Source organism: Alosa sapidissima, chromosome 19, assembly GCF_018492685.1.
Source record: "Alosa sapidissima isolate fAloSap1 chromosome 19, fAloSap1.pri, whole genome shotgun sequence".
Taxonomy (NCBI): Eukaryota; Metazoa; Chordata; class Actinopteri; order Clupeiformes; family Clupeidae; genus Alosa; species Alosa sapidissima.
Genome location: NC_055975.1, coordinates 10811733 through 10883821, shown reverse-complemented (window position 1 = coordinate 10883821; position 72089 = coordinate 10811733). Strand labels below are relative to the sequence as shown.

Sequence of the window (72089 nt, the reverse complement as noted above, 5' to 3'; positions counted from 1 at the left end):
AGGTCTGACCTTCTACAGAACTAGGGAGTCCTAAGAATAAATGTTCCTGTGTAAATGGAAACTATGACGGTCACGCCAAAAGCTGACTAATCCGTTTTGCAGCTTCGTAACACCTCTTGGTTTTCCACTCTACAGATTCCAAATGAATCTAGCACACACTAAAGACTAATCACATTCAACCTCAATGTATTTGAAATCTAGCACACACTAAAGATTAATCACGTTCAACCTCAATGTATTTGAAATCTAGCACACACTAAAGACTAATCACGTTCAACCTCAATGTATTTGATTTGATGTAGTTACAGGTGTGGAGTCACAGAAGTATATATTCTGATATCACATCTTACCATGGTAACATGTGGGCCTATGTTTTTTTTACCACAAGTAGCTTACAGTATGTCCATGTATCACTAACACTCTCTTACAGCTCTTTTGAATGTTCAACAGACTGTTCAATTGTTTTTGATAATGATAATCATTATATTATATTATATTATTGATAAGATATTATCACACATTATTTTACAATTAAAACATCAACTTCAAGACACAAGTACAGTTCTCACCCAATTTAACATCCAATTTTGACTCACCAGTCCAATGTGCAGGCACCAGTGGTCAGCCCAGTCAGGCTCAGTGCTCCACAGATGGTGTTGCTGCAGCGCCTGAACAAGAGGAAAGACGGCTGGCGTAGATGTGCTGTGCCTTCCACTGTGGTGTCCAGAAGTGTGTTCAAACCAGGCCGATGTTCTGAGATTACAGCAGCCCTTCCTCTGGACAGTCAGTGACCCAACAGGCTGTGAAGCTGTCAGAGGTATCTTTATCTGAGGGTGGCGTTAATTGAATGAGGGCATCACATGATTATGACACGGGATTAGTGGAACACAGCCATACCGCAGGTAGCTCGCAGGAGATTCCTGATGGACCCAAACATGCAACAATACAATTAAAGAGAACAAAGTCAGGACAACAGAGCCAGCTGGACAAAAGGATTTAAATTAATGATTTGCATCAGACAAAGGGCCTCTACATCCTACTGACGTCTTAGACGTCTCCTGTTAATGAGGAAAACCACTCAATTCATTATTTGACTTGTTTCAGTGTTGACCCATGTAGTGATACCAAAGTGAAAAAGGCCATCTGGCGTGATTGAATTATCATCATGAACATGAACAAAACTGCTGAGTCATTGTCATGAACATGAAAACATAGTCTACAGCAGCTGAAGCACAGCATCTAGAAGAGAATGACCTCTATATGGAGTGCCATGATCGTACTGAACTGCACATTCCTACCTCAACCCTACTGTAGATCACAAAGCATTTTGGGCTACAGTGGACTTTTTACTGGCACCTGTTTAAACGACACGGCAACAGCTGTGAATGGCAGTAGCAAGATCCCTGTAAGTAGCCCTGTTAGTCTCCAGCTGGCTAAGGGCCTGCGGACTAATCTCTGTGTCCATATGACGTCTGAGGCTATCTAGGGGAAGTTAAGCTTCCAGCGCTGCTCTGGCCAACACCATTGAAACAATGTGCTGGCATGCATTGCACCAGCGTCGTGAATCTTGTGTTGTTATCTAAGTGTTTTATTGTTGGGCCATTACTTGTGGGGTTTTTTTTTTGGTTTACAGATTCTTATGGCTTAAGCAATGAAATGCACAATGGCTGTAGTTTTCAGTGTACCACCCACGGGACACCTACCCCGACCCTCACTTCCCCCCAACATTCTAAATCAATTGTATGTGTATATTGTAGCATAGTAATATTATACAGCATTTGAAAGCTTGGACTCTTGGGAATCCATGCATGACAACCTTGTTCATGTATAATCTCTATAGTGCTTTACATTGTCAAATTAATCTTAGTGTCTCAATTCAATTTAATCAAAAATGCCCCCCTCCCCATCCTCTGCTTTTGGTGCTTCCCTACCTTATAGCTGCAGTGTATATCCTTAGCTATACGTAGATACAGCATATTGGGTCTTAAAATATCCACATAAATCCATAGAAATAAAATATTTATGTTGTTTTATCCAACATAAGTTGTGCAGATGTATAGTCCATCTTACACACACCCACTGAACCAACAAACAAATGCAAAAATAGAATCTTTTGTGTAATTATTCCATATTTTGTGTAGTCATTCTATATAAGAACCCCTGACATACAATCAAAATACCAATAATAAAACTTCAAAGTGTTACCAAAGTGTCATTTGAGACCATAATTATGCTTCTACAACAAGGGGTTCATATAGAGTAAGCCTTTTATTGTCAGTATGCATTTTGGGTAACCAAAAGTCCTATGGGGAGTCTCCATATGACATTGTGTAAACTACTCATCTTTCCTTCTTAATTGATCTACCTTTACACACAGCTTCACAAGACCTGGTGCTAGGGCTCAGTTGTGTTTCTCAAGTGACTTAGAGGGCTGAAATGCAGTTCATAGATGTTTGTAACCCGGTAGAAAGAAAAAAACAATATTTTAGCCAATATTTTAGCCTAACTCTATGCCAGTACATCACACAATAATTCTTGCCAAATAGGTGGGAAACAGTGTCCTCAGAAGTAAGCACAGTGCAATGTCAGGGGGGGAATGGCCCATCCCAGATGAAGTTAAAACACAAATGTACCAATGTGTACATACACACACACAGGGTAGCTGTAAGCTGTCTGAGACACCGTCCTCACACACTCACATGTTAGATAAGCTTGGAAATTGGAAACTCTCAGCGTACAGCTTAACTGCTGTGAATGACAAGAGTTGAATGCACAAGTGTCAGAACCAGTCTCAAGCATTGCACACCCGACAGCATGCAGACAAATGCTGTTGAACTGAGATTCTTCTTCCTCTATTTCTTTGGTTCAGAGTAGTGACACTGAGTTTTAGTTCAAAACATCATTTTATTTCATGCTCTTCATGCTCCCTGTCAAACCTGGAGCATTCTAATGGTCAAGCAGTAGAATTAGCATCGTTCTTGTTAATGGCTAAATACAGTCGAGTCCAATTCCATCAACGGTCATTATAAATACAATATGGCTTCACACCTTTCACCAGCTAGCTAGTCCTCCAGACAGCACCCTGGTGTGTTCCCAGGGGCACTGCTGGGGGTGGGGGGGGTTAGGACGATTCTTAGGACCCAGCACTGACTGGGGGCCGACAGAGAGCCCCCCCAATAATATTATATATTATCAGAGGGGCCAGAATTGTTGTCTGTCATAGGGCCTCTCTCTAATGACTGTTCATTGTGCTTCCTGGACAAGTAAGCAGTATTGTTTATGTAAACAGGTCAGCAGTATTGTTTATGTAAACAAGTAAGCAGTATTGTTTATGTAAACAAGTAAGCAGTATCGTTTATGTGTGAGACATGTCAAGGCCCCAGAGCAAGAACTAAGAAGTATGGCAATCCCAGTGGTCAGTGCTGATTGGTCAGATGATGGTCCAATTGTCAAAATTAATCCAAAATATATGTTCATTGGGATGCAACAACTGGAAATCATTTCCAAAAGAGGGACGCCAGACCCTATACACAAAGGGAATTTGTGTGAAGCTACACCAGAGGTTGCAATAGGATGAGACTTGTTCTTGTGGTTTTAAGATGAGTCACTTTGACCATTCAATAACATATAGTCTCCCTCACTCTTACACTAAGGTCATATGGGGATTAAGAGATCAGACTTGTCAGTGTTACCTTCTTACAATAATGAAGAACACAAACCTCGGATAATGTGAAATGAAGTGTAATATTTTACTGCAGACAAAAATGAATCCATTGACAAACACAATGGAGTCTTTCATTGGAAATAAAGAAGGAATACATCTAACAGCATCCTGAAAGCTCATCCTACTAGGCTTTATATCTAGGACAGAAACATGTTTGTTTGATAAGACATGGTCCACAACTTGTGGTAAGAGTAAACACTTGAGAGCGCTGTTTTCTTCTTTATTTTCAAGTTTGTTTCTTATTTGCACCCAAAGAGGGATTCATTTTTGGAGTTGAGCATGCATGCTCTGGTGTTTTGGTGTCTGGTGGCTTTTGGATGTCCCACGCTGCACTTACACTTGAAACAGCACCAAAGCAGACAAACACACCAAAGGCATGTTCATACAGCGATCAAAGCAGAACTATCTTGTTTTTACCCCTGTGTGAAAAAACAAACATTCTCAGTGACCAGAGTTTGTTTTTCTGCTCCACATGACACATGTTCTTTAGGAGGGGTTTGTTTTGGCCAGACGTCCGCCACGTAGCCTGCAGGCCCTTAATGCAACACAGAATCGGTCTGTCCTTTAGAATCGGTCTGTCCATGCATGCTTTAGTGAGTGTGAGCAGGTGAAACATTGAGCACCCTGACATGGCTAAAAATGATTGTATAATGATTATATATGATTATGCACTGTAGCATGGTTTATAGGAAGACTACAGTAACACTCATGACTCAAGGCTTCTGAACCTCCTGTTGTACATTTATAAGGTGCATCCATGCATGCATGCATGCATGCATAGACAAAATGTCAATGCATAAATTATTTAGTCTAATTCAAACAAATAATTAAGTTCAAAATAAATTGCTTGGCTTGTTTATCCTGTTGCATGTCTGTCCACAACCTGTTCCCTAGGTCCTTCCCCATCTAAACAAAACAAATCACAGTTGTGCAATTGATGGTCCATCAAATATAGATTTTCTTTAGCTAGCAATCAAAACCAGATTTCTGTGTAACACCAGGTCCACAACTAAAGCTCTCTGTTTGTGGCACATAAAAATAATTTCAGAAGACTGGTTGCTTCTTGCTCGGTTGTTGCTAGGGTACATTGAGCACCCTGTTATGTTGCTGAGTAGATCATAAACAGCAAAGAAAAGTGATTGATAATGACTGACTGACTATTATTGTGTTACATGCTTCAAATGTAAAGCACTTTGAGCTGCATTCTGTGTATGAAAGGTGCTATACAAATAAAGCTTATTATTATTATTATTATTATTACATATGGTGGTTGCTATACCAAATACAGCAGTTACTATGCTGGTTGCTAGGGTAATCATGTTGGTTTCTATGGCGGTTGCTAGGTTGACCTTATAGTGGTGGTTGCTAGGTTGTTGCTTGGGTAATTAAGATGGTTGCTAGGGTGTTGCTATGGTACATGTGGTGGTTGCAATGTCAAATAAAGTGGTTGCTATACTTGTTGCTAGGGCAATCATATTGGTTGCTATGGTGGTTGCTAGCTTGATATTATAGTAGTGGTTGCTAGGTTGTTGCTAAGGTAATTAAGATGGTTGCTAGGGTGTTGCTAGGGTACATATGGTGGTTGCTATGCCAAATAAAGCGGTTGCTATGCAGGTTGCTATGTTAATCATATTGGTTACTATGGTGGTTGCTAGGTTGTGATCTTTGTCATTATAGTGATCTTTGCTAGGTTAATATCTCAAAAAGTATAAAGTTTACAAAAATGAAAAGCTATAGCAACCTGGTAATTAGAAGACCTATGTTATAAAGTTTGAATGAAGTTTCTAAGTTAACCTGTCATGGAACACTTCCTGTCGAGGGGGGCCCTGCCACCCTCACTCATAAACTTTGTAAGCATTAAATCTTCAAAATATACGGTCATGCGACACATCGGTTGAAAGCTTGGCCTCTCATGATCATATTGGTTACTATGGTGGTTGCTAGGTTGTGATCTTTGTCATTATAGTGATCTTTGCTAGGTTAATATCTCAAAAAGTATAAAGTTTACAAAAATGAAAAGCTATAGCAACCTGGTAATTAGAAGACCTATGTTATAAAGTTTGAATGAAGTTTCTAAGTTAACCTGTCATGGAACACTTCCTGTCGAGGGGGGCCCTGCCACCCTCACTCATAAACTTTGTAAGCATTAAATCTTCAAAATATACAGTCATGCGACACATCGGTTGAAAGCTTGGCCTCTCATGATTCAATTATCTTGAATTTCCCCTTGGGGATCAATAAAGTATCTATCTATCTATTAAACAGGGATTCTATAATCAATTGCTATATTTTCAGCAACACATGGAGAGCTTCACAAACCACTTCCAGCTCCTTCATTACAGTCCATGAAAATGCACTGTACTGTTCTTTCTAGGCTTCTTATTACAGTGTATGGAAATGCACTGAACTGTTCTTTCTAGGCTTCTTATTACAGTGTATGAAAATGCACTGTACTGTTCTTCCAAGTCTTATTATTATTCTGCTTACCACTTTTTCTGTACGCTATTTAACTTAAACCGTTTAAACCTAATAAATCTGACTCTGCTTAACTGGGAAAAGTTTCAACGTCACTACAATATTACTATCCATAGTAGGCCGACTCATGGTCACTTATTCTGATATAATTACAGACTGCTTTTAAGAATACCTTCCTCGTTTCCTTATTACACTTGTGTAAAACTTAGGAATGAGACCTGTATAACATTATTCCATCCTGCCGGTTAATTCGGGCGGCTCCTACTAAGGCAGAACATGTTACTAGTCTGAAAGAAGGTCAGAGGCTACAGACAGTGCTGACCCGGACTGCTGTGGTCATCAGTATGCTACACAGTCTATCAAAATCCTGAGCTACAGAGGCTTTAAGCTGTGCTAAAGTTTTTGCCATCTAGTCCAGACCACTGCTGACAAATTGTCCACCGCTATACAGTAGGCAGTTCTGCTGTAGCTTGCCACTAACAGTTGATTAGCTAACTAATCCTGACCATCAATTGCAGTAACACCGTTACCTTGAATGCTACTCTGGTCAATAAGTACATAGAAAGACTATACGAGTAAGTAGTTATGCATCCAAGTAAGTGCGCATCAGGTGTTTCAGGTTGTCAGAAATGCTAGGACAAGAGGTATCCTCGGAAGAGTTGGGTCTTCAAGAGTTTTTTTAAGACAGAGAGGGACGCCCCTGCTCTGGTGGTATGTGGGAGATCGTTCCACCATCAGGGGCCCACAGATGAGAATAGTCCGGATTGCCATGGGTGTTGGGACAGCAGTGCCAGACAACGTTCCTTGAAGGAGCGCAGCGGCTGAGGGGTAACATGAGTCTTTATGAAAGCACTTAAGTAAGTGAGGGCAGACCAGCAATCGCTTTGTATGTAAGCATTAGTGACTTGAAGGCGGGAAAGATAGATATAGTTATGTATCATATGCATAGCGGTGATGCCATGTGAGTGGATGATTGGGCCCAACATGGTGGTGAACACAGCAAAGAGAAAGGGTCCCAGCACTGAGCCTTGAGGCACCCCTGTGGTAAGGCAGTGAGATGCATACATGATTTTGAATTTGATGCCACAGTTGCACTGCTTTACTTAACAATACCTTTAGGAAGGGTTCCATGGTTAGGTAGAGGCAGAACAAAATGCTGACTGCACTCTGACACAGTTCACATTTTGGAAACAACGTAAATAGTTTCAAGAAAACTTGAATGGTTAGGAAACAAATATCATCACAGAAATGAGAAGGCTTTTCCTCTAAGACCAACCATTAACATCATTGTGCATGTCCCTGTACCTTTTACCAAAGTAATTTCATTCCAGCTTCAAGTCCGTTCTTGCAAATTAATTTTGTTGTGAAATTTCCATTTATACTGTTCTCATTTACATGCAATAGAACTGGCTACACCAGAAATATTTATATTTATTCACTTGGCTGATGCTTTTATCCTAAGTGTTTTATGTCAGTTGGTACAAGGACCAATCTGCCCAGAACAACTTGGGGTCAGGTGCCTTGACTATGAGTAGCCTACAATGATGGCAGCCAGGATTTGAACCCACAACTTATCTGGCTGGTGGATATTAGCCCAGTTCTTTGGCCATTACACTACCACATTCATAATTGTCTTCATTATGTTAAAATACATAAGGCTACTAGCTGCCAAACACTCCAGAACATAGCAAACTTCTTCTATATTCTCATATTGGACAAAATAAATGTTACCACACCAATGGAAACCTGGGTTTCCAAAAAGAGGTCTTAAAAGAAAAGAAAAGCCTTTACATTGAAACACACATTAGCGTATTTTTCTAGGTGGGAAAACATCCTGAAGCACAGTTTCATGCTTGTAAATGTCATACAGTTTCAAAAACTGTGTGAAAGCGTAAGTTTACAGGGTCTTTGAGCCTGAGAGTGCCAATGGTAGAATGCTATTTAAGCCAGCTGTTCATAAGACTGTAATTTGTCATATCATGTTAAAAAACATCACACGGGCAAGTGTGACTCTGTATAAACTTAGATATATGTACAGATAGTTTTCATTCTTTCATGGTACATCCCCCATTGCAATACCCAAGGTCAAGCAGTAAGTCACTGTCAGAATGGCAGGCATTTCCTGCAACTAGTAGTACTGTAGTTCTAAGAGAGATTTTAATATTAAATCAATTTCCTCTCTTGTTATTTGCTTTGTCTTGTTATTTGCTTGCGGGTATCTCGCCTCTGTTTTGAACATTCTTTATGTCAGTGTTTCTTACCTGGGGGGGTCAGGAAACCGCTCTGGTGGGTTGCGGAGCTTGTGGTTAAAAAAATAAAAAAAATAAAACAATCGCCCATTTAAAATACTACCTTATCAGATTTAATGTCAGACTTTTTTTTTGATGGACTTCATTCGTATGCCAGTCAATGCCATGGCCATAGAAAATGTTTATGTAACAGGTCATGTTAGACATCATTTTATGGCAAAACAACCCTGAATATTTGAAGTATGGATTGACTTATGTGGAGGGCAAAAAGGGACAGAAAACCCAGTGTGTGGTGTGCAGTGAATGGCTGACACATGAGAGCATGAAACCATCAAAACTAAGACACCACATGGAAACAAAGCACCCTACTGTCTAAGACAAACCTGTCAAGTACTTTGAAAAGCAACACAGGAGTTGAGGACTTCAGAAATGTTCCACACAAGTACAGGCACTTTGCACGTCTTACCACATACACCGTATCAGTTGGCAAACTAGACAACACACTCCACATGAGCTAGTAGCAATGGTTTCAGCAGTGCCATACCTAGAACCATACCCAGAGGGCACACACACACACACACACACACACACACACATACACATACAGACACACACCACACACACACACACACTGTTACGAGACCATACAATTGATGATGAGATGGCTCAACAAGGCCAGAGAGAAGTGATGGTTTAAGGGTATTGTAACAAATAACCAGAAATAATAACTGTAAACAGTGCGTTGTTTAACAAAGATGAATAAAGCTTTGTAAAACAAAAGAACAAGGTGGTGTGTTGACGCTAAAGTGTAACAAAACAGAAAACAAACCCTGTGACTGCTTGACTCAAAAGAAAACCATGGTCTGCTGACTCCTGACTGTAAACAAGACAATACGGTTTTGTGAGTCTTCTCGAGTCTTCTACACTCCCTGGGCCTGCTTCTAATAACGTGCAATAACCCGCCACCAAACACCACCCGCTCAAATAAATACAAATAAAGGGTAAGTGCTTTGCAAACAGCCTGTGTACGTGAGTGCTGACTTAAAGGTGCTCTAAGCGATGCCACACATTTTTTAGGCTAAAACATTTTGTCACTTCTGCAAACATCACCGAACCAACCGCTAGCTGTCTGTGTCCTGAATACACTGTAAAAAAACGGCAAATCACAGACGTGATGCGCATTTAGGAGAGTTTCAATTGCACGGGAGCAGCACAGGTGCTCCCGTGCTGCACAAAGTAGCGACCTAGCTCTCTGTTTTGTTTGAAAGTCAACAGAAGTGACTTTAACCAGCATCGCTTAGAGCACCTTTAACGAAAGTACAATTCAAACAAAGGGAAAATGGTGAGGCGAGGCGACGACTGCTGCCAGCAGTTCAGCTCTGAGAGAGGCGAGAGTGAGGAACGAAAAGAGAGGGCCTCCTCCTAGGACAGGGGTCGGCAAACCGCGGCTCCGGAGCCGCATGCGGCTCTTTGATCCCTCTGATGCGGCTCAGCTTTTGAAAATAATAATGAGTAGGCCTAGGCCTATTTAATTAAAATGTATTTTATTTTAGTTCGTAGGTCTATCTGAGTAATTTATATAACTTTCCACCTCACTTGATTCCGTAAACGTAGCCTGCACAATATAGTTACATTCGCGGTTCGTTGCCATGTCAATATCAAACAAAATCACAGATTTCCCTCCATTTCAGTCAACGAGAACACTTGTCTTTAATCTTGTTATTGTTGATGTATGCGCTTGCTGTAGGCTAGATAAGGAAAATGTCAAAAAGGAAACGTCAGCGACCACAGCTTGTGAGCGCAACACAAGTGGGGTGAAATGGGAAAGTTTCCAACCGAAGACTGATTCTGAAAACGCGAAATGAACTGCCCGTTATATCGCACACTGCAACGAGTCAGTAGCCTAGGCTATTGCTGTGTTGACCCTATTCCACTTGCATGTGAGAAATCTTTCTCACATATGAAAAATAGAAAGACAAACCTGCGCTCACGTGTAAGGGCAATTCCGCGTAAAATTGTCACATCCATAACGCCAACACAATGTCATGGTAGGCTATTTAGTTGGCGTTATGGATATATGACAGTTTTGCGTGGAGTTGCCCTTAAATGATGACAGCCTCAATTCTTGCATGAAACTTCACCTCACTGAATATGAGCCAGCCAGACTCCAAGGCCATCACCAAATCTAATCTCTGGTAGGCCCTAATGTTCAATTTCGCCAATGACATGTCAATGAAAATTGAGTTTTGTGTTGTGAACTATGATTTTACTTTGCATACCAAAGGACACTGGGAAAATAGGGGGTGGTGTTTAGCCTACATGGGAAGCCTAAGGCCTATACTTCTGTCATTCCACTTTACATTTCAAGTTACTTGTACATTACTTTTAAAATTAGTAGAAAATGTATTAAAAAATCCTCTGTTGAAGTTAAATATCCAAACTTTTCCTTGTAACCGTCTTTATGTGGCTCTTCTGAGATTAAAAAAAAAATAATTTGGTAAAAGTGGCTCTCCAGGCAAAAAAGGTTGCCGACCCCTGTCCTAGGACGTGGCCGTCTTATATAGGCCATGTATGGAGGTAAATCTGTGTCAAAAGTCTTGTGCACTTGTACATAGAATTTGTATACTTGTACATAAAAGTCACAAATGTGTATCACAAAATTTGAAGTCGCAGATTTTTTCCTGCCCTGTACATACAACATAGAGGTTATAAGTTCACAAATTCCTTATTGCAGGTACACAAATCCCATGCTACACCTCGCAAATGAGAAGTTTCCTTTGCTCATGATTTTGCTACCGTCACCTACACGTTCGGGCAGTTGAGCACAACTCGCTAAACACAACTGCTTGAATCTGCAGCTATGAGTCTCAAGTTCTATTTTCAACAGCTCTCACTTCTGCACCATGCAGACTGAGATATGTGTCTCAAAAGTAATTTGTGTGGTTCAGCGAATCGCCTTAAGTCTTTGGGCGGGACTTGTGGGAATTCTGGCCAATCAACAGCTTGCTGGAAGCCTTCTGGCCAGTCAGCAACTCCACATGCCTGGCACCTAAACCACAAGAAAACGAAACTAAACTAGAGAGACAGAAGAGATCGCACTGCACAGAAGAGATATGTTTCACAATTTCAAATTTGTTTGAAATTGTCAAAATTGTGAAACATACGTCTTCTGTACAGTGCGATCTCTTCTGTCTCTCTAGTTTAGTTTTCTTTTCTTGTGGTTTAGGTGCCAGGCATGTGGAGTTGCTGACTGGCCAGACTTTTGACACAGATTTACCTCCATAGCTCTGCCCCGCCCCGCAATCGGCCCACACTCGGGATGACCTAGAGAGGGAGACCGAGAGACAAGACAACCCACGCGCCACAGCGTAAAACAGGCAACACAATATTAATACTAGCACCATCTGCATAACACACACACACACACACACACACACACACACACACACACACACACACACACACACACTCTATGTTCCTGTTGGTCCAGGGTGTACCCAGTTTGTGTAAAACCAAACTGGGTACACCTGTGTGCTCCTACCTGTGCATACGTGTGTGTGCGTTTGTTTGTTTGTTTGATCCTGCTGAGGAGGATCGCACGGGTGTAATTGTCCAGCAGGTCAGTGGGGCCAGTGGGAGCATACTTGCGTAGGGCTTTATTTACGAGCTGCACATAACATCACATAGCCAATGACCTGGTCTATTTCAGTGGGCATTGTAGTGTGCATTCTTTGGTTGTATGAAACAATAAACCATTTTCCTGCGAGAGAAGGCAGGAGCCCTGATGCACCCTATCTACAGGTGTGCAACACTTGTGCTCCAAATTGTATTATACATTCAGCAGACACTGCATGTTTTTGTGATCCTTATTTTCTCACTAAAATTGCATTGAGCAATATCATTTTGGATATTTTAATTGAACTCCTCTTATACAATTGGTAGTCAGTAAATGTCAGATGACCCTCATAGTGAAATTTTCCAACTTTTGTTTTAGAATTTTAGAAGCTTTCCTAGAACTTCATTGCATTGGTTGACTGACCCAAAGACAAAATATGTGGTTTAAAGTGGGAAGTCAGAGAAGATCAAGATGAGAGCCATGTAAACATGCTTCAGTTTCATAGGATTTCCCCCCTGATTTCCCCCTGAGTGGCCCTTCAAGTGGAAAAAAATGAAACACTCCCTCTGTTTTTTTTTGTTTCTGTTTGATGTCTTCAGACCAGCCACTGAGGGCCTGGATGTCTTGGAAATTGTGGTAATCAAAACAGACCGATAGTGATGGATCACATCCGCCGCTGTTTGTGCCATGTTTGTAATACTGGGGCAGCAACTCTCTCTCCATATATCCTCTCACCTCTAAAAGCAAAGTAAAGTATTTTTATTTGTATTCAGCACCTCAAAGCGCTCCACACACAAACAGCATGCCAGACGGAGTGGCGAGGTAATCTCCTGGCCCAGGGTGATGCCACTAAAGCCCCTCTGGTTTCCAGCAACAACTCTAGCGTTATTCTACTGCTCTTCATTCCATTCTTACTGTTCTGCTTTGTATTCTTTAATGTTTTTTATTCTTTATTCTTATATGTTTAGTGAGTGTTGTGGAATTTGAGAGCAAATTCCTTGTTTGTTTACGCAAACCTGGCCAATAAAGCTGATTCTGATTCTAATATGGTTTGTCTTGCACACCATACAGTAGTTACCTAGAATCCACCAGTACAGCAGATTCATTACCCACACAAATGACTGAATACTCCACATCTACACTGGAGTGGTGGTATTAAGCAAAATCTCTTAGTCTAACTGTGTTCCAGCTCCACTTCAGAGAGAGGCGCCAGATTCATTCCGCTGCCACGTGGGCTACTTGCCTTAAGCTGCTCTATTCCTCCTGCTGGTATTCAGAGTATTCCCTTCAGTCCCTGCAGCGTCCAGAAATCATTTCAAACTAATAAAAGACATTTTTGTCTCCAAGTATTTGTATGACTTCAGCTCAAGTATTCGTGTTCAATTGGTAGATTATAAGCAGTAAACGATCTGATCAAAAATATCAAATCACTAAAGCCAGTTCAAATTGGTATATTTTCTTTGTTAGAAGTATATTTTTCCCAAATAATATCATATATTTATCTAATGATAAATCATTCTTCAAACCTGCTTTTTAAATTGGCTCAGCTACCTCTTAATACACAGCTGTTTAGTTGGGAATGCAGGCAATTGTCAGTGTATTAATATGAAAGTCGAAGAGTTTAAGGAGCCGGCCAAGGAAATCTTACAGTAGTTGTCAACTAATGAGTGTGTGTAATACCTTAAAAGGCAGCACGAGGGAGCCAATCTCAAGGTAGAATTTGAGGAATGAAGGGCTCCCTGCAATCTGCATCTCCACAAGAGGGCGCACCACACACACCATGTGATCACATGTATGGAACAAGAGTCAGAGCGGTTTAGGGTCCTTAAGTCAGAGACGCAGGGCTCTCTCTCTCTCTCAGAAGGCCTTTCTGAAAATGGGATTAGGTGACAGGTCACAATTGTATTAGTGCAAGGTGCAGTGAAACTTCACAAAGCCTCATGTGGTATGGATGACTCACAGACAGACGTGATGCTGTCATTAGCCGGAGAGAGGGTGGGTTTTGCTGGTTCATGATTCATACGCCTGCCCTGGCCTAAGGGCCAGGAGAGGAACGGCAATAAAAGCAATTCACACTTTCATTGTGCTAAACTGGTTAGGTGGCAAAGGGGAGATGTCAGAAATAGCCTCAGCAATAATACTTAACGGAGACAGCTGAAAATGCATGGAATGTATACTAAACTCGCCATTCAAATTTGTTCGTCTTTACCAGCTGTCCACACAAAAATTATGTGATTATTTATTGTTTATGTAACTCACTGACAGAGCCAATGACACCGACACTGACATCAGGGGCAATAATAAAGGCTTAAGTTATTGCTTCACAACTAAAACCACTTGAATTAATCAAAAATGCATTAATAACCATGCAATTACAATTAATCACACAGAATTTTATTATCATATATATTCAAAAAATTACCATATTACCATAAATCTGTAGATTGTATAAAATAAACATATCACAATGCCTTCAAGATATATGCAAGAATTGCAGGATCATACACATGATCTCTAACAGATTTGGCACAATTTGAATGATAAAAGGTATATATCAGTGAATACAATGTGTGTGTCAAGGAGGTTGTAACATCATAGTCTACCTGTTTGTAAAGCCTCTTTGTACTGCATAGTTACATATAATTATTTTCATCTTGATGTTTTTGTTTTATCAGTTTTAACTGATATTATAGTTTATGCTAGTATTCCAATTAATTGTAGTATCTGTACTGCCTGTTTTCTTTTACAATTCCTCTACTCATTTAACATGATTAGTTTATAAAATAATAACAATTGAATGTGACCTATAAAACAAGTAAACTTTTTTCTTATATCAATGAAGGCTTCTTTTTTGTCATTTTATAAAATCAGCCTACCCAGTACAGAAGTTTGTCATGATCTTGTTACACCAATAAGACCAAACACAGGATTTTATTTTGAGACATAAAAAACCTGGATCAGGCCTGTGTCTGTGGTAACAGCAGCAGGACAAGTCCGACAACAACACATTAAAACAACAGACAAGTCAGACAACAACACATTAAAACAACTGAGCCTGAGGATATAACGCTCCATATACTGTAGTATGGAGCATTCCTATTAAAGCCAATGCTAAGATAAAGTGCATACAACACCAATCCCCTTAAAGATAAAGCATACACAAATCATATCATTAAGAGATGAACCGATGCTCTGTCCTTCAAACCTTGAAAATCTTCTTTAGATATGTCAATCAAAGGACACATTTTGGTAATATAGCGCCAATCCTTTAATAATATATAGTGGCAATTTCCAAAATGCATCTGTACACTAAACGTTTCCCCTTGTTCATGTCACTCTGAGTGTGCGGGTTGGTTCTACCAAGTCCTTAGGAACCAGTGCTTAGGAACTAGTCCTAGGAACCAGTGTTAACATACAAACAAAGCATAACCAACCAAAAGCATTCGTCAGCAAATGGAAGATCCCCTTTTGTACGGTTCCTCAGTTGTAGGTGACAAAGTTAGCCGGGAAGATCCCCACCTTCCCTCTCAGCTGGCCTTCCCACCAGTCGTATTGGGACTCGGTCTTCTGGAGTACCGTGATTCGGTCCCCAACGTTGAAGCTTAGGTCCCCGGGCTGCTGACCATCAAAGGCATGCGTGGCTGTGACGACCAAGGTTCCACTCGATGCAGGACCTGTGATGATACAGCACAGCATAGCAGTGCATGTCAATGCAGGTCCGACAAAGGTGATTACAATGGCAGATGCCTCGTTTGGTGTAACTGCACTTCATTTTCAATCACTCAACATAAACAATAAAGCCAATCTATAAGGGATTTGTGTTTGTTCGCATGTATGTCCCTGAAATCACACATCTTACAAATAAACCAATACAGTATATGTAAACCATATTATAATTGTCAGCTGATCTCTATGAATTCTGTGGATATGGCATTTGACTGAGAGCGATATCTCCCCAAAGACAGATAAGATCAAATCCACTACATGAGCAGTTACAACTGCTTCATTGTCCTCATGTCAACAGGTCACACTGACTCAACAAACCCACAGCATCCCAACAAACCCACACAATCCCACACTGTCCCAACAAACCCACACCATCCCAACAAACCCACACCATCCCACAGCATCCAAACAAACCCACACCATACCAACAAACCCACAGCATCCCAACAAACCAACACCATCCCACAGCATCCCAACAAACCCACACCATCCCAAACGAAAAGAGTGCGCCCTCGTTTTCAGCACACTAGATGGCAGTGTGAGCTCTGTGTGTTCATCTTACAGCAGGAGATCCTCACGGCCACGTCTGAGATTGAGATCACCAAACTGGACACAGCAGTAGTACTGGCACCATTCAAAGGGAAGCACCAGCATCAATTTCATTCCCATCACTCTTCCCTCTCTAGCGCTGAGATTCCGTACATGATTCACTCTTCTACTTTCATTCCTATTCATGTGAAACGGAGTGCTGATAGTCATCCATAATAGATTAATTGCCTTGTTGGAGGGCTCAAATATCAGAACTGTAAACTTTTGCTTATCATGGCTGATTTGATACTCCAAGTTCTTGCCAATACTGGATAAACTCAGTTTAGTTCACATGACAACTTATCACTTGATTACAAATCATCTTTGACAGACATCTAATACCACGTTATCTCCGGAAAAGCATGGAAAAGATAGATGATGACAAGTCTAATTTATGACAATGTTATTATCACCACCATCCATTCTGAACCATTACTAAGTAATAAAACAAAAGGCACACTAATGAACTGTCAACGGAAACAGAGTGATGTCACCCAACACCCAGCCAGTGGAGTACATGCACCTGCGTACATCTGTTGTTTTTAAGAGTCAGTGTGATCAAGAGGGGGATGACAGTATTTCCTTTCATGTGCAAACAAATGAGGAGGAACTTCCACTTTCATCAATACCAATGCATCACCGGAATACAAGGGAAAGCAAGTCAGTTCCTGTGTGTATTGATTCTCTTTAAATCAATCAATCGATCAAGACATAAATATGAACTTGTAAATGAATAAGCTATACATATATGGGATAGTTACATCCTATTTCTGGGAATGATCTAAAAGCTGACGGTGAACAGAGCGCACACAGAGAGCCATGTGGAAACATACTACTCAAACAGGTGGTCGAAATTGTTCCCTCGCAGTGAAAGAGAACCATATAGACAAATGGGATACAGCGGCGGAGGTGGAATGAATTTTCTCCTTCTTGGCACCCAGTCCATTCTCCGATCTCAAAAAAAAAAAAAAAAAAAAAAAAAAAAAAAAAAACTCCCAGGACATGCCAGAAAATCTCCAGTCGGGCAGTCCTTCACTCTTAAACGCTTTTGATTCAAATCCTAAAATAACTGCATTGAGTCTGTGTAAACCTCATTCCCCCGGCCACCGCCAATGCAAGACACAACAAGCCAGCGATTTAGACGACTGGGAACCCAAGCCAGGAGGAGCCTCTTCAGATCTGTCAGGTTTTTTTTTCTTTTTTCAGTGTGTTTTGGCAGCGTGGAGACACTCGAGCTATGTGGTTTTCTGCTCGCACACGCAACCTTACAAACAAAAAAAAAAAAAGTGACAAGCCTCTGACAAGATGAGGCCCAAGCCATCGCCTTACAGCTCAGCGATTAGGAGCATTGTGGCATGACTAGAGTAGAGGAGAGGAGGAGAGGAGTGAAGTGGAGGAGAGAGAAGGACAGGAGAGGAGAGAAGTGGAGGAGAGGAGAGAGGAGGAGTGGATAGGAGAGGAGATGAGGAAAGAGGAGGAGTGGAGAGGAGATGAGTGGAGGAGAGAGGAGAGGAGAGAAAAAGTGGGGAGGAAGGGAGATGAAGAGAGGAGTGAAAGAAAGGATAGAAGAAGAGAGGAATGGAGGAGAGGAGGGGAAAGGAGAGTAGAGGTGGGGAGAAGAGGAGAGAAGAGGAGAAGCTGCTAGTGAGCTTTCACGGAGTGTAGCCAGAGGAGTGTCCTGTTTTATTTTTGATAATTTTAAATGTGGTGCCATGGAGAGAAGGGATGCTCACTGGCTTCAGAGAGGAGACGCAGCAGGAAGGGATCCAAAGTTAAAGAAGACTGACCCAATTTCTCCAGAAAGTTCCCATCAGATTTCTCATTAAAAAGTAAATCACAGTTGCTGTAAGTGAGCAGGGCGATGACCATATGTGATGCCCCTGAGTCTAGGTAGGTACCCCTGGCCTTTGAATACACTTTGTCCATGCTGCAATAATCTGTTAGCTACTGATTTGCATCGGACAACATCTTGGTGGATTTCATCTTACTTGTATCCATTTTAAAGTGAATGAGTTTTTGGATCAATCATCTGTTACTGTGCAATTTTACAGACCAGTAAGAATCACTCAGTAACACTGAGGGCACTCGCTAACACTGAGGGCATGCAGGAGATTACTGAATGAAACCACAAACCCAGTTTTCCTCTATTCAGAAGCTTGTGTGGGTTAAAACAGGTTAAAAGCCAAGAAGCCTGGGCGTCAGTCCCAGATATGCCAACAAGATTACTGCAAACCCCGGAAGTCATCTGACGAAAAGAGGAAACTTTACACTTCCCCTTTCTCCCCCCCCCAACCGCCTAAGAACAATCGCTGCATTGGAAGCGTGCACATCTTTCCTCATGGCAGCTCCCAGGGCCAAGGATGAGTGTTAATTACGACAGCCTATAATGACCCTGTGGGTGGCAACAAATGAGACTCTGTTGAGAGAACGTTTCATGATCCCGCGCCAAAGTGGGAGCGAAGACGAAGCTGTTAAGAAAAAAGCCCGACTACAGAATGCACTGAGAGGGTGGAGGTGGGGGGTGGGGGGGGTTCTCGCATTTGCACACAACACAGACTCTATGGCAACAAACCTATTGCCACAGCCATAAAAAAGACAACCACCTCATCACAAGAGGTAATATGATGACTTAATCATCTGTTGGATCTCTCACTTTCTGGGAAAAGGACAACAATGCCAAACATCAGTAAAAGTGAATCTGACAGCATGAAAAGAGTTCGGACATGTGTAAAAAAAAATGTGATGGTGTGAATTGGAGCTGTCTTCAGTCTAAAGTGACGCATGATAGACTAATGTACCAATGTACGTACAAAGTTGAAAGTCTAGCAGTGGAGGAATCCAGGTGTTGCTCTACAGTACATCACTTTGAGAGTAAACACTGCTGGCAGTAATGCAGTCTACACTCTCACTGACTGATCTGTGTTTCATGGAATCGCTATTGACCATATCTGATTGGAGACTGATGGAGAGAGACCACATTGTTGGAGGACCTGAATGAATGAATGTGCTGAAGTGCCCATCACTTTCCAGGGACACAATCTGATCATGGTTTGGGAGATTTCCATTGGGGTAGGAGATTTGTGTTGCATGCTTGGTCAGCAGAGGATTGAAGGGCATTTATTTGAAGTAAGCTTTTGGCTCTTTAGCCATTCATGACAACCACACTTCCCAATGCTGTAATCATTCATGAAGTATGGCAAGGGTAGTGGCATGGTGCTCACCCCACTCCAAGATGCCAGGTATCACTCAGGTAAGGAGCTGCCAAGGTGCTGAATGGTTCAACCCTGTCACATTTCTTAGGGTGTTTTCACAGTGACTTTGTGATTCACTCAACTGGAACCATGCACCAGGCAGATTGTGACCTCTTTAGATCTATTTTCAAACTCTTTCATTTAAAGAGCAAAGACATCTGTCCAAGACAGAAATGCAATAATAGCATTTTTTTTTTTCTTTTTCACATCCCCTTGCTTTCTTCTTTAAAACAGGGCCTCTCTGCACCACAGTAATACAGTACTGTCTTTAAATCTAGCCCAGCTGGAAGCGCAAGCTGGAAGAGTTTAGCTCAGATGTTCACCTCGGTGCACATACAGTACATCACACACTGAACAGGGCATTCTGTGGTACCCAGGACACGAGAGAGAGAGAGAGAGAGAGAGAGAGACCCTTTTGCACTGTAGGGAATTTTTACAGTTCCTAGAACCTGCAGTTCCTAGAACCCCTTTTTCTTTGCACATTCGGACAGCATGGAACTGGGGATTATTAAGTTCCTCTGACCACAGTTCCTATCGAGCTCTTACTTTGGGGTATGGTCTCTTCCCAGGGCTTAGAAACCATGTCCATGACTAATATGCATGCCAAGGCAGCAGAGGCGCCATGTTTAATTTTTAATAATTCAGCTTCTGTTTAAATTTGTTTAACATAAAAACTATGAGAAGGCTGCAGAAGCTGACTACTGCCATGTGACAAATGCCTTCTGGACAGATGAGAAGAATAAGGATGAAAGCCATGCTGATTTCTTCTAGTTTGTCTTCAGTAGCTCATTACTTTATGTTCATGTAATAATTGGGCTACTAACATGTGTTAGGTCATCTCAGAGTTCCTACTGTGTCCGAAACAGAAACAAAAGCCATAGGAACTGTGTAGTTGTAGCCTCTCCAGTTAGTAGTTAGCAGAACTGTGTTCTTAGAACTGTTGTGTCTGAATGTGCCTATAGAGAAAGAAAGAAAGAAAGAAGGAGAGATGCTGGATCCGGAGCAAGAAAGCATGACAGGATATGACGTCTGAGGGGGCTGAGGACAAGGACATGCATGATAGGATATGACGTCTGAGGGGGCTGAGGACGAGGACATGCATGACAGGATATGACGTCTGAGGGGGTTGCGGACGAGGACATGCATGACAGGATATGATGTCTGAGAGGGTTGTGGACGGGTCCCTGGGAGGAGGTGATGCTCTGCCACAAACATGAACAGACAAGACCGGAAGGCCCCCTGCCACACATGCGGACACACACACACACACACATGGGTGTATGAATGCACACACATATGCATAGACACAAACTCACACGCACATAGGGGTGTATGATAGAGAAACACATACACTGTCTCTCTCATATGCGCGCACACACACACACAGACACACACCGATCCTCCTCTACACTCGTAAATGGCAAACAACTTGCTTGTTATCTTTGAGGTAAACTAGTCAATCTGTGTTTTCATTGCGCCGACTCAGTACCATGCTCAACCACTACTTTGCTTTACAAAAAAGTTCTAAAAATACAGCAAGCATGATTTGCTCACATGAGGTTTAACGAAGGGTGCAAAATGACTCCATTTGTAGAAAAAGCAGCGTCATCCTACAGCACCTAATCTTAAACAGCTCCCTTGGGAGAGTGAATGTGGCAAATTAGCCAGATGAAAACATGAAGCTGAAACCTGAGAGCAGCGTCTGTGGTGAAAAAAGACAAAAAGACAGTTTACTTAAAAATGGAGGTCTCCCACATAAGTGAAACGGAGTGGTTTAGGGTGGGACGTGAGTGAGTGAATAGGATGCATTTGTATATGTTGGGACTTGCCACATGTACTACACTGTGGCTGGTTTATGTTTGTTTCTTTTACCACTTGAAAGGGGCATGCTACGGGGGCCCTCTTACAGCCAAAACACACACACACACAGAGAGAGAGAGAGAGAGAGAGAGAGAGAGAGAGAGAGAGAGAGAGAGAGAGAGAGACACACACACACACACTTTTACAATCGTGGACTCACTAAAATTCATGCAAACACTATATTTCACACACACACACACACACACACACACACACACACACACACACATCACAAATATCTATCTTACTAACATCTTACTCTAACATGTCCTCCAGTCTTACCAGCATGTTTTTGTCTTTCACAAACACACACACACACACACACACACACACACACAAACACACACACACAAATGCTGCATGCCATCAGCGGGCAGCATGTGGTAGTGAGTCTGCACGTAGCAGTGCTAGTGTCACTTGTGTGTGGGAAAGTATGCGTTTGCCAGGCTGCTGCCTCCTGACCAGGCAGGGACCATGAAGGCTTTTCCTGTCCAAGCACAGATGGGACAAGGGCCAGCCCTGAGCCCTGGCGTCTGGCATGACCAAAACAATACAACTTAACTCCACATCACTCTTGCTCTCTCTCTCACACACACACACACAGACACACACAAATAAACACACACACACACACATAAGTCTTGGCTCCTACGAACCTCACTGAAGATGCCCCTCATCACCCCATGTTCTTGTATAATCCATTTCAAATCACTGTAAACACACACTTTCTGTCGACTTGACATACAAATAAACACCTCCCCTCTTTGGCCGTCCGAGAAGACGCTATTAAATCGGGTACAAATCACACATGTGCTTATCTCTAAGCTGACTTAATGAGATAAAATAAATTGTTCATCCAGAAAATCCATGCGGTGTCCACAGTGGGACTTAAAGTAATAAACATAGTCAGTGACAACGCATTACAATTAATTGTGCTTTGGGTTTGGTAGGGGAACCTCTGTATATGTATGTATATATGTGAGTAATGAGTATGTGTGCATTTGTGTGTGCGTGCGTGCATAACCATAGTGGTTAAGCAAAATATGCACCAGCGCTCACCTGGTGCACTGTCTCTCCTCAGAACGGATAGGCTGGGGTAAATGGCAGGCTTTGAATCTGTTGAACAACACAAAAAAGAAACCCAATGAAGATGTGATTACTGCCAATTTCAGCATGAACACCAGACAGGTCCAGACTCGACTCCCACACAGGCATTCCGTGCCAGTCATCCGAACCATCACTTTCACCTATAGCAAAAAAGATCCCTTCATCACAGGAATCTCTCGGGGCGGATTACACACCACAATCTCCCCACTGCCGATTTATGACTAAAAATAGACATGTAGCTAAGAGGCGAACTAAATGTTTGGTCTTGGAGTTCTCAAACATCACGCAACACCTCCGTCACAATACCAAGCTTTGACACAAGAGAGCAGCTGTCAATAAACATGTGATTCCTCAATCTGAGGACGGGGGGCATTAAACTTAGAGAAAAAAATAGCTCCATTAGGTCCATTTCTGCAAAACATGACGGAAATTAAAACAATGCCCAGAGATGACGTGTTTCTATTCCTGGAGAGTTAAAGTAACACTCTCAAGCCACTTACAGGCATTTACAGCAGAAAGGACTAGAGATCAGCTCATCGCCGGTTCTCAGATGGCAGCAACCTTGTTCCAGTGAACTTGCATAAGGCTGTATATAAAAGCTCTTCCAGAGGTCTTGGACCATTTACACGTAACACCTTACAAAAGTTCCAATTGTGTGGGCATAAGATTGTGGAGACTCTGGGACAAGGAGATAGTGGTTGAAGAGGGAGCTACCTTCGGCCCGGCCACTGTAGCTCGCTCCGGAGCTGGCTGACGGCTTCTGACTGGGAGGCCGAGGTCTCGCTGGAGGCCCACTCATCTGTCAGACCATATGGAGAACAATACAGGAAGTCCTTAGAAGAAAATAGTCATCAAGAAGAGCCAGAGATGTTCCTTTGGAACACTCTAAACATTGCAATTGTGAAATTTGAAATTGAAAACTGCACATAGTTCTAAGTAGAACCCAAGTTGCCAATTGATATTGAAAGGTGCAAGGCACATTCACTATTACGGACAAAAGTACTGGGACACCTGGCTATTGGAACTTCATGACATCCCATTCTAGAGGCATAGGACAGCTTCCACTCCTCTGGAAAGACTTGGATGTTGGAGTGTGTCTGTGGTATCCCCCCCCCCCCCCCCGGCATAGCTTACATTGGCACTAGGGAGTGTTGCAGAACTGTTTAGATTTACATACAAGTTGGTCCAATATTGCAAACAGCTTATCATATTTTACCATGTCTGCTCGTGGGCCATTTGGGATAGCTTGCGGACCACCAGTGGTCCCCTGACCACATTTTGAGAAACACTGTTCTACACTACCCCATTTGAATTTGCTCTGGCAGATCCACCTGGCCTTCTTCCCATTTACACCAATACTCTAAATACCAAAACACCCAGGAATTGATCACAACTGTCTATCCAGCATGCAGCAAGCTTTATATGATGACAGACAGAGAGGGACCATTGGCACCACGTTGTACAAAACCAATGGCTGTGCTGATGATGTCAGCAAGAAGCTGTGTGGCCCTGGATTTCTTTGGAATTGAGTAAACAATGGCATTTTAAATCCTTTGTTTACAGGAAAGCTGTTTGCTGTATTTCCGAAAGGCTTCATTAAGAGTTTAATGCACAACTTCAGTTTAATTTCATCACCGGTTATGACGCCCTGCAAATTGAACGTGAACTGAGCGTTCCCAGACCAACATCTCATTTGAGAATGTGTCTGCTGTCAGCCAGGCTCATTACTAGCACCCTGTCTAATACACAAATCAGAGAGAACAGTTACCAAAACGTAAATATGACATTTTACAATAAAAACATGTGTTAAAGGTGTGGCTATTAGATAACAACACTGTTATTACAAGCATGTACAAGTTATACAAGTAAAACAAGTTGTATTCATTAAAACTGAAAAATAGCTTCAGTCTCATTATTTAATAGACACACCTTGTGTGTGTGTGTGTGTGTGTGTGTGTGTGGAGTGCCAGACGTGATTGCTGATGGACACAACACCCAAAGAGACTTTTTTGAAGCATCTCAGTTTTGAGTTTTATATTGACTAACTCTTAAGAAGCCCTTCAGCAGGGAATGTGAATGCTCTAAATATACATCGATGGGAACAGGCCAAAAAGCCTTTTTATCCCAAGAGCACGGAACAAAGGCATCTCCTCAGTACATAAACAGGCCAACTCCTAATCCGTCTTTCTGCCCTAGACCCTTTTAATGCACACTGTGATTCATGGCCCAGATGATTAGGGTCTCTTTCCCTCGGCTTAATCTGCATTACTTATGAGCTTAATTTAGATTTGATTTTAATAGCTGGGGCCGTCTCGATCGGAAAAAGTTTCCTGTTAGTGGCTGTTACTAACGTCTGGCACCAATGCAGAGCTGAAAAAATAAATACGACAGCAGGATGGAATATATATATATATATATATATATATATATATATATATATATATGGGGCTTTAGGTGCCTTTACAGATACTTTTCTGTGTGTTTCACATACACACCACAATGTTAGAGGCCCTGCTGGAGGGCAGTCGTGCATTCCTGCTCTGCCAGTCGTTGGTGTACTTCTCCACGTAATCATCCAGTACGGTGTACAGGTCAAAAACGTCTGATGGAGGATCCACGTCTCCATTCAGGATGGCAGAGGCCCGGATATCACGTCCGTAGAACCTACAAACACACGCACACAGAAACACGCACACAGTATTTTTTCCAGTGATGCATTATAATCATGATGTTTTTACTAGTTACTGTCAAGAGCCCACATAATGCTTGATAATGCTGTAATAGCTTATCGTGCTGTGACACAGACAGTCATGACACCTAATGTCACGCGAGCATCAATTATAATTACTCATAATATCACCATAAACACTGTCATTTTATTGGCATTTATGGCACCTTTAGTGACACATTTATGACTTGATAACGCCAATCTTCTAATGGAAAGTTCAAGTAAGGCGTTGCCAAACAAACTGTTGGCCATGTATTTAGCATGGTGATGACGGGATGAGCTCACTTCCTATTGGTCTCCTTGCGCTCTACTAGGTATGAGCCCTCCAGCGACACCCCAGCGTAGAGGCCCCGGGACTTGCAGTAGGAGAAGACCGCAGCCGTGCTGCGCAACGCCACGTCTGCCTCCAGGTTCCTGTGAAAGATGACAAGTCTGACAAACACTCGGGGCTCCGTCGTGGCATTCCTGGCGTGACCAGGATGAGACGTCCTCATCTGATTAGGCAACAGGTGGATCTGTACCAGCATGATGTCTCATCTACTCCCCGCTCTGCATACTCAATTTATCACTTTCACAATGTTCATCGTGTAATAAGTACATTGTTTGTATACTGAGTACTGTCTATATCGTATGGTGCGGTTTCTGCTACAGTGTTATTCTGTAACAGAAACAGTATTGTGTTCTGTTTCTATTTATGATGAAGATTAAGGCTTGGGGTTTGGCTATGGTGATGTTTAATTGTTCAACAACAATTTTAAAGCAACACCAAAGTACTTTTCCTGTCGCACGCACGCTATTTGTTTATCCAGCACCGGCTTTGTAAATAACAATGTCTACAGACAAGGTAGAGTATGTTGCATGATTTTATTAAAGAATGATGTATTGTGACATCAGAAGCAAGTCAAATTTGTAGTTGCTTATGTCTCATTCCATTAAACTACAGATCCGCTACCCGATCTAGCAAACTTACATAGTGTGGTTATAGCCGATAGAGGGCCGCAAAGCGAATGCAGAAGTGCCGTTCACCCTGTTACGAGTTGATGAACCACTGAGACGATTTTGTTTTAAGGTACAAAAAACTCTTTAGTGTTGCTTTAAAGGCTGAACTTTCAAACAATCCACTGTCCACTAGTGGACTATCCAAGTAAAGTGTTACCAAAATGTGAAAGTACATAGTTCCAATTGGATAGGTATCAATCAAAAAGTTCTTATGATTGTCATCCTAGACACCATCACACAAGCGGTATTTGTTACCTCGTGGGGAAGCCATGCACCCTAAAAGTGCTCTACAATTCCTTGGCCCCAATTGTACTTTCCACAGCTTGAGTTTGACATACTCTGTAGATGATGGAAAGCTGCCTTTCCCTCACGGAGGGAGTGCATATTTTTATGACCTGGCAGCGGAGCACAGGCAGAGAAACAAAGACACACACACACACACACACACACACACACACACACACTCTAATATATTGCCTTGTGCATTGTCACCGAGCCCTGTGCCTCAATACCCCTCACTCGGCCCACTGCAAAACAGAGACGTGAAATTGCTGCTCCCAAATTTAGTCCGCTGGCACCAACCTCACCCAAACACCCCAGCTTTTTTAAGTGCTTCTCATAAAGTAAATACATCAAGTTGGCTAAGCTAAAAATAAAGCGCACGCTCAAGGCATCATTCCAGCCTGGCTTGTAAACAATAATTATTCTCTGCCAGCTCTGAGCATTAGGATCATACTTAGGCAAAAATGCACGGTGACTTGCATTAACGCAGCCGCACTCGACTTCACAGTGAGCGTGCATGGTGTGAACAAGGACAAGGTCGGGTATGGAGGTGGTGCCCGTTGCTATCCTCTACTTCTGCTAGTTAAAAAGAAAAAAGAAAAGAAAAAGAAAAATGTCTTTTATATGATCCTGCATGTCACAGCATGATGAATGAGTGTTTCTGTTGAGACTAGCGTTGGCAAGAACACTGGATTTGTCTTCTAAATAAATCATACTTCATCCAAGTCCCTTAGGTCTGCAATGAAACGGCAACCCTGGAAAAAGGAGATGTATACTCGAAAGGGAGCAAACCCTTTTGAAATGGAGGTAAATTCTCACTTCAGTCTTATACATAGAGTAAAAAACTCTCATGGCTGGAAAGGGCAGCTAATTTATGGTCCCTGTAGTGCAAGACTACATAGTGAATTGTATACCGCAAACAAAAGGTTTGTTTTTCTCTCTTCTACTGTTCCTGAAACCCATTGGAGAATAATAAACAAACAAAAAAGATACTTTGGGTATCTTGGAGGGTGATAAACGAGAAGGATTTTAAAAACAAACAATTTGCAAGGAAGTGGTGTTTGTGTGGGCCTACTGGTAAAACCAATAAATAATCTTAAATTGCACATGCCTAGAATATGACTCCTTAAAAATATTCTGCAGATATAGTCCAAGCACTGAGTGATGCTTAATCAATGACATAATGCATCACATCTGCATTGTTCTGGAAACAGAAAAAACATCTGACTAAAAATAATGTTTTTTGCAGTCAACTTCAATTACAGTACACACATTTTTACCAGGCTACCAGTAGTGAGTAAAAGAGTGCATAAACAGAGTTCACAGTAGACTCGAGATGAGTGGGGGGTCAAACAGGGGGCATGCCAATGGCTGTGAGGTCCAGCTGCCTACCTGCCAAGGGGCCCCACCGCCACAGTGCAGTTGCCACCAAAAGTCAGATTCCCTCCTTTACTGAAGGCTTCCACCGCTCTCTTCTGGTACAGAATGATGACGAAGTCAGACGCCTAAAGACAAGACAGAGGAGCACACAGAGAAAGAGAAAGCCTGTCAATAGAGCGAATTGAATAGAAGGCAAGCAAGTCAGAAGCAAGGGAAGAGAGCAGAACAGAAACCTAGAAAGTAAGAAATAAAAGGAAACTTAAAAATAAAATAAATAAATAAATAAATTTAAAAAAATCAAGGTCATGAAGCGAGAAAACCTTGCAACCCAACTGAGGGTCAGACCGACTGAGACAGGTATTTGTCAGCAAGTCGCACTGCTGCACCATTCGATCACTCTTGTCACCGTGCCTGTGCAAAGACCCATGCCAAAAAAAAAAAACGACAGACAAAACAGAAGGCGCGTGTGACACATGAGCCCAGAGGTCCCCTGCTCTCCGGCGCTCACCCTCCCTGCAGCCGCACGCTGAGGCTCCGACACAATGGCATTCTTCAGCGCTTTCAGAGCGCTTTCATCGCACGCTTTGTTTTTACGAGCCCATCAGAGCTGACTCAGGGCCTCTGCTGCTGCATGCGTGCCACCACGGAGGAGCACCACGACAAACAAAAAAAAAAGAAAAAGAAACTTTTAAAGCCCTCAATTAATGGGCGAAATATCCAGGAGACATACATCACACATGACACAGACGATGGTATCTTATTGTGCGTCTGTCGTCGATGTGACGACATACATTTGATTCCTAAGTGTTTTGAGAGAGGCCTGGGCAACTTCAGGTTTGTCTAGGCCCAGAGACGGGGCGTCACGTTTATCTTGGAACGGTGTCAGATGCGTAATGGCTTTGTACGCCGAGGGGGATAAAGTCGAGAACAATGCCACCTTAATTTTGTCAGTGGCTGCCGTTTTTAACGGAGGTGCACTGTGAGCCCATGGCTTGATGACTGGGGCAGTGGCAGCAGCACCAGCAGTGACGGAACAAACAGCAGCTACCGCTGGGCGTGATGATGACCAAAGTAATAATAATAAAAACACACTGAGCCAATACCACATGGTACATAATGAGTCATCCTGACTTGAAGGACGAGTAGAGAAAAGAGAGAGAGAGAATGAGAGAGAGAGAGAGAGAGAGAGAGAGAGAGAGAGAGAGAGAGAGAAACCCTCAGCCTTTCCCCCTGTGCAGACGGATGAGATCAACTCAGCTCAGCTGGGCCACGTGCTGAGTGATTTCCTGTGCAGGCACTCTGAGGAAGTTTGTGGTGAGCATGAAGGAGAGAGAGAAGGCGGAGGAAGAAGAGGAGGAGGAAGAAGAATACATTCATGATGAAACTGGGGTAAACCTGGATCAGAAATAGAGTTCTTGGCACAAGGGCATGAACCATCAATCAAAGAAGAATCAAGCTTCAAGTCAATTGCCCTGGCCCAAGAGTCAAATGATCGTCTGGCTGAATGAGTCATAGGATTTGGTGCAACGCATTTTTTTAAACCATTGTGACGTATGGAGGAAACAAACAAACAAACAAACAAACAATCACAATCAGTCAGAGAATTACACCCAACACACACTTATACTATCTCATCCTTTATGTAGATCAAATGATCAGCAATTGATCATATCTACAAGCAATTGTAAAGCACAAGAGCACTCTATTCAGCGCCTGCACAGCATCTTAGCACCTCCATGGAAGGAGCAACCATGCTCTTCTAACTCCATTTCCAAAAACCTTGGACGGTGTGTAAAATGTAGTTACAAAAACAGAAGGCTATGATTTGCAAATAATAAACCCTATATAATTGACAATAGTGCAAAGACAACATATCAGTTGTTGAAATAGAAAATATGTTCATTTTGAATATGAAGCAAGCAACACGTCTCAAAAAAGTTGGGACAGGGGCATGTTTACCACTGTGTTGCTTCACCTCTTCATTTAACAACTGTCTAAATGTGTGGGTACTGAAGAGACCAGTTGCTGGAGTTTTGTCCCATTCTTGTCTGATATAGGGTTTCAGCTGCTCAATTCATGGGTTTCATCAGGTCCCTTTAAACAGGTGTATTAATCAAGCACCATGCAGTCTGCATTCATAATCAAGGTGCATGATTGTATACACCTGTGGAAAGGGACCTGATGAAACCCATGAATAGTCTTGGTTCTTCTGAATCTTGTTTTTCGTGCCATGGTGCACCCAATGTGACATATCTGGACTGCAGGCAGGCCATTTTACCACCTGGACTCTTCTACAATGGAGCATTCTGTTGCACTATGTGCAGAATACAGTTTTGGCATTGTTTCCCTGAAATATTCATAGCCTTCCCAGAAAAAGACATTGTCTGGATGGCAGCAGAAGTTGCTCAAAACCTACATAATTCAGCATTAATTGTGCCTTTCCGGGTGTGCAAGCTGCCAATGTCATAGGCACTGATGCACCTCCATAGCAGCATACATGCTCTGCACTAATAACAAGTTGGATGGTCCCTCTACTCCTCAGCCCAGAAGACGCAGTCATGATTAAAAGAGAACTACACATTTTGATTAGTGTAACAGCAAGACAGCGTTCCAGGTTTCCAGTCCATCTTAAAAGAGCTTCGGACAAAAGAAAGATGGATCATGTCTACATCAGATTTCTTCTTTGCATGGTTTGCATGTTTATTTTCTTTGAGACAGAGTAAACAACTGCATGTAAAACCTTTTGCTTTAATTGCGTTAAATGTCTTTTCTGTACTTGGGAAAGGATTTGGTAAGAGTTTAATGTACCAACTTCAAGTTAATGTCTTCACTGGTTACGCCCCTAGCACACTGTAGGAGAACCAAGGAGACCCAGACCAGTTCTCAACTGAGAGTAGGTCTGCTGTGAGAAACGCTAGATTGTACATGTACGCCACACACATGCATGTCCGTACAAATGACCTTCTTCCATTTAACCCTGAGAGGTGAAGGGACACTATGACAACAACACAGAGAGAAGAGGAAGAGTATGAGTGTGTGTGTGAGTGTTTGAGAGAGAGAGACAGAGAAAGAGAGAGAGTTAGAGTGAGAGTGTATGAGAGAGAGAGAAAGAGAAAGAAATGAAGGGAGGTCTTCTGCTGATGGATTTACTATGTGATTGTGTTTAGATAATGTGCAAGAGAAGAACTCACTCGTCAGACAGATTTATTTCGACTCATGACCCCCTAATGAGATCACAACATGGAGATTTATTCAGCTTTTCAAGGAAGTTTGAGCGAGAGAGGAAGAAAAACAGCAACCTGATGGCATATAGATAGAAGTAGAAAAAACAATGTATCACACAAACAAAAAAACAAAAAAGCAACACATCGCATAATATTTAGATGTCGAATTAAAGGCTGGGAAGTCAAGTAAGAGCAACATTCTGAATGCCTTCTCCATGGTATGTCCACATGGTTGAACTAGTCATACTTTTGGCATGTGTTGGTTTAGCAATTTCAGACTATTATGGGACTTACACTTTTACACAATTCTCCCATGTGCGTTTAAGTCCTTTATTACTTGCCTCCAGTTACACACTTTTGAGTAACACACATCTTCTCACCAGCAATTCTGCCACACTCATAACACGCATGAATAAGTTCAGAATCAAAGGGGCCTTATAAAAAAAAAGTGTGATGTATTGAAAATAGAACCAGACTGAGCCACCACCTCATTAATTAAGGCTGTTGTGGAAACGTGGAACATAGAATTTCTCACAAACCTTCTCAATGCCATTTAATTCCAGGAAGAACATAAACCTTTGGAAACGTAAGCCAGGCGAACTGTGTAGCGAACAACCTCCACTTCAGAGATGGGTCATTAACTGCAAAGTGATGGTGACCAGTACCAGAATGACCACTACATTGGCCATACAGGCGTCTGAACAAGCGTAATGGATAATGACTTCACGTCAAGTTAAATCTGAAACCGCACTGAGTAGGTAAAGTCCTTTAGATTATACTGAGAGGAGGCAAGAATTCAGCAAAGCTTTTTTCTGTCTAATAGATTAATTAAACAAGTTGTTTTGGCCCTACTGGGTTTGTTCACCAGATAATATGACTAAAATGCTTTCCCCTGTCTATCACTGTAGCCTGGCATGGGTTGAAGGGATGCTAGAGTGTTAAAACAACCTAGGGTATATTTATGGATGATACATTTGGATAAGTATGGGAGTAGTTTTTGCATTAACATGAAAAGGTTTATAGCTTGTAGTGCAAGGGGCTTTAAATCACATGAACTCCAATCACTATTTTTGAACCACTGATAAGAAAAGCTCAGAAAGAGCACTACACTTCGGTGGTAGTGTGGAGCGCTCCAACAGACAAAACAAAAATATTGTAAACTTAACTCGTCTTCCGGTCACTGCTGTGATGGCAAGCATGTGCCACTTCAAGCATCAAATCTGACCATGTAATACTGTTCTTTTGTAACACTATTGGTACATGCATGTACAACTAGGCTGGCTGCTGACTCGCAATATGGTGCTTCGCCTTGTAGTGGCGCTTGACTTAATACTGCCCAACAGAAGGGCTTAGCAGTAAAAAAAAGCACTTATGTCTGGGGCAGAATACAAGTGAGAGCAGTTTACATAACAATCAGAGTTGCTCCTCCCGAAGTGCATAACTGCCTTCGTGACGCATAAGTGACAGAATGCATGCAGGCTGGAAAGTCTATTGTTGTGCTTGGGAGAAAATGGCTCTAAAAGTCCACAAGTTGGAAAAGTGGAGATGGCTGAATTGCCTCCAGAAACAGCCAAACAGTTTATCCAAACAGCCGTGTGGTGATTAAAAACTAAACAAGTCAATTTGGAGAGAAGTCCTATTCTTTGTTTTTCCATATTCCCTGTGGTGAGGATTTAGCATCTAGTTCTCAAGTTGTTGGGGGAAATTGAGTGTATTATATTGTGCTGTTTTATGACTTACCTCCAAACCAATTTCAAATCCTCCTCCAAGACCAGCAATGCCAATGGCAGAGGGAGCTGACCACCCTTAGAAAGAAAAAAAGATACCATTTTGCCATTTTTAAACCATAAATTACCACCTTAAAAGATACAATATTTATGACTCACCATCTGTGCACACAACCCAGGACAAACCCAATGTTTGAGAGTGTTAGAGGACTAATGAAGTGCAATAGCCATCAGGTACGTTACGTTACCTACATTAATTCTCAAATAATCAGTGGTGAATCCCCCCAAAAAACAAACACACACACACACACACACACGTCTGAAATAAAAAACCTTTGTTATTGGAAGAGAAAAGCTCTTTTGTACTTGCATGTGAGGTATCCCTCTTTACACTGTGTGTTGGGCAGCCAGCTGAGGCCTGAGGAAAATATGGCCACCACAGCCAGGCTGTCTGTGGGGCGCGTTTGGTGAAGGCAAAAATGCAACAAAAAAAAGTTAGCATACTTACGTCCATCTGGGAGCCTTGCAATTACAATCCCACTGCCTCCCCGGGCAGTGATCATGAAACCAGCGCGGATGACCGATATAATGGCAAGCCCCTGGGCTGTCGCAATTATATGGGCTTCACGGGTATCACAGGGAAGAGAAAACAAAAACAGATAGAAATCAGGAGAGGACAAATACCAATGATGGCTTAATAAATCCAGTGAAGCACACTACCAATTTGGAAATATTGTACAGGTCTAGTTCTGCTCTATTTGAATGGAACCTTGACAAATTGAACAACAACTGGAACAGCAAAACAAGCCCTGGCAAAAATTACGGAATCACCACTCTTGGAGGATGTTTTTTCAGCTGTTTTATTTTTTGGTGATGAAGTATCTTGCCACAGAGCAAAGAATGCTAAATCATGTCTTCAGGAAAGACATATCAATCAATGGCATGGTCAGCAAAAAGTCTGGATCTCAATCCCATTGAAAATTAATGGTGGAAACTAAAGCAAATGGTGCATGACAAGGCACCATCCTGTAACACTGATCTGTCAACTGCTATTCAACAAAAATTAAACCTGATTGATAAAAGTACTGTTCTACATCAGTGAAGTCTAAGCCTCAGAGAATTCAAGCTACCATAAAAGCCAGAAGAGGTGCAACAAAATACTACCGGTAATTATGATTTTTTAAGTTTGTGACTCCATCATTTTCTTCTCAGGCAATTTTTTGAGCTGTTTCACAAACAGTCATTCACAGATGTTCATCTGTTACATAAAAATAGTACTGAGGCACATCTGTGATTTGTTTTATTTTCTTCTAAAAAATAAAACAGCTGAACGAACAACCTCCAAGAGTGGTGATAATTGTTTGTACTAGTTCTACTTCTAGAGATCTAGATCATCAAGTTCTTGATCTACAGTTCTAGCTCTGCTCCATTTTCATGTTTGAGAGCTTGAGCCACAGTCCATTTACAGTATACAAGGGTGGAATCTAACAAAGATTGTGAGAGGTGAAATAATAAAAACATTTGATAACCATACACAGGCATAATAGCATAGAAGATACATCAATCACAATTCATCAGCTGTTCAAGTCTAGGTTGAGAGTTGGTAACATCATTGCAAAGAATCATTAGCCTCGTTCACACCAGATCGCATCAGTTGAGGTTGAGAGTGGTTCTGGAAAGGCTTCATTGACTTATGACTTCCAGGGGTGTAACCAGCAGTGAAATGAAACTTAAATTGGTGCTTTAAACTCCAAATAATTTCAGAAGTGAAGCAATGAAATTGTTCGTGTAAATGAAGGTTTTGAAAGCGGTCGTTTACTGAATTTCAAAGAATTTTGGAATCCCACCAGCAACAGTACTGATTGCTAGCCTAGCACGTGAAACTGAAACTGGGCAATTTCAGTCAGGTGTAAAATCGCCCAGATTTCGCTGATAGACTCTCATGTAAAATATGTTTTTTTTTTTTTTATATAAAAACTGCATTAACTGCAATACACTCTCTGTTCTGGAAGGGCTTGCACCAACATGCTTTCATCATACTTATCCTGGGTATAGCCAAGGCAGCACCTCGATCTAGTCACATTCAAGGTCAAAAAGGCTAGTGTTCAGAGCAACTCCATTGCTTATTTAAGAGTTCATTAAGTTAATTTCAGTCATCATAGTACTGAAGATAAATTGGCAATGAAACTGTTGGGAGACCCAATTTTTAACATTAAACAAGTTTCTATAAAAGGGGGCCAAATCAAATAACCATGGATTTTTGCGGAGCTAGTACAAGTTGAAAACCTAACTAGCTGATATGAACATATGATAACATATGTTTCAATAGAGACACAGCTGGTGCTTGTGCTGAGGTACATCAATGACAAGCATACAGTGCAGAAACACCCCTGTCATGGATTCAAAATCCAAATTAATTGCCAGTATGCTTTTTTGGACAGACCGAAGAGTCTTTTTTCCCGATAGTGACAAAGAAAAACTTTGAGGAAATCATTGTGAGGAGGGGAGGGAGTCCACTGATAATATATTGCTAGCCTAGTGTTCAAAACTGATGTATTGTAACTGATTATAACTGATGTCACAAAGGATGTCCTCTTGTAAAAATCTGTCAATGATGCAAGGGGAAGGAGAAAATATCCTTAGAGAATAGCCAAAATGATATTCTTTTGACGACTGTAACAATTTTAATGGCACAGTGAGACTTAATCTGGTTCAAATGATGAACCTGTAACTGGAACCTCACTTTGTAACTGGTCTCTGAGGGACGAGTTCCTCCCTCAAGGTATTATTACAGTTATTTTTTTTTCATTTTGCAGTCTGTAACGACTCTGCCTGAATTACATCTATAGCACGGAAGTATGACTAACAAAGTGATTATCACGCAAATAACAAGTACAAGGACAAGCTTGATAAAACAATAAGGTAGGTGCTGAGTGATGATGTGAGTGACAGCTGAGAATATGACGATATTACGTCTTGAAATAACATTATAATGTGTGCTGGGTCACACCTTCTCACAGATAATCACACTCAATTCGAGGAAAAGAGAGAGAGAGAGAGAGAGAGAGAGAGAGAGAGAGAACAGAGCCTTGGCCATGGTGAGTGCTCTGGACAAAACCCACATGACATCAGTCAGTTAAAATGATTCATCTCATCTCATCTGAAAGCCTCTCCTCTATGACTGCTTTTAAGAAGACAGATATGAGATCGAAATGTCATGGATGGAGTGTTTTCACTGATGGTGGACTATCAGACTTTATATAGCTTAAGTCAATTAATTAATAATTAAGTCATTAATTAATAATATATCTAAGTGGAAAACATAGAAAAAAGTAAGTAAAAAGACAACAATAACAGCAACACATACAGTATAGATGCTATATAGGCAGGTGTTTACTTATACTCTACTGTGTACCTGGGATGAGTTTATCAGGTCCAGTTCTGTTGGATATTACTGTGAATTCCCGCAGGATTTTGGCAGCCTTCTTTGCCTCCGACTTCAAGTTTGATGGTATGGGATTGTTCACTGAAGTCAACAGAAAAACCCACAAATAACTTTTTTTGCAATACATACATCAAACCATCACCAGAAGCAGTGCATACATCTTGAACATTTGTCTGATTATTGCAAAGTTTCTAACAAAAGTCATCAAGATTAATGAAGTCATTTTGTTATTTCAAAAATGTAGTCTGAAACTAAAGCTCCAAATTCTCAGAAGTCTGGGTAGATTTTGCAATATCCAACTGCAGAAAAAAAACAGACAGCTGGCACACCTATTCATATGACTGTGATGCAGCGATGTCACTTAGATGGAATCCCTCATGTCCTAAGGCTGATTCGCCAGATCAACCTTGACATCAAACAGTCCCCTGGTGCAGCAGGAGTTTTTCTTGACTGACACACACACACACACACACTCACACTCACACACCTTGGCTGATGTTTCACCCACTGCAGTTTGCCCAAAAAGGTGTGTTGCTAAGATGTCTCCACTCAATGCAGTCCTACCAGTTTAAGGAATTCAGGTAAAACCAGAACCGTGTCAAGAGAACAATTCCCATTCGCACCTGCAAGTCAGCTACCTTATGCAGAAATCACAATCAGAGGCCAGCACCAATTAGAAAGCTGTGAAAAGCATGGCAGGCAGAGGGGGGACTCTGCCAACATTGCTGCCTCTCCTTAGTGTGTCACCGGTCTATGACAGGCCAGGACCTGGGGAAGCCACTCCAACCAAGAATAATGGCGGACTTAATTCAAACAAAGCACACTTAGTAATGACATCAATTTATTTTTCCTAATTACAAGGGTAGAGCCGCGCAGGACCAAGGCCCCATTGTTGTTGGTTAATTCTTGTGATGCCAGCGCTGTTATGAAGCATGGGCTGTCGCAGGCGTCTCGAATTATCTTGTCTGACGCTTAGCCCTGAAAAGGCAAATGTGTGTCACACTCACACAACGGCAGGTGTCAAATCTTGACAAGGGAGGAAGGTCTCAGAACACAACAGGTCTGGAATAGATCCACCTTGGAACACATGGACATGCTGGGAATGACCTTGTGTCAGTGCCGAGGCTAGAACATCCGACTAGTTGCTGTGGTGCTGCTGAAATTGGACGTTAACGTCCCAGTCAGACTCGGACATATAAATTAAATCCATTTTTTGTCTAATTCCGCTCATTGTCAAATTCAACTAATTGTTCCTGATGGTCCACTAACTGGCTGTGCTGTGCTGTGTGTGCGTGTATAAAAACTGGTTATATACTGCTTGTTGTAAAATCCACATACCTACAAAATAGGAAATGCCCCTGGACCTTTCTGCAATCCTGAGGGTTATCCTGGTGCCATCAATCTCTCCATATCTTCTCGTAATATATCTCTTTAGCATTTCCTGGTCTGTCTCTAACAAAAGACAAATTCCCTCAGTTGACCTAAGCTAGATCAATACACGCCAACCCCGATAGCAACCACAAAAAGAAATGTGGGAAAAACAAACATTCTATTCCACCATGGAGCAAAACCACATTTACAAAAAAAAAAAAAAAAAGTGTCTATCTAATCTGATCCTCTCTCTCTGTCTCTCTTTCTCTCTTTAAAAAAAGACAAATTTCACAATAGCCATTTTGGGTGTTTTGCATTGGGGCTCCATGGGTCACGTTCACCATCAGGGCCAAGGCTGAACATCACATGAACAGGCAGATGACTCACAAAGAAGTCATTCAGCGCTCCGCAGCGAGTGGTGGCAGAGCACATGGCAAACATAAGGAATACGGGTGGCAGAACTAAGCTTGATGACGTACAGGAATGAAAATAATGTGCCATAAAATGCAGAAGCAAAATGCGAATAATAGCACACAAATAAATAGAAATGCTGACACAAGCTGGGGCGGGATCATTTCCTTCTCCAAAAAAACAAACACAACAACAACAAAAAAACTTTTAAATTATTTGATCACATAAATTTCCCCAGTCTAAAAATAACCACACAACAATAACCTTCCTGCTGCTTTTCCACTCCAGACACCCTAAAGCATCTCTTGTTGAAACTCAGAGATGAGTTATCTCTTCTGGTTATCTAATTAACCACAATAAAACAAGACTTCTGAATAGTCATAAATTCCATAGCATTAATCACGGTTGCGTTGTAGCCGGTGGATGTTGAGCAACACTGTCTGCTGACCCTCAGCCACTCCTTTAGGCAACTCCTTTAGGAACCACCGTGAAACCCCCAACCCTCCCACCTAACAAACGCAATCTGGGTGGGAACTCCTTTAGGAACCACCGTGAAATGCCACAATCTACAGATTAAAAAAGTAAGTTGCCAAGAGGCAGACGAGGAACACAGACAGAGCTGACACAATTGTTAATTGCGTGTGCTCGGGTGCGTAGGGTATGAGGTCATGAGTGTCACCTCAGCTAGAAAATATTTGGAATTCTTCAGGGTTCACTTAGACAAACCCATGTGGGGATAAAGGGCTGTAAACATCACTATGTGTATATCGTGTCTTACCCCAAAACACCCTGTAGCCCACAGTCAGACATCATGATCATTAACAATAACTGTGACCAATTCATATCTATTAATGTCTTCGCATTGTTCATATTTATTAACATAGTGATATTGGTAAAGAATACTGAAATCATAAAACCAAAATGTTTTAGATGTGATTTTATTTTCCGTGTCAGACTGTGAAACTTATATTTAAAAAAATGTGTTGTGCATTTTCTATAATCAGTCTAGTCAAACAAGGCTGAGCATCACAAATTGGGTGCCTGCAGTAAGCACTGTCCTCCATGTGCTCTCTGGTTCTCTGCTAACAGACAAAGCACCCATTCTCAACACGTATCAGTACCAAAACACTTCCAACATTCACTACCTTGACAACATATCTTGCCCAACCCTGAATCTAAAGACAGATGCAAACAGTAGCTTTACAGATAAAGAACACAGCTAAGAGAGACCACACCACTCTTAGGTTCCCCTCATTCCTTTCAGTTGACTACACAACTGATGAAATATGTATGGAAAATTATGATAAATGAACAGTGTATATACACAATATGTCTTTAAATACCTCTATAGAATGGAAATGGCATAGAATCCCAAAACGACAAAACACACAATAACTGCAATAAAAAGCATTATAATCCAGTTTTATGTTATTGAGAAACACACCTTGTAGTTAGAGTTTTTTTTTCCACTGGTGCCCTTTATTTAACCTTGACTCTTGACAGCAATGTTGCCAACAATGCAGGCCAAAATGTTGCCCTATGAATCACTATTTCTGGTGTGTCTTCGAAACCACCGTCATCACTGTCCAAAAATAGAGCCATGCAAAACAACAATATCCTTATTTATCTTGCCTGTATTGACAAGAAAAGACTCCACTCCATCCATTTCAGTCCCTGTTACACCTAATAAAGCAACAAGATGATCCACAAGATAACACTATGAGGAACTTCAAATGTGCATAATCACATACAAGAACTCATCACTCACTGCAAGGCAAACCACATAATAGAAGCTGTTATCACACAGTATTTTTCCAGAGACCCTGAACAGGTAACCTAAACCGTCACCCAACTCACTTAGCGGCCTGCAAAGAGTAGGCAGGTACCGGAATTAAATGATGCAGAGGACAGTCTCAAGAATAACAATGAGAATACGATTTTTGTCATTACTACTGTACAAATAATTGGTGCTTACGCAGATCTACAGCATGAATTAAGCCCTTAATTAGTCAAGAGTCATTAACAAAACAAAATAAAACAATAAGGCATGTAAAATGCAAATGCTTGCGACAATGCAATTATTTTCCAATTTATAGTTGACAGAGATAATGACAAATTAGTGATGCATCATAGATCTGGAAAGAGAGCGCAAACATCTGTTGCCATCAGGTCCAGTATACATTTTGACACAGAATTAATATGAAAAAGGTAATTCTGCAAGGTCATTGAGTCCTACAAGACCTGCTTATTGAGAAACCATTTATACTATGACAAATAAGGAGGAGCCAAGTTCACAGATAACTAATAACTGACAGCGCAGTACCTGTTCAAACAATGCCTTTCCAATGTCCATTGTGCTAACCTGTCAAGAATAACTAATTACAACAGAGTAGGCTACACATACAAAAAGTATATATGAAGGGATACTGAAAGAGTCTAGGAAAATGTGAATAAAAGCAAAATTCCGAGGGAAAGTTGGCAATGCTTGGATTTCAGCACCACCGTGCCCAGGCTAGGCTACTGTCCATGAACAATGGACCACAATGATTTTCTCACTTTTCAGTAAGCCTTTGTTGACTTCAGATGCATGTATATTAAATTATGCAAAATACTCTTCATTCAAGCCTCCCTGACAACATGCCATTTCACTTGAACAAATTTGGGCATAATGCGCAAGATGACAGAAATATATTGAATTTATATAGGTTAAATTGGAGAACTTTAAGCAAGGGTAGGCTTGGCTACTTTTTCGACTTTATATAAGTAAGTATCCCGTGAGGGAAATTTGATCTCTGCATTTATCCCAATCCGTGATTTAGTGAAACACACACAGCACACAGAGGTGAAGCACACACTAATCCCAGCGCAGTGAGCCAACAGCGGCGCTCGGGGAGCAGTGAGGGGTTAGGTGCCTTGCTCAAGGGCACTTCAGCCGTGCCTACTGGTCGGGGTTCGAACCGGCAACCCTCCGGTTACAAGTCCGAAGTGCTAACCAGTAGGCCACGGCTGCCCCTAATATTCCCGTCTATCAACGTCATGACGCGGGAACGTGTGATAACATGTCTTGAGTAGGGGAAAAGGCTCAACACGAAAGGCTGAAATACATACCAAGTAATAGAAGCAACAGTATAAAGTTACAAATCAAATTCATATGAGTTGACTAATACGTTGGATTTAAATGTTTATCAAACAACTATAGGCTACACAAGTGGTTGTGCAAAGTTGTAGACCAGAACGTTCTTATTTCAAACAGGTGACATTGGTTGTTGAGTAGCCCAACAATTAAACCAAAACGTGTGAAGTCGCATTTTTAAAGAATGTCGTATAGGAATCAACACTGAACAGAAAAAAACTGATGGCAACTCCGATGACCAACACAAACAACTGCTGCTGAGCTTCATCGATCTCGGTGTTGGTATTCAGTTTTCATGAAATGGAAGTTAGACCCACACCAGGAGCTAATTAACCAAACAATATTGGATCCGTTTGGGGAAACGATACAACAACTGGCTACTTACTGTTCTCAAGAATGGACAGGACTCGCTTGAGGTGACGCGTCAACTTATTGCTGGGCTATAAGCCTCCCACACCTGGTGCAGGTAAGATAGCCTACTTGCTAAGTATCGCTACACCTGCCAAACCTGTTGCATTTCTCAAGCGCTTCCCGGACCCAAACACATTTAATAAAATGTGTCATTATTTCGTAAGAGTGCAGTGGTAATAGAGTCAACTGTAGAAAACGAATTCATATAGCTGGTAAAATGCATTATTGGTGTCAAATGCTTCGGTATTATTGTATTTTTAAAGTCAGGCAAGGCATGGACAAATATATTGAAAGGAAAAGTGACGTGATGCCTTTCACACTAGGACCCATATATGCGCATGCTCGTGAGGTCGCCTATACGCTGAAATGATGGATGCTATTTCTTTTACTGTCTATGAATGTAATAGAAGTAGCCGATAAACTCTCTGAAGCGTAATTTTGGTCATGTAAACAGTTTTAAGGCATTCTCTGACTTCTTTTTTGCGATTAGTTACAGCTGCAGTTGCATGCTGCAGTGCAGAGAAACTGTCTAGCCTACTACGTTTCATGATTTATAGCCTTCGTGTTGTCACAAAACCGAGTTACAATGAGTTTTTACCAACAGTGTCAGTTAAACATAAACAGTGGATATTGCATTTGTGCTGATTGCTGTGCAAATACGCATCCATCCATAAACTGTTTGTTGAGTGCCTTTTGGCAGTTGGCAGATGTCCATGATGACTGGACTGGATCCAGTAACTATATGCATGTGACAATAAACTTCCTTGTATCCTTGTATGAGACTTCACAATGCACAGGTGATGAAACTACGTCTTTTTTCGTAAATGTAGCCTATTACGAAGTTACCGCAGCTCATTTTTACTCAGCGAGAATGAGCTGTGACCAACATTTTATGGACTTCTCTTTTAAGTTGATTAAAAAATGAAACTATAGGAATCTAAACCATCATATGTGTTCATGCAAACAATTAAATCAATTAACCCCCCCAGGCAAAAATATTTCCATGTCCAAAATATTGCTTTTCTTGCAGTAAAGTAGCCTACTATATAGTGTAGGCTTATACAAATTGTAACGCCCAAAATATTGTGTTTCCTGCATATGAACTGCAAATCATTTCTCCAAAACGGCAGTTTTAACACTTGACGTAGTGCAGTAATTTCTTTGTAAGGGATTTCTTGTCATTTTGTCATTGATCCAGCCAGCAAGCTGAGTCTGGTGTTATGCTAATCATTAATTGCCTTATCATTCAGCTGTAGGCTATCACAACTGGAGATAACTCACATAAAATCCTTATTAGGGAACACATCTAAATAGGGACTGCACCCAGAAAGGGTATGTCTTAACTGGGGTTAGTGTTATTAATTCAGGAACATAGATTGATAGATGATTTTTACAGTTCTCGCTCTAATTCTCAGAAACTAACCGACACATAAAACACATTGTGATGCTACTGATAATGCTGAGGCTTTTCACAGGGTGTGTTGTTAGTACTTTAAATGAAGGAATCATTGTGTTCAGAAGCCAGTCTTGATGACAGGATTTCTCCTCTACAAACCCTCAGATATATTTAAGATTTAATTTCAAGGAGTGGATTTTGTGTTCATATTGTGTGATGTGGTCTAGCCCCACATTCAGGCTGTCGTCACACATGCCCACTTTCCAACCATGCCATTTTACTAGCCTCTTGTCACCGTGTTCAACAGAGTACTGTCTGTTAGTTAAAAAAGATGATGTCTTGTGTCCCGAAATTCAACTCTGAATAAACAAATAAATTAGCAACTTCCACAATGATGACAATCTGAATACAGACAAAACACACAGCTATCTGTTTATTTACATCTAGCCTTCAGTTACATCTCCTGTGGCAACATACATGCCCGCTTGTTTTTGATCTGAGAAGACAAATCTGTATGGCACTTGCACTCAGACGATGAAGCACGTCAAGCCATCGACCACACGTCAATCCCTGTAAAGGCGTCTATTGGAGGATTAAGTAGCGTGTGTTAGTGTTGTTTTCTTTACTAAATTCCCTCCTACTCCTGTCTGTCATCCACGTTAGGGTCTCTTGAAATCTCTTTTGAAAATGTGCCGCTCTACCGGCTGTGTTTTGGCACACAGTGTCAACAGGAGTCCCTGTGCAGCTAGGGCACCTCTGGAAAAACCAGTCGCTCTCCATGCATGCTGTCATATCTGTTTAGGTCTGATGCGTCGTTGCTGTAATGCTATAGTCCTTACAGAATGGTAGAAGAAAAAAGAAAAAAGTTTGCATGGGTCCTGGAATGACCCAGAGTTCTTTATGTTGCATGCTTATGTCAACTGCATCTCAAAAGAGTTGTTTTCTAATGCTTGCAATCCTCGCATGCCACTCGCATGGATTGTTTGTCTGTGTTGGCCCACGACTTTTCCATTTTTCTTATGGTGATAATGAAATATACAATTCAGTGAAGACAGAGCCATGCTTAATTCAACCAGAATATAAATGTAAATTGACTTTGATGTGGCAAGTTTTGATCAATTAGGTTTCTGGATAGCTGTGTTCATTTTTGTCTATGCTGAGCCTAATGCTGCATTCTCATGCCCTGGCCAAACACTGGGAAACACTAACGTCTGACTTTACTCTGTGTCTTAAATGATTTGCATCACTTTCAGGTGCCTTTACACCACAAGTATGAAATGACAACAATTTGGTATCCTCACCCTAAACGGGTACTGTTATATGGGAGGACCACACAGGAGGTGTGAGTGTGTGTGAGTGAGAGAGAGCAAGAGCAAGATTTTGAAATGGAAATAATTGAAAGTAGGTCAGGAGGATTCAAGGCAGGCCAGGTGAATTTCAGACCCATCCAGTATCATTTACTGGTTAAACCTACAGTATGCAGGTTTATGAGAGAAAACAGAAGGATTCATGAGTGAAACAAACTAAAGTAAACACTTATAAAAGTGGTGCAGGGAATGGGGTTATTTTAATGTCAAACAGGTTTTAAACTCATAAATAAATGTTTTCGTAGCCAAGAATAGATATCACTTGCACACCTTATGATCACAGATATGCTTTTACACGTGATTAATGACCTGTGACAATGTGACAAGTACATAGACTGCACAATAAATCATATAATTCTCCATATTTTGTAACACAATATTTTAATTTTGTTTCATAGTGACAGTGCTGACTTTACATTTTAGAAAAGTTAAAAAAAAATAGTCCACCAAACCACAGACTTCCTGCAGTGTATTGAAGTTGCCATAGGTTAACTGTTGAATTAGAAATAATTGAAACTAAGCCAAGATTACATGAACCCTTCCTATTACATTTTATGTTATTGTTTCACGACTTACTCATATGACTGACATATGCTTAGTGCATTGGAAACTTTCTTATCTGGCAACTTGGTTTGAGTAGGAAGTGCAGTGTCTGGCTCGTAGACAACAGTCCAACAACTGCCTGACAGCCGAACAGTTACTTGACTTTAACAGATAATAGTTTCATTGCATGCTGCTGCTAATTCATCCCATATCGTTGAGCAGAAAGGGATTTTTTTTTGGACTGTCTTTGATCAGAATAATACTCTTAAAACCTGCCCCACATTTATGGAGACAGGGATTCTTCATGGGCTTACATATGCATTTTATTAGTCAAACAAGAGTGCATCTGTTACTTGTCTTTTATACAAATTATTTCAAGCCGGGCCTCATGTTCTTGCCAAGTCATGCAGTCCAGAGCTGGCTAACAGAACTCATCCTCAGACTGGGGGCAGCACCGTTAATGGTGTCATGAACCAATCCTGTGTGGCCTTGAATGACACTAGTTTTCACCAAAACAGAGCTGCTATGGATAGCATGGCTGGAAGCATTTCTGAATTTTGGCATTCTTTGGTGGGACCGCTGCCATCATCGTCTGAGGAACTTGGCCGAACTGGCTTGTCGTGTGTGCTCCATGCAGTCCTCTAAAAAGGAAGTCTATGGACCCTTTCAACAATAATAACAAAAACAATGGTTGAACGTTCTATTTGGGCCCCAATCTACTTCCTCTGCATTAAGATAACATATGGAATGTTAAAAAGGAAGCCTTGTGGGGCCAACTATGATGCTGATAATGGAACTCTCTTGAAAGGGTCCATAGGAAGAAGGAAGATGTGGTGGAGAATGCACATATGTGGACACCAACGTATGCATTGCATTACACACACACACATACGCACAAACATGCACAGACTCAGAACACACAAACAGACATTCATACATTCTCATATACATACAAATATGATGTAGGTCTAACTAAAGAGAAACACACACAGGCACGCATTATTAATCACTGCACATAAATTACAAAACAATGAGGCAGCATGTCCTTTTGGACTGACTTCCTAGTCTTCCGTGTGATACAAAGCCACAGCTTACAGAATGCAGTAGCAGCAACACACCTCCCCAGGCCCGACCCTAAACCTGGAAGCCTTCAACACGCACCCAGTGCACCCGTCTGGACTTTATGTAACCACCCCTTTTGATGCCAATCACACACGCCCAGGTATGCAAGAAATGTAACAAGTTTCTTTTCCTGCATGCAAGAGAGAGAAAGACGTTGTTGGCATTCTCATAGTGATCCGACACACAGACATAAACAACTAGGCCTGTAAGAATCGAGAGTGGGGCAAGGTAGTGTTTACGGCACACTCCACATGCTAAATGGAGAGTGGTGCTAGGTAGTATTTACGGCACGCTCCACATGCTGAATTGTGCAAACTAGTAAAAAGTCAGCTGTAGGTGTGTGCTGTGTGTGATTCATGAGCTGTTCAGCTCTATCATGAGCACATGGTTATCAGTGAGGGGGAATAACCCCTGATTTCTCCATGTGCAAGAGGAATAACAGATCTCTTTCTGAATGACACTAACAACGGGCTTACCCCTATTTCCCCAGGATTGGAGATCACTAGAGGATTTGTCTGCCATTTAGGTAATCCTGTCACACTTAAGTGTGGTTTGTTCTGGTTTGACTAAAATTGTCTTGGCTTTAGGGTAACATTTCTGCCTTACCAAATGTTGTAGTATGTGAGTAAAATTTGATCATATCTATCTTTTGATCATATCTGTATATTCTCATACTTTTCATGATGCCGTTGTACATTCTTACCCTCTTTGTGTATAACGGTGCCAGAGGCAGGAGGGGTTTGTAAGGTTTCTTGTTGTATCACAGTTACACATTGTCCTAATATAGTTCACGCTCCTGGGCAACCATGAACTGTAAAAGAACATGAGAGCCTCTTTTCCCCCTCAAAGGTCTGGGATAGCACTTGAAGGCATAATTAGCTTGTCAGAGACTTGGAATACAATATCAAGATAGAGTTTTTGCATCAGACATTTGAATGCTGTGAGGCTGCCCTGGTTTCATTTTCAATAAATAATTGTTAAATTGTTAAATATCAGTGTTTCAAACGTCATTCAGAACAAAATATATGTTATTTGGGTCGTAAGGTGATAGTGACGCGAGCTTGAGTTCTTCTGTTGTTCTACAGTGGTTAGCTTTTTTTAGTTAGATGGGTTTGGATTGAGATATCCATTGTTGAAAAATGTTTGACTTCCTCCTAACTTTCTTGTGGCTCTTGCTGCTGGGGGAGCGGTCATGGCTGAGACCACATCATTTGCTGCTCTATTGAAGACAATAACCTCTATTGGGGAGGGATTTAGAAGGTTGCTGAATGTCACTCCGCTTTAAAGGCATTTGTTGAACTGAATTAGTCCAATGGGTAGAGACGTTTTTTTCTAATTCCTAGCACAGAGACATAGAATAGAAGTAAAGCTTTACCTCTTTGCCATAGATTATAGTCTTTGATCCGATTTATCAGGCAATTTTTGAAGATGTATAGGAGCAGCTATGTTAACTTTGACATATAACTGACCTACTTCCTTCCACTTGATTACAAGTGCTACACTTTATAACATGTCATGACTATAACATGTTAAGACATTAAAGACCTGGTAGCTTAGTCCTGAGGAAAGGAGCATGCTTTGTGAAGCCTTGGATTAAGTGTGTCTATGTCTTTTTTTCTGTCATAATCTGTGCAACAGTTTAAGATGTCCAGTGACACAATTATGACGTTTATATTTATATTTCTTTATTTTACTGATGTTTATATCTAAAGTGACTTTAAAAGTATGTATCATTGCATACATTATCATATATTAAATATTATATCGTTTTTCATGGATGGTTTCCCCATAAGGTTTGCAAACACATTGATCCACATTGGATGCACGTTGATATAAATGTGGGCACATACTGTACATGTTGGCCCACTCCACTCCCCTAAATGTGGCATCATATCTGGCATCCTTGTTTCTGTTGCACCTGAGCCATACCACATGTATGGTTAAAGTCTGTAAGGATAACAGCAAGGTATTCAGTGGCAAAATGTTAACCATTGCTGCTTTGAACATTGCCCAGATCATGTGCTAGCTCGAGCCCACTCCAGTAATCAGCTTATGGAGTTCTTTGAATGCTTCATGTCACTTTGGGACGAACTTATTTTTCCAATGCTTTGCTAACCAGATTGAGAAACGCAGAAAGGCATGGACATCAAGTTGGAAAATCATTTCATGGGGAAGGTAGAGTTTTTTTTGTGGTGGTTTACTTTTGTCCTTTTTGATGTTTAACTTTTCCTCTTTCTTCTTTCTCATTATTTACCTTTCTTTCCCTCAGAAGAGAAACAAAACCTGCACATGTTTAAAAAACCCAGATTTCTACTATTTCTCTCTGTCAGCTTTGGTTTATATCACTCTCTCCTCCCACTCTTGAAGGTATATCTTGCATACGTATACACCCCAGATTTATGGATGAGGAGGATTTAGAGTTTTGACCTCTCCTGCACAACAGTGAGGAGAGGCTTTGATTTGGAGTGCGTTGCTGAGACAGTGGTGAAGGCAGACTGGGGTGTTACCCTCGCTTTGACTCTAGCAGTAGTTTCATTGGAGTTACTGCCGGCAAGACCTGCTTTGGTGGAGTTGGGAAGCTGGACCGCTCGTGTTAGGAGGCGGAGAGGCCAGAGAGGTGATCTGGGTGTCCACATAGACCCCTGGTCAGGGTTTTGAATATGTTTGAATGACATTTTAATACAAGTAGGAGTATGTCACAAGTGGAGAGGGTGCCAAGGTTATATTTAAGTGTACTGTGTCCATTCAGCATAACAATTTCACACTCACAATTTCACTTTTCTCTCTCTCTCTCTCTCTCTTTCTCTCTCTCTCTTTTTATATCTTGTGTGCTGCCTTTTAGCTGCCTCAGTTTAGTGATCCTAGAAAGGGGGGCCAAATGATTGTTGGAGATGACAACAAAATAGATCCATTTCCCCCCATTGACTTCGATGGATGCTGTGCATGAAGTGAACTCCACACATCACATCCTGATATACCTCCCCGACCCTCGTCAGTCATCGAGCTGTTGTAGCCCCATCGCTATAGCCTGAAAAGAACCGAAGATGCCAGTTTATTTCTCCAGAAACATCTCCTGCCTTACTGTATAACATTGTGTGTTGTGGAGTTGGCCTGGGTCCAAATCGATAGTCAGACCTGCCCAACCACAGCTTTGGCATGGGCCTGCAGTGGGAGTTCCCCACTTGGGAGGCTACACTAGTAAATCCTTTCCAGGTCATGGTGTAGCATAGCTTTAGCCTGAGACTTTTAGCCACAACAACTCCACATACTGCTGTTATACCGCTGAGAAGGTCACAACTACGCTGATTGCTACGTGCATGTGTTTTTTGGAATTGTGGGCAAGAGCAAATGGGGGGAGAGAGACACAAGACTAAAGAGCACTGATAATGATTAACTACACTGCCATTTGTCAGAGACTTTGGGACAACATTTGAGCGGATTGGAGACCCTGGTTACTCACATTTTGGGAAACGTGGCATATACATTGTTGGGGCGTTCATTCTGTGATGTAGAATAAGAAAACAGTTCTAATGGACCCTTTCAAGAGAGTTCCATTATCAGCATCATAGTTGGCCCCACAAGACTTCCTTTTTAACATTCCATATGTTATCTTAATGCAGAAGAAGTAGAATGGGGCCCAAATAGAACTTTCAAGCATTGTTTTTGTTTTTATTGTTGAAAGGGTCTATAGACAACCTCTACTAAACAACAGAACCATCTATCTTCCAAACAATCTATTCATCCATATATCAACACTTAAGTGGTCACAGTCAAGATTCTTCTTCTGGGATTTCTCATTGGTGGAAGGATTTACCTAATGCTCTTTGTTCTAGCGATACTTTTGGGGTCTTTTAAAAATGCATCGTTTTCCCTTGTATCTAATAAATGACTTCTTACAGAGCCATATGTTTGTATAGGTTTACGGTTAGTTTATTACTATTATGTGTTATATTTTATATATCTGTCTGTCTGTCTGTCTGCAAGGTTGTCCCTAGCTGACTGCTTGTGCTATATATGCCTCTATTAGAATGATCTTCTGAAGTGATCTTTTGCCTGTTTGGCTCCCTCTCTCTTTCCTATCCCCAGAATCTTCCTTTCTCTCACACATCTCCCATCCCTCCTTCTCTTCTTCACACGCAAACACGCACGCAAAAGCTTTTGATCTGACACCTTTGCCTGATCCAGACTCTAATGTATTGTAACTGGGAGCTTTTTTCTATTCCCCCCCCTTTTCTTTTTTCTGAACAGTCTTGCAGGGGATAATTGCATGTTTGTTTTGAGGCTTTACTTTTGTGGCTGACTCCTGATTGAGGAATTGCTATAAACTTTTGTGAGGGAGGGAGGGAGTGTTATTGTGGCATGCCTGGACGCATAACACGGGAACGGCTCTTGGGGAGCTGGGGGCTAGGGGCTCCACGCCCGTTCATAATGGGCCTTTCTGTGTCGCGCTCCTCGTGAGGAAACCCGAGAACGTGCAACACTGGGCAGGCAGCACGCTTTCCTTTGGCACGGGTCGGAGCCGGGCTATGCTTTGCGGCTTTCCAGAACACTTACTTCTCTCTAAGACCTACAGAGTCCACACTGATTGCAGATCAGCGTCAGTGGACATAGGGACAGCGCCAAGCCCCTATTTCATCCTCGATTTATCCCCAGTGAGCAGTTGGAGGATAGTTTTAAGTCAAAATCAGGCTGCAAGGAAAGCATCCTGAGTTGCCTTCTGCATGATGCAGTTCAGGGAGCAGGCCTGTTTTCAATCAGATACACTACGCCTGATCTTTAAATCTGACATGTCTGATCAGCAAGGTGTCAACTCCACATCAAAACCACATTATCATGCACTGAGTTTGAAAAAATAAATCAGTTAAGATCCCTATCTTGTGCTTCAATACATCTATGGTAATCACTTTGTGGAAACTTCAGCGGAGAGATAATCAGTAACTCTTCACCAACAGTGAATAGCTTTATCTCCATTCCTGGGCTATAAAAAGGTTATGATTGAGATGGATAAGCCCATCAGAACACAAGTCATGCAACGCATGGTGGCTTTCTCACCATTTAGGAAAAAAAGAGCAGAGACTCAAACTGTGCACAGCTTTCATACCCCATAGTTCAGTGCCCTCGAAAGCTATAGCCAAAATACACACGTTATTTATGTGTGCTACAGGCTCACCAAACTGTGTCATAATTTCCCACACTGCCCCTGAAAGCCACCCAGAGTAGGCCATATGGGCTTTTTTGTTTATCCAGATGGAATAAAGTGCCTGTTTTGTAGGCTCTCTATTTATTTAAATACAATTATCTTATGTACTCATACTTCAGCATCCATCCAATATAACAAATTGTATATATATATATATATATATATATATATATATATATATATATAGTCTTTGTATTTACAATATGTACATATTGCACTCTAGCAGGGATTTCATATATTTAATGTGCAGAAACAATAGACAATAGCTTGAATATATAAATATATATATTATATAACATTCATATTCAGGACAACTCTGATTTTTCTCTCAATATAAACTGTAATCAGCTACTCCTAACTCAGCTCTGTTTAAAATATCTCGCATAGTCCAAAAGAAGGCAAGAGAAAATCGTGCAATTCATAATTCAATCATAGGATTTACTTCTGTCTTGGAGGAATGTGACTGAAGTCGTTGGGAATATGGATCGAGAAGCCTTCTTTTGCAAAGGAATAGCCGTTAGCACTGAGCATACACGATACACAGAGAGAGCGCTATAGGAAGGCAAGTCGCTGGAGCATATACTGGTCGTAGTACCGTCCATGTAGCTTGTCTTTTTTGGCAGCAGGACATAACATTTTGCTCTTCTTGTCTTTTTTCATCTGTTAAACATCTTCATTTGCACCATTTTTCATTAACAGAGAGATCACTGGTGAGATCACGACTTGTCAGCAGACAACATTGACAATGCACCGTATTGAGAAAGTCTATGGACATTAATCCACTTTGTTGCAAAAAACAGAACAAAAAAACTTCTTCACAAAGACAAATACGATTCTGTCGAGTTCGTCTGATTTCCCTGTTTTTGTCCAAGGCACTTTTTTTTCTTGTTTTTCTTTTCTTTGCTCTTGTCTGTTGAAATCTGAAGAGGCAGAAAACAAGTTGACATTTAGTGAACCTTGCACTTGGCTGTCTGGGAAATTCCTCCTCTCTCCAAGTACCATGAAAACATATGAACTCTTAATAATTCCTTGCAGATACAGAGTGATGTTAGTGGTGTAGGCTATGATATACATGCATAAATACACACAGACTCATGGCGTACATTTAATCGTCATTCACTGAGTGAGTGATAAGCTTAAAAAAACATACTGTGCTTTTTCACACAGATTGCTCCACCTTAATGTGTCTTAACATACTCTTCACATTTTATGATTGCATTAAATCAACATTTAATGCCCAGCAGAAAGTATATGATAAGCTGCCGAGTAGTTTGTTTCTAAATTTCAGGAGGAAAATGACTGGGCTTCAGCATGATGAATTATACCCAGAGACAAGCGTATGACTATAATTAGTTTTTTTACAAGAGCGGGAATCAACATGGTCTACTTTAGACCTCATGATTATGCTATTTCAGCGCCACTCCAAAAGCACAATGGTATGGCTGCACAGTCACAAAGCACAGCTAATTGTACAATCCAATGACAGCATGAGATGAGACAGGGGAACGGAGAGGTGTAATGTTTCAGTAAGTGCCAGCCTGCTGTCACTAAACACCACATCATTCACTCCAACTCCAGCTTGTCCATGCTCACCATGCCATGTATAGATTTTTCATGGACACTTTCTTTTTCTATCAATACACACAATCTGATTACCTCATGACATTTTTCCTGTAACATGGAGTATATTTATCATACATAATTTAGTTGTTTTTTTTCCCCTTGAAGGTTGAACTTTCCACACTTATTCTTTTGACTGGCACTGACTAGCCCCGTGAACCCGAACTGGCATAGTATGCATACCTTACAGCTGAATTTAGCACGTTGGCACACAAGCCAAAACACTGATTTGATATGAATGATTGCTTGAAGCACAGGCTACTCTGCTAAAGTTATGTTGTTGTGTCCAGGGGACTGTCATCAGACATTAGAAAATATACATTTAGCAATGTGCATTGATTTATTTTCTCAATGACCCACATCATTTCCTGAATTTCCCCTTGGGGATCAATAAAGTATCTATCTATCTATCTATCTATCTATCTATCAAATGGGCCTGTTGAATGTTCTTATATGCTTACCATATGTGTGTTTAGTTCTGTGTTTGTTTGTGTGTGTCTGTATATGCATGTGTGTATGTAAGTAAGTATGTGTGTACGCTCTATACATGTGTGTATGTAAGTAAGTATGTGTGTACGCTCTATTCATGTGTGTATGTAAGTAAGTATGTGTGTACACTATACATGTGTGTATGTAAGTAAGTATGTGTGTACGCTCTATTCATGTGTGTATGTAAGTAAGTAAGTAAGTACAGTATGTGTGTACACTCTATGCATGTGTGTATGTAAGTATGTGTGTACGCTCTATGCATGTGTGTATGTAAGTAAGTAAGTATGTGTGTACGCTCTATGCATGTGTGTAAGTAAGTAAGTATGTGTGTACGCTCTATGAATGTGTGTGTGTAAATAGGTATGTGTGTACGTCTATGCATGTGTGTATGTAAGTAAGTATGTGTGTACGCTCTATGCATGTGTGTATGTAAGTAAGTATGTGTGTACGCTCTATGCATGTGTGTATGTAAGTAAGTAAGTATGTGTGTACGCTCTGTATGCATGGGAACTGAGGATAGAACTGAAAGGTTTACCCACCTGTTGCTATCTATCCGTCTGTGCATTTCTGACTCCCTGCTAACCTGGTCAGTAGCCGTGCACATCTTTTATAATCTAGAAATAAAACAGATGCACTTTTACTCCCTGAAAAATAAGCATTAAGGATGTCAAAGAAAAATCTAAAAAGGGACATTTCCATTCTACTGTTTATGCTGGCAATAAAGTAATGACACCATAAATACCTTAGCCTCAGACATGTATAAATAACAATACTGGGTTCAAACGGTGTCACAAAAGAGGCAGGTATAAGAGCTATATATATATTACTACATCTTAACATCTTAAAATACATAATTTTGAACACTCATTAATAATATTATTATCAATATTCTAATTAAAAAACAGAAGTTCGTTTAGCAAATAGTAAAGAGGTTGTGAAGTAAGTCACTCACAGGCAGGTATTGTGCAGTCTCTGGTATTATGATATAATCTATAAAAGAGTTTGCTACACTTTGGACTGAAGTATAGCGGCCCTGGAAAATACAGATATATGTCAACAGTGAAATCAATTTGCCCAAGATCCAGCACACAACTTGCCAAACCAATGCATTTGAACAATACATTTTAAAATAAGCATGTGCTATCGGGCTTACCTGTTAAGTGTTTCAAAAGTTTATCCTTCTGTCTAAGATCTCTTGGAAAAATTTCTGCCAGGGGATGGGTAAAGAAAGGAAAGGAGAAAAGGGATAGATGCAGGGAGAAGGATGGAGAGCAAAAGAGAGAAATGCATGATCAAATCGAGTGGATATGTATTTCCTGATTACAATGATTTTGGCAGCAGATCATAGGCAACACATGACCACCTAATTAATTACATGATGTTCACTCAGGTTGTAAGCTTCATCAGTTAGGCTACTTCCAGTTTAAAATTGGACGATGGATGTAATGTAGCCTACTGATGCAGTCTTCTCCACTTTCACCTAAATACACTTGATACAAAAACCAAAAAACAATCTGTGGATAGTTCCGTTGAACCTGATGGAAAATGAACAAACTTACCTAAAATTTGCTCGTTGTGTTGTGATTTGTTCACTTCATTCACTTCCTTTGTCTCGATAGAATATTCTTGTTTTCTGGACGCATGCTGCACGCTGCTCTCGCTGTCCTCCGTGTGATGCTCCCGTGCAACTCGTACTTTGTCCATGATGAGCTCCAAGAGGCTCCGGCCGTCCCGGACGCCCGTGGGAACGGCGCTCTGCTTGCAGTATCCGGCGGTGAATATCAACAGTAGGAGTCCAATCAAGACAGGTGTGCGCAGGGCGCTCATCGCTACCGAGGAGTGAACAAGGCGAGACCCTCCGTCCCGCGTCTTCTTTTAAAGCCCTGATAACACAACATTGATTTAAGGCAAGGGGTTTTTCTTGGAATCGATCCAACTTTTCATTCTTCCAAGTCGTGATTTAGCTATTGAATTAAAACATAACTTAAGACATGCCAGAATCGATAAACAGATTGACAGAGAGCTCACCCTTTAGTGTCATGTATTTTTAACAGGGCTAAGGGTTATTTCTGTATAGGCTACACGACATGGCCGATGTGTTACTTACTTGATAAGAATGTAAGTGCCATGGGGTTAAATGTGAGTAGGAGTGAACACAGATTGCAACTAGGCTACCCAAAATGTCTTAAATAAAAACTCAACCAGCGTTAGACATAGTACACGATCACAAAGTTGCGCATTTCCCCTTCTCTGTAGGTCAGAAAACTGGATAGAAACTACAAGCATGTCTCAGGCACATACTGCGCCGCACCTCGGTGGCATTCAACATCTTGTCCGAAATGTACAATGTACAAATAGGAGAAATTACCTGTGTTTTTCCCGTTGCGAATCTATGTCACGTTTGTTTAGCGGGACTCCCTGTGTGTTCGAGGATTATAAAAGTTAATGCCGTTCAAACTAAACAGATTCTGTCAGCGTAGCCGTGTTCCCCAGGTAGGTTACTTCCAGGCGCTAGTGCACCATGTCAGACGGAGGAGCAGGTTCTTATATGTGTATAATGATGAAACTTCAGTCATCTGTTGATTGTGCCGACTTCAGAGTGGGAGGAAAATAATGCAAGTCCGTCAGGAACTTTTTCTCCGCTGCGTCTCTTGATGGAGTTTGTCGCATCCGGCATGGGTTCCCTGACTTTTTATTCTCTGTTGCAGACGTAAGGAGTTGTCCCATGTGGATTACCCCGGCATGTCCTTAATTAGAAACGCGTTAAGAGCGCTCCTTAAAAAATGCATTTTATTCGCGCGACCACCGATTCATGTCGCTCTTTTTGTAGAATACCCTCTATTTCGATAATCCGGTCGGAATGGAAGGCTTGCTTTTACCAGGAAATTTGTTTCCTTAGACTGGAATCTGAAGCTTCTGTCTAATTAGCATTACCAGAGCATGTGGGTTAAATGGTCGTTTATCGTTTTAAATTTTCCTGTAGAGGATGCTGTAATCGATTCGTGTCTCACTTATATTTCAGTGCAATTACAGGAAGTCCACACAGAAAATATAATTAGAATAAATTATGGTAAGTATCAGCATTGTCTTATGGTGAACGGGAAAAGTAAACCTGTTTCTGAGCAAGAGTAGCTCTGTTGCAGTCTGTTCAAATCGAACTGGAGTGAACGCCTGGGCCTCCTCTTCCAATATTGGTTTCGTTTGCCTAACCTCCTATACCACTCCCTTTAGTAAAGTAAAAAAACAAAGCACGTTGCACTAAGCTAATTCTTCAATTTCACTCCCTCCTTCGGCGCGTCCATTTAATGCTGTCATTCAAGTGGGAGCTGAGATCCGTGTGCTGCGTGTAAGACAGTTTCCAAAGAATGTGGTTGGCTAATCGGGATGATATAGTCTTAGCCTAGAACTATAACTGAACTTGAAAGAGTTGAACAGCCTAATATAGGTTCAGGGAGGTTCTTTGAAAATATTTCATTTGCCAGGCGAGCTCAACAGTGCCACTCAGCGAATTATCACCGGAATCATTGGACTACATTTCCAAATGAATTGTGCCAAGACATTTGTCATCAGTAAATATGGTCACATTATGTCTAATGCATTGCAGTGATCTAGTAGTCACTATTAACATCGTGGGACACTTACTGAAGGTCTGTTGACCATCTAGTATGTGTCTGTTGCCAAGTTGCATGCAACCTTTGAGATTTTAGCCACCGTTAGGCCTATATATAAATGCTAGTTCCTTGCCAGAGTGTCACAGACAGGGCGGTGCTGAAAGGATAGCGCCCACTCGTCCAGTGCTTACCTGAACATGCGCGTTAAAAAAACCCTGTGATGTTGAAAGGTTTGTTGTAACATATGCTATACCTATAGCCTACTGACGCTCAATCGTTATCCACATTGTTTATAGAATAGGGCCTAATAGCTACGTTTAGATTCAGATTTTCTTATCCGTTATCATTACATAATCGTTTAAGCTTTAGGCTGAGCCCTAATGCATGTTAATAGACTACTAACAGTGATAGCAGTGTGCAATCATCTCCATGTAATTACTGTCTGTCTTTCTAACCCGTAACCCTCACTCTGGAGGCAAAGCAGTCTTCTCGTCAAATGTGAAGTAGCCGCTCCCTGTCCGCCGTTGTCACCTGGACTGAGGGGCACGGCTGTGGTCATGGTTTGCTTAGGCTGTTCCTTTTAGCGTTCATTACTACGTTTCAAAGCATTACATGGACGCACAGAAGTAAAATACAACTTTAAGGAGAAATACGTTTTTAATTGTTACATATTTTGTTTGTATAGGCCTGTGCACTTACAGTAAATTTGATTGTGGATGATGACTGAGTAGGTTAATAGTCATAGCAGGCTACACCATGTCTGCTCTCTTCAGTTCGATGTAAAACTTGCTTTAGTTTTTCTAGGGTTCTACCTGTTATGTTCTGTGTCAGGGTTGTCTATACGTGCATACAACTGTTGCTAATATATTGCCCCCTAGGGGTAAAATACACTAACATTTCAACACTGAAGATGCGGCCCATGATTCGGTTTTGGTTTTAGGAAAGATTATTGACATTTGAGCTCATGAAATTACACAGATCCCTACTGTTGTTTATGAAGCACCTTGTTGAGTAGCTTCGATAATTTATGGCTTACTTTGAGCCTCTATGTTCACTTCCAATATAGCCTACAGTGCAATCACTTGACGGATAGCAACAAGCAATTTTTGCAGTTTGACAAAAAGTGTATGGGATTAGAATCGTGGACAGTAGGCCTACCTTTAATTCTGCATTATTGTTGTATTGTAAAAAAAAAACAGAGAATGTGAATTCAGTTGTTTTATATTATGTGTAGGCCATCAAAAGTGAGACCATTAAATTAATATGAAAATATTGTTTGATGGATATGATCATCAATATTGCATACACTGACACACACACGCCCACACACACACAGACACACGCACACACACACACACACACACACCGTAAATAAGTGCAGTGCCGTGGGCCACATAAATAAACGGAGACAGCTTGAGGGATGCCCAGGCAGGCCCCAACATTGAGTCTGCCTCCTCTCCTGCCTGAGCCCCCACGTGTGGCCTTATCTCCTCTGACTCTCTCCTGTCTCGGTGCCAAGCTGCTGCTTAGATTTCTGTCCCCAGCCATAGGTCAAGTTCCTTTGTGCCAGCCACACAAAGCTCAGACCAACCTCACACACAGCGGGGGGAAATAGAGGGTTTTGTTAATTTTTTTTTGTTTGTGTGTTTGTTTTTGGCTTGGTGGTGGTGGCGGCTTTCCCGTGTAACCTTGTTGTTGCCTTGCCAACTGGAGGCCTGAAATGCCCTCTCTCTCTCTCTCTCTCTCTCTCTCTCTCTCTCTCTCTCTCTCTCTCTCTCTCTCTCTTCACATTCATCTGGAGACGCTGATCCCCAAATCCACTGATCGTCTTTTGGTCATTAACTCATTAATCTTGGCTCGTACCAGTTCTCTCCCCCTGGCTCGCCCTAATCCAGACTGACCTCGTTGCCGTTTTTGATATGGACCGCTTCCCCTCGGTTTTTACCACACCCACCCCCCCACCCCTCCAAAGTCCCCAAGTGATGGCCAAGCTTTCATTTTCCTCTCTGACAGTAACCTAAACACTTGCTTATTAGCATGTTGAATGGTTTTGTTTACATGGCTCGGGTTCAAAGGCCTTCCCTTTCCTTCCTCCCTCCCTCCCCCTCTCTCATTCTTTCTCTCTCCCTCTCCACCCTGATCTGTTGTGATCTTTGACAGACACAGATACCCCCCCCCCCCCCCCCCCCCACACACACACACACACACACACTCAAAGCTTCCTCATGCTGTGAAAATGCAATGCTGTGTCTAATTTTAAGAGAGGGAACCCAGAGCTGCTATCATTTTATATGTGTTTAAATAAGTTTTAATGGCTGTGCAACATTTACAGGGTTTTTAATACATTTTTAGACTGTATTTGCAATTTCACCACCCACAAAATGGTCAGGTGGCACAACCAAAAGTTTCACACTTGTTTTTTTTGTAAGTATACCTGAGAGTGTCTACAGTGCTTAACACATTATTATTTTGTAGATGACCTTGGTATTAAAAGTAACTTATTAATACTTTATTATAAGGGGGCAGGTATTTTGGTTTTCCAACATCCAACTTTACATTTAAAATGTGAATACATTACAAATTTAAAAAGTATATTGTTTAATAGAGTAATTAGGTACAACAACACATTTTGTTTCACTTTAATGTTCTATTGGTTATCTTGGTTTAAATTAGTATTTTACCTGGTTGCACCACCTGACGATGTAGTTGCACCACCTGACTTTTGCTACTAATTTCAAATTATACAGGCATCTTTTGGGGGACCTATATAACCTTTTGACTTTTCTAGCAAGTTCATCCATTCAATTTCCAAAACAAAAGAGTTTTATATTAAAATATTTTTTTCTTAGTTTTACATTGGTTGTACCACCTGAGATGTAAACTGTAAAAGTCCAACTACATGCAACTATATACTGTATGTACTAAGTAGCCATTTTTTTATCAATCAATTTAAGAGAGATTTAAACTTTTCACATCAGTTAAGGTCACTTGGGGTGCTCTTGATGAGGCAATAACTCTTTTTCCTCTTCAATTCAAAATAAATGTTCTATGAATGCGGTTGTACTGCCCTGACATTTCAGATATGTAAATTTTTCGGACAAAAGTTATTTTTATTTAAGAGCTATTAAACTAGTAAACTTTTTTTTGGAAAGTCTTCAACATAAAATTATGCCCCCATATTTATTTTTAATTTCCTTACCTTTTAAATTTTACATTTATTACTTTTCACATAGTGTCAATTTGCTCAGACTGTTGCGGCACCTGACATTTTGAAGGTTTGAGATGACAAAACATAAAATATATATGTTTATGATAAATGGAAAATATGTTTAAATTTTACAGGTTTTATAGATTAAAATGATGCTTGTTATGAATCATTTAAAATGATTTTAAACCAAAGTAATGGACTCGGACACAGAAATCTGCATGTCACATCATTCACATACACACACACACACACACACACACACACACAAATGCACACAGAGGAAACTCTATGCCTGACAACGTCGCTACTGAATGGATTGGTCTCAGTCATCACTGTCCTCAGCTGACCTCCCTGCACTGAGGGCAGCTGCCGTGCTTTTGGACGCCAGAATAAGCTCAGGAGAGTACGTTCAGGCAGCTGCACATTAATGTCTCTGGGAATCTTCAAAGCCATGGCATAACACATCTGAATGAAAAATGTATTACTTTTCTATGCCTCATGAAGAAAGAATCTTTTTTATTATTATTATGGCCTGTTCTAGTGTTAACGGTCAAAGACATATGACATGTGTTGTGCCTCTTACCAGTTAAGAGAGTACATTTTGAAAGATGTTGATTTGCCTGAACTGACCGGATTTTGTTGTTAATGTCCGGAATCTAAACGTCTTATCTTTGAGGCCTGTCCAAAGAATGCTGGAGGGCCCTCTTTCTCTTCCGACTATGCACCCTGCCACCAATGCTACATGTCCGACGCAGCTCGTTGGATCATCTCTCACTCCGATGGAGCTCTGATGTCAACCATGAAAAAGCCAGCAGCACTTTTTTCTATCGGCTCAGTGTCCTTAAAGTAGCCCTCACTAATGTATCCCCTTGTAAATATTTTGACTGAAGGGAATTTTCTTTGCACGCCAAGATGGATTTGACTTTTTGTTTTCAGTCAGACTTATGATTTCAAATAGCAAGTGGCTCAGGCGTATTCGAATTTTGTGAAGCGCTGCAGATGAACGTTGTGACTTGTAATCATTCTGTTGGTGGTCTGGTCTTCAGTGGGTGTAGGCGTCTGCCTCGCCCTCAACTCAGTGCTGTTCTCCAGAAGTTAGGGAGGTAGGGGACTGTCCAACACGAACACCCCAGGAGAGTTTGCAACATCACTGTTTCATTTAAGCTTTGTTTTTTCATGTGGTTGAACCTTTGCACAAATAAATATTGGTTCAGTTTTATTCTTAGATTAAAAAAAAAAAACTTTCTGTGGTCCAGAAACATCCACACCTATCATCAAAAATGGTCAGCTGTACATTGCACTTTAATAATGTAGTAATTGTACAAGACCTTGAAAGAGCCAAGCAAATATCTTCTTCCAATGCCGAGAACATATCAAGTTTTGGGCAAGTTTTGTGGTTGAGAATGACATCCAAAAACGGCTCTTCTGATCAGTGCCAAAGAGCTGATTTGTTGCAAGTTGTGCGATGGTGGTCATGACAGGACTACCACTTTGGAAGACAGGCTTGCTGGATCTCTGTCAGTTTCAAAAAGATTGATGATGGCCTCTTCAAATGAGCTGCACAGAGATTCAGTCTCTCTTTGTCTCTCTCTCTCTGTGGTCATGGTGAACACAAATATATTTTTAAAAGATTATGTTACAGTTTTTCTCAGTCGTTTTGGTGCCATTCTCGGATCGGAATTGGTATTCTCAAAGCTGTTTGTTCAAACTCCATATCATCTTATCCTTGTGCACATCATTAGAGCAGTTTATATCCATCTTGAACAAACAGCAGTGCTTTAGTACGTCAATACAACTGATTATGTACAAATGTCTGCTGTTTTTTTACATTTTCAATCGCTAATGTCATGTTGGTCAAAATACACTATACTGGATCTATGCTGAATAGTCCTACCCCTTAAATCAAATTGGCTTTATTTAATCGCTTGAGTCATTGCTTGCAAATGTGAATGAACTAGCTATCATAACTAGTTGTCTGTCTAGGATATACATATGTATGTGACCTGACCGATAGGGATGTCAGGATGTATATAAAGTTGTAGTGGTTCTGTGTGGTGCACAGATCTGACCAAGGGGTGTATTGGTAATTTTTCAATTGCACAATGCTGTAAAAGCCTTTGTCTTCTGTATACTGTCCCAAAGTCTGTCAACAGTAAAAACTTTGAAACATGTCCACTTTCTTGCAATCAACCCCCTCCACACACAATAATGTGTAACTTTGTAGTTTTGAAATAGCTATGCCACATAGAAAATAGTGATGCATTGCACATTGTTCATTAGAAAATACTGTCATATTGACAACTGTTGTATTGACAACAAGACAAAACAGCTTGACTATCTTGACATAAGCAGTGGCGTAAGGACTTGTCATTTTCATTGCACTGACAGTTTCATTGGTGTAAATACTTTTGAGGCATAAGCAAAGACATTTTGAGCAAGATATGCGCTTTTGCAGGTAATCCACTATGCGGTGAAGTTTGCACTAATTGTTTTGAGAAATGCACTAACTGTTGTGCAAACGTTAATGATAATTTGAGAAATGTACCAAAGCGACTGAGAAAACTGTAAACATGAGCTTCTACTTTATATTGTACTCTGGTCAGTTTGGGGCAAAAATGGGGTCAAGGCTGCAAATCATGATTAACATTTGAGCCAATGTTTTTCTGTTCATTTAGGGCCCAATAAAGAAAAAAATGCAAGAAGCCCAAAAAATCAGGTGGGGGAAGGTCCTGATACAGCCACGCCCACTCTTTAGACCTGAAATGCTGTATCTCGGCTCTTGAAGGTCGCAGGAAGGTTATCTTATATTGTCCATATAATTATACTATAACTGTTATATTACCATGCTTATTGTTTTCTCTTATATTGTCCATATTTAATGCTGGTCTCTTATATTACTATTATATTATTATATTATTATTATATTATTATATTATATTACTATATTACTGGTCTCTAGACTTTATCCCTGCACTGTTGGACTTATTTGTATACCACCATGACACACACCTCATACAGCACCACTGCATACTGAATCACAGGGTCAGTCCCTGCCCTGTCACTGGAAGCGCCTCCTGCTTATACATCCTTAGTACATTCATGTGGATCCTTGATTTAGTATCTTTTGTTGTCCTTATTAGTCATGTGGATTTGTTATTTATCATCCTGTTTATGTTGTAGTGTAGGCCTATGTTGTGTGTGATGTCTTAAGCTACTAGGACCTTGAATTTCCCCTTGGGGATCAATAAAGTATCTATCTATCTTTGTTATGTAGCTTAAGTTCCTGTGGTGGATTTAAAAATGAATATGGTGCACACAGTGCATTCATTTAAATGCATTTCTTAAGGAATAACTGTTAAAATGAGCATGGCAGGAACATGTTCATGACAGACAGGGTCTTGTGATTCACCAGTTCCACAGTTTTATCCATATCAAGCACATGTCAGTTCAGTCAAATGGGAGATCATCAGATCAGGGAAAAGCAAAACTTCACAGATTTTTTTAGTACACGAGTTAAAAACAAATAGTCTGATAAAAAAAACAATACAGCTGTTTTGAACTAAAATTCAACAGTAGAGGTCAACTACATTTCTGCTATCCCAGATTAATCTGATCCATCCAAGGAAGTTTGGCAACTCAGAATAAATTCAGTAGATTTAGGTGGTTGTCAAAGCTAAAATACAGATTTTTGAATCAGTGACAGTTTGTTCATATTCATTTTTTGCACCAATATTTAAAATAAATTAAGGTCATTTAAGGACTTTGGTGCTTTATAACATTGATATAAGATGAGATTCATACTAAAACCTAATATGATTCTCAACGACCTTCAGGGGCTGATACATGAAACGTGGCCTGTGCACCATGTGAAAACTAGTTTTTCATGAATATCTCAAAAAGTAAAGGTTTTGGGGCTTATGTTTGATCATTACAAACATATAGGCACTAATAAACACTAATATAAATGTGGTGTTTCCACATCATTTAAGCCCAAAGCGAGCTGAGATATAGAATTTGGGGTCTAAAAAGTGGGCGTGGCCATTTCAGAGCCTTCACCTACTTAAGTTTTTGGGCTTATTAGGCCCTAAATGAGCAGAACAACGTCAACTTAATGTTAATCATTTTTTTGCAGCCATTTGCCCTAAACTGACCAGACTAATTGATTTATATAGTATTTTACTTCTCTAAATAAAACAATGCCTAGCAGGAAGTGCAGACAAAATGTCTGCGTTAAGACTACACTAGTGAAGTTGCTCATGTATCTGGATTTGAATTGGATCACCAGTGTTAAAGGCCACATGCATGTTGAAATGGCCACTGCCCTGTGATTATCTATTGTGAATATCCAAAGTGTAACTAAAGTGGTGAGAGGCCCTCAGGCACACAAATGCTTCTCTTGGCAGAACAGCAGTCTAGAATTTCAACACTTCTTATAAGAGAATCTTTTTTCTGACCATTGCACTTTCATGGCAAGGCTGACTACAAATCTCCGGTCGCACAGCTGAAAGTAAAAAAGTTTTGAACTCTTGATCTGTGCAGTAATCAATTGCAGATCGCTCCCCCTTCCCCATCCACCAAGATTTGTGAAAAATACGTAAAATATTCAGGGAACTGCAATAGACTTGTTATGTATTTGTAAAATATAAACTTGTTTTTGGCCGCCACCGTGATGATGATCGGATAAGTTCAGAGCTCCTGGGATCACATCTGCGTTATTTACTCTATTCAGGTTCACAGGTGCCGGTTGATGTCACTCTTGATGGCCGTTGAAAGACACTCACATTCATTACATTACATTTACATTACAATACATTACATTTGGCAGACACATTTTTAGCCAAAGTGACTAACAACATGGTAAACAGTTTAAGCTTTTTAAAACAATTCTCTCAACAATTCTAGGACAATTAAAAAAAGGTAGAGTACAATAGGAATAAATGCATCAATGAGTGTCAGTTCTATTCAGGTGGTAAGTGCTAGGATCAGCAAGACTAGTTGTAACTAGTGCTATGAGAGGAGATGTTCTCTGAAGAGCTGGATCTTCAAGAGATTTTTGAAGATGGAGAGGGATGTCGCTGCTCTAGTAGGAACTGGTAGCGCGTTCCAGTCACAATGCTTTGCATGGTCATGGGAGAACAAATTAGATATCTACATATTTTATTTTTGAATAAAATGTGCAGTAAGTGTAATGTATTGCATTTATACGTGTCTCCTAGCAAACGCATGTTGTGCCACCGGTAAGGCAGTCGCTATAAATAACATTTGTCCACCTTAAACTTTCTACAGTTGGACATAATGCTTAGTAGCACATGCTCCGGTCAATTAGCATCAGCACAAAGAGACGCAGTGGGGAACCCCCTTAAGAGCCCTTGCGTAACTTTTCTCATAGCATTATATGGAAATGCAATTCTGTTCCCATGCATGCTGCTGAAATGCTGGTTTGATTCACAATTTCTAGAAAACTGGAGTGTCGTTTTTAATGAAACTGTTGGTTTGAAGCATACTATAACGAGGCATGAATGTTGCACATGGTTTGATTAGGCGATCGATTTATATTATTATCTCTTATCTGTAAGTAATGAACAGTACGGTGCAGGTCTACAGAGATGCACAGTTTGAGGTTAGAGAAATCTGATGTTTTCTCTCTTCCCATATAGATGATCATTTTCCATCAGAGAAATAAGCATGGGAGGGGTACATGTGTTTTGGCTACAAACAGAAAAACATTGAGCATGTGAATAATCTATCTGACCGACAAACCATTGAATACTACTGTTGTGTTTACACTGTACTGTAACTTGGCAGTAACCAAACCTGCAGTAACACCGTTGCACCCACATATTGATGAAAGGATTCTGATTTACCGAGTATGAACAAGGCCCTGTTTGGGGATATATCTTCAACAGACCTACTGTAGGCCTATATACGTTTAAGTATCACAACAAGTAGTACATACAGCATCTTACTGAATTCTGTGGATGGGGAACTAAAGCAGACTCGTAATAGTACATAGATACACAGCAGCACATGGGTACTAAAGCACTCGTAAATATAGTACATAGGTACACAGCAGCACCTGGGTACTAAAGCACTCGTAAATATAGTACATAGGTACACAGCAGCATGTGTACTAAAGCACTCGTAAATATAGTACATAGGTACACAGCAGCACGTGGGTGCGTTTAGTTGGGCTCATCTAATCACTCTTCTCTTGACAGCAGCTAAAAGCAGTCCAAGGACCACGTAATTAATGTGCTTCACACACAGAAGCAGCCAAAAGGAGAGAAGAAATATAATTGCAGTTGTTGGCTTTCCCGCATAAACTCTTGGACTCCTATTTGAAGGACAATTTAAACAGAATCAATGACCCTTCAAAATCACCAAATAGTTTTTTAAGACTTTTGAAAATTGTGTATGGCAATCTCCCCCGCCCCCGCCCCCCCCCCCCCCCCCCCCACACACACACACACACACACACACACACGTGCATCTACGTCAGGACTGTCTCAAACCTCAAGCGATGCTTGTAAAAATCACCCCCACATGGAAAATTCCTTATGGCTACAACCATTTTTAAGCCACTTTTGTTTGATCTGACAGCTTAACATCATGTGGGAGTCATTCCCAAGAGTCTCTCCATGGTAAAAGAGCATGGCTGCATTCATTTCTCATCACACCTAAACCAGGGGCACACGAGGACCGCAGCCATTGTAGTTGAGCAGTTGAGTGAAGAGGAGTAAACAATGCAGGGTTGAACACTGCGATGACAGACACAGCGACTGTATAAATCACCTCACAGACCTCTAATCTGCTGAAAAAAAGATGGGCAAGGCTGAGACTATGGCTCAATGCGTGTGATTATTCAAGGCTGTGATGATTCAGGTTAGAGCAAATGTGTTAATGTCGTCTGCTTAAGTCTATTCAAGACAACCACAGTTGTGAGAAGCTATTAATGGACCCCATCTTTCCATTTAATTGGAAAAGATTTTTAAGCAGACTGCTGTTGAAGACATCTCCAAAAATAACAATACAGACTGCTTAGCAGAAAGTGGAGTCCATGCATCAAAATGACTTTTCATTGTCTGCAGAGTTTCGATGCTTTCAAGCGAATGAATCTCTACTTATCCACTGTACAGGCGTGGCAGAAGCCAGCAGACAGTGAAGAGTGACTTCAACACAACCAGAAACATTCTTCTCTGACACAAAACTTCCTCTTATCCAAGACCCACAACTATTATCACTTATTGTTAGTTTTTATTGTACGTGGCACTTTAATAATGTGGTTGAATAGAAAGATAGTAAAAAGGGCAAAAAACTCAGTGTCTGCCCAGCGCCTAATGGCTAGTACATCTCTTCTTCCAACACTGCGAATATATCAAGTTTCATGCAGAATAGCAGTAAATGGCATTCAACAAGCGCTCTCCTGAGCAAACCCCAAAGAGGTCATTTGTTGGGATTTTTTAAATGGTGTTCATGACGACTACCACCTAGGATGACAGGCTTGGATGTCTGTTTACAAGGATTAAAATGAGCTGCACTGGGTTCCAGCCATTGTCTCCCTCCCTCTCTCTCTTATTCTCTTTCTTTCTCTTTCTCTCTCTGGCAATGAGAGCATGCAAATACACAGAGATTTTCACACTAAACCCCATTCTCTGTACCAAATGCTAAGTTTCCTGAACACAATTATTATTGAATCAATCACTCTTTTGGCAAAACCATAAACTGTTCTCATCTAGTAAAACACAATTTCCAGATCTCATTGACTCTATTGGCAAAACTCTAAACTCAGTCTCATGCAATAAAACACATTTTGCACTGTGATGCATGTGTGATGCATAATGGTTACCACAAGTGGCAAAAAGTAAACACAAAGAAAGCACAAATGTTATACACGACTCAAAATTGATCACACTCGTTTCAAATGATGTGACACAACCAATATAAGCTAGTTCAGAGTGCAAACAGGTTGGTGAACAGTGCAGGTTCTTATCAGCAATGGACAGAAACTCAGTGAGGCATTTAAAGTACATTATAGACTGTAGATTGTAATGTACTTCTCATTTACAGTGCTGAAATGTCTTTCTTTTTCTGTACCTTTTCCAATACTTTATTTGTACTGAATTTACAGTATAGTACGATGTCTTGTGTAATCCCGCTGGATTTTCTTGTGATTTTTTTTTTTGTTTTTTTTTTTTGCATATTTTGCTAGTATAGAGTCTAAGGAACACATTTTTCTTTCAAGATCCATTTTCACACTTGATGACATCATCATTTATATAATGCATAATTAAGACTGGGACTACTATCACTTGGGGGTCAAATGTGAGAAAATACTGGTAAAGAGGGTATTTTGTCTAATTTTTGGGTGCTGATTCTGAATATCATATTTACTTAGCTGATTTTTTTTAAACCTGCTAATTGGCATTTGCAGCCTAAAACTGGCCTCCATAGGTAACAGAACGGGTGAATGGGGTAAAAAATTTAACTCCTTGATATTCTTATAAAACTTTACTAGTTGATTATTTATGTAGAGACAATATTTTTTTGCATTACAAGTTTTCTGAAAATATATGTATATGGATGTAATTTAACAATATCTCATTAATTATGCACTAATTTGCATACATTTCAATTACAGACATCTGAATATTGGATAGTTAACATTGAATGTAGTCAGGTTCAGGTTTGCCTTCAGAACTTTTCTGGATTCAGAGCCTTAAAAGAACGGCTTGTTCAACGGCCAGTCCCCTCGGTTATACCGATTTCAGTCGTCCCTTTATCTTAGAGACGGATGCAAGCCATGCAGGATTGGGGGCAGTTCTGTCACAGGAGAAGGATGGGTTACGGCGACCAATAGCGTTTGCTAGCCGGGGCTTGCGGCCAAGTGAGAGGAACATGTCACCTGTCACTGGACGTCCCCCTGCCAATTGCCATAGCATGGGGCAAGGAACTGATTCCTGTTTTCCAGATTTCTGTGGTTTTGGCGACAGGGACGACCACCTACCCGTTAAGACAAGTGGAGTGAACCAAGGGAAGTCCAGCAGCTGATAAAGCAGTAGTCCCAGATACAGGAAGTGGATAGGACCTTGTACCAAGCGATCCAGGCTCCTTCTTCCCGGGATCCAGTGCTGCAGCTTTTACTGCCCAAGGTGTTGCGAGTCGAAGTGCTCACTAGCCTACACAACAACCATGGCCATCTGGGGGTTGACAGGGCCACAGATCTGATAAGCCAGAGATGCTACTGGCCCCAGATGTGGCATGAGGTGCAAAAGTGGTGTTCTGAGTGTGAGCACTGTGCACTGTGTGGTTGATAAAGAAAGACAAACCAAGCCAGAACCTTCTTGGGAAATTTGTTAGCCACTAAGCCTTTGGAGATAATCGCCATTGACTTTACTCTCTTGGCTAGCACAGGACATGAGAATGTTCTGGTAATCACAGATGTTTTCTCAAAGTTTACCCAGGCCTTTCCCACCCCTGATCAGAGAGCTTCCACAGTAGCTAAGATTCTAACTGAGAGATGGTTCTATGTGTATGGCGTGCCAAGGAGAATCCACTCCGATCAGGGGCGCAGCTTTGAGGGGGAGCTGTTGAAGCACCTGTGTGACATCTACAGCATATCAATGAGTAGAACCACCGCTTATCATCCAGAGGGGAACGGTCAATGTGAATGTTTCAACAGGACACTTCATGACTTGCTCAGGACCTTACCCCCTGAAAAGAAGCGTAAATGGCCCCAGTTGCTCCCTCAGCTCCTGTTTGCCTTTAATACCACCGTGCACCAGTCCACACAGCACTCCCCATATGAGCTGATGTTCGGTCAGAAGCCACAGTTACCAGTCGAAGATGGTGTTAACTTTAGCCTTGACCAACTGTCCCAGGCTCATTTGGAGGGTGTACCAGATGTCCAACCCCACACTAACAGCGCCAGCCACCCAGCAGCGGCACCATTTAGCACAGACACTTTGGAAGAACCAGAGCTGGCCCCAAAGCATAGTTCTCTGCCAGTGTAGCAGAAGTAAATGTTTTCCCCATCCCCTTCAGGCCTTGGCAGTAGATAGATGCTACCAGGACGTGAACTTTAAAGCCAGGGGTGTATGTGGAAAGGCCCACATGCCCACCCGTGGGTGGTGATCATATACGTAGCTTCCTTTCTGGGAGAACAATGCAGGTCATTTGAACTGTTTGGTGCATGGGTGCTTGTGGTTGTTGTTGGAAGAACATGGCTTTATTCTTTATTCTAAGACTTCATTGCTTCTCTCGCACGCCCGGCCTGTTGGCTGTGGATAACCCGTTGCTTTTAAAGAGAGCAAATGCACACTGTTTAGTGTCTTGACCAATGTCTTCCCTTGAGTTATTTGTTATTTTGTATTTAGGCTGTGAGAGGGCCATCCGTGGTTTGTCTGTTTGTAACTTTTCTTCTTTTGTTTGTTAATTTTGCCTACTGCTACTTAACTACCCATGCCTATGACACCTAGTGGTGTACTGTGTTGCCTGTACTATTATAGATTATTTCCAAGACAAATTTATCTTAAGGTAGACAATAGAATGACATGGCAGGTCAAGGAAAGCATCAAGAAAAGCAAAGATTAAGAAATCTTTTTTGACATAGGCAACAAGGGAGGAGGAGTTTTTACACTTTTCAGACACTCAAAGTTTGAAAACTATGGATATTGCTTTAGAACCAACAACCTTTCTACATTAGAAATCTGGGGGTTTTCTGTGCAAAAAGTGGAATTAATTGTCAAAACATTAGAAGAAAATCCGGTAACACTTTATTTTAATGTGTCGCTGTTACAGTGTACCTACCTAATTAGGTACAGTGGTACAACCTGTGTAACAACATGTACTATCAGGTACTATCATTGTACTTGCATTATGTATTTGTGGGTACCTACATATAATTGTTACATTGTAATACTGAGTGCTTTTACAAAACTTTGCCAATTTGCCTAAATTTTCATCAGAGGCAAAGAGCTGACCTGAGACCTGCTGGATGGGGTAAATCTGGTCATGATAGATTTGATATACAAAGCATTCTTAGCTCCAGTCAAGGCCTCATTGTCTTCAGTACATGTAACAGCTGTGCTGCTACAACCTTGTTATTCTTTGATACAGTGGAATAAACCTATTAAGTGTACCAGTTAATTACTTACATGTACATATGACATGTATGTTATGTCTTCGATGTCTTGGAACAGGTCTACTAATTCACTACATAGTACATATATCAACTGTGTTGGTACACACTTATTGCTCTTTGATATAGTGGCATAAACCCATTAAAATGAAGTGTACCAGTTAAGTACTTACAATGACATATTACATGTATGTTGTGTCATTGGTGTCTTGGAACATGTCTGCCATTACCCTACATACTGTAGTACATGTATCAACTGTGTTGGTACACATGTATTACTCTTTTGATACAGTGGAATAAACCCATTAAAATAAAGTGTACCAGTTAAGTACTTACATCTACATATATACATCCTGTAAATTATGTTATGCATCCTGTAATTGATGTGTTGAAATGTGTCTGCTGTTACACCACACAGTACATGTGAATTAGTAGACCTGTTCCAAGACAAGACCTGTTCCAGTTTATTCCACTGTATCAAAGAGTAACAAGGTTGTAGCAGCACAGCTGTTACATGTACACTGAAGACAATGAGGCCTTGACTGGAGCTAAGCATGCTTTGTATATCAAATCTATCATGACCCGATTTACCCCATCCAGCAGGTCTCAGGTCAGCTCTTTGCCTCTGATGAAAATTTAGGCAAATTGGCAAAGTTTTGTAAAAGCACTCAGTATTACAATGTAACAAC

At 41.0% G+C, this 72089-nt stretch overlaps 2 protein-coding genes and 1 long non-coding RNA gene across 3 annotated transcripts; 1 reads left to right on the top strand and 2 right to left on the bottom strand.

The window, feature by feature from the left end:
* Nucleotides 1-14442: 14442 nt before the first annotated feature.
* sh3yl1 (SH3 and SYLF domain containing 1) lies at nucleotides 14443-41942 on the bottom strand. The gene is made up of 10 exons (XM_042072521.1): nucleotides 41682-41942; nucleotides 36352-36462; nucleotides 33445-33558; nucleotides 32950-33014; nucleotides 27998-28110; nucleotides 25610-25738; nucleotides 25092-25260; nucleotides 23311-23395; nucleotides 22549-22605; nucleotides 14443-15738 (listed from the first exon to the last, which is right to left on the bottom strand). Coding segments are annotated over exons 1-10 (1038 nt in total). The 5' UTR covers nucleotides 41683-41942; the 3' UTR covers nucleotides 14443-15544.
* Nucleotides 29935-31107, top strand: LOC121693223. The gene is made up of 3 exons (XR_006025435.1): nucleotides 29935-30015; nucleotides 30771-30776; nucleotides 31097-31107. It is a non-coding gene; the product is annotated as an uncharacterized LOC121693223 (long non-coding RNA).
* A 9617-nt stretch (nucleotides 41943-51559) lies between the features above and the next one.
* On the bottom strand, nucleotides 51560-56852 carry alkal2b (ALK and LTK ligand 2b). The gene is made up of 6 exons (XM_042072522.1): nucleotides 55813-56852; nucleotides 55004-55327; nucleotides 54598-54651; nucleotides 54397-54477; nucleotides 53984-54058; nucleotides 51560-52255 (listed from the first exon to the last, which is right to left on the bottom strand). The coding sequence occupies exons 2-5, from the start codon at nucleotides 55269-55271 to the stop codon at nucleotides 53994-53996; spliced, it is 468 nt and encodes a 155-aa protein (XP_041928456.1). The 5' UTR covers nucleotides 55272-55327; nucleotides 55813-56852; the 3' UTR covers nucleotides 51560-52255; nucleotides 53984-53993.
* Nucleotides 56853-72089: the final 15237 nt, after the last annotated feature.

Coding starts and splice junctions, on each gene's coding strand:
- sh3yl1 (XM_042072521.1), bottom strand. Junction 33,015..33,444: donor TGCAAGGCTCCCAGATGGAC/GTAAGTATGCTA, acceptor TTTCTTTCTAAG/GGTGGTCAGCTCCCTCTGCC. Junction 23,396..25,091: donor GCAGGGCCTCTAACATTGTG/GTGTGTATGTGA, acceptor ATGGTCTGACAG/ATGAGTGGGCCTCCAGCGAG.
- alkal2b (XM_042072522.1), bottom strand. CDS start 55,271: ATGAGCGCCCTGCGCACACCTGTCTTGATTGGACTCCTACTGTTGATA. Junction 54,478..54,597: donor ACTTTTGAAACACTTAACAG/GTAAGCCCGATA, acceptor TGTATTTTCCAG/GGCCGCTATACTTCAGTCCA. Junction 54,059..54,396: donor AGACTGCACAATACCTGCCT/GTGAGTGACTTA, acceptor TTTTATTTCTAG/ATTATAAAAGATGTGCACGG.